This window comes from Lipophrys pholis, assembly GCF_963383615.2.
Source record: "Lipophrys pholis genome assembly, chromosome: 8".
NCBI lineage: Eukaryota > Metazoa > Chordata > Actinopteri > Blenniiformes > Blenniidae > Lipophrys > Lipophrys pholis.
In genome coordinates, this window is record NC_137630.1 from 12552252 (window position 1) to 12603327 (window position 51076).

The following is a 51076-nucleotide window of genomic DNA, read 5'->3' on the forward strand; positions in this document are numbered from 1 at the left end:
AGTCGTAGCTACCGCGAGTGAAATCCTGAAATCCTTTCCCCGCAATACAAGTCCAACATTACAAAACTGTCTTTGAGTTGAAATCAGGGCTGTCTGCTGTTTTTTTTTCTTCTTCTATTACATCACTCTTAAATACACATGTGAGAACGTCAGCTTAAAACATTGAAACGTTGGAAAAACGGTTGAATAAATAGTGTGTACTGTAGGAGTATCTTCTCACGTCCGTTCCAGTTTCTTCGTTGTGTGGAGTGAATCCCAGCAGTGAGCCTAGTGAAGCAGGTCTGCAGCTGGCGCTTTAGGATTAATAATATTACGGAGCCCAGCTGAACGTACAAGTCCTTGAAGCAATCGAACAGAACTTTAAAACACATTTTACGCCAACATGACCCACTGCAAACACTAAATTTGGGAAGCTGAGCGACGCTTACGTACACGATGAGGCGGGATCTTTTCTTTACGCGCTAACAAAACCACAAACGGCTCCGATTTCAGGGGAACTGCAAAGCAGCAATAGTTTGGCGAAGCCACAAGAGGGAGCGATGAGTCAAGGTCCCGATACCGCCAGATAGTGCCGAATGAACACGGCTGTGACTCGCTACTGCCTCACTCAATTCCACATATTGTACCAAGAAGTATATTATTATTATTTTCATTTGTCCAAACTTGAAATCAGGACTTAATTTGAACTGTGATGAGATTCATCAAACTGGAGGAAAAAAACCCCCAAAAAAACGACTAGTTGAGAGCAGAGAACTCGTGTGGGTGATTCGTATCCTCTATCAGCCACTTTCACAACAGAAGAAACTCCACAGACTGGATGGAGGGGTTTCAAAGTCGGCATGCCTACGGTACATAAACAGGATAGTTGTGTTGCGGCAGGAGAAGATCTAGAGATAAATGGAGTGTGTTGCCAGCCAGCGATCCAGCCGAGCCTGGAAGGGGTTTGGCGACGCACTGAGTGAGATGGCTCCATCGCTCATTACCCTCTCCCGCATCCTCAGATTCGTCTCCACAGGAAAAAAAAACTGCGATTATTCAGGCAGGCAGCTTTCTCTCTCTTTAAAAGACGTTTACAGGGAGAGCAAACCGGAATCCAGAGGAGGAAAAGAAAAAAAAAAAAAAAAAAAAACATCACAATGTGAAGGAAGTCTGGCTCAAACTCAAACCCTCAGACTACCAACATCCAGATTCCTTCTCACCGATAAAGTTACACGACTTCGCACTTTGCGAATGTTCACGGTGATCTGCAGGCGCTCGGATGTTGCTGATTTTTCACTCTGCAGTGGGAGCGGAGTGAAGCCGGCGTGACAGAGAAGGTCTCAACATGACATAAACTTCTATCTCTGAGAGCAGGTTGAGATTTTTCGACATCCCCGCTTTAGATTCAGGACTGAAACACTAACATTGAGTAAAGGAGCGGCCCGACCATGAAACCTGTGGCTAAGACGAGAGCACAATGAAGTCACCAGGAGGACAAACAAGACGGAACACGCAGCTTCTAATATGGCTTATCATTTCCCCTTCAAACACCATTCCTCACGAAAAACAAAACAAACAAACAAAACAAAACCGTTCTGCTGAATCATGGAGAGACACGTTTACAGACTTTCTTAAGTTTTCACAAATGATTTCTACCATTTGTTTAAAAGCGGAGAGTCCGGTCCTGCAACGCTACACGCCAACACAACATCAACTATGTGAGAACACGTATCAGGAATCTGTCCCAGGTCAGATTTGCAACAAATTAAAAGGTGCCGAGTTTGTATCAAACATCAAAGGTGGATTCCACATGTCGGGGCGTTTGTTATGGAGTTCTCTGTAGAGTTCTATAATACATGCAACGAGCTTGTATCATTAGACAAAGTATCTGAATGTGAATGAGGTTTCTGTGTTTGATAGAGGTTTTGTGTAGTTTGCCACCTACGAAACCTCGGTGTGAGATTTTATTTAACCTCCAGGGCTTACTTTGAGAAAAGGAAATGAATAAATCAAGACAAATCTCCAGGTTTAGTTGATCCATGTGGTGGGTCGTTCCGGACCAGGAAGGATTATCGTTTGGATTGAAACAAGAATTGATAAAAAAAAAAAAAAAAGACTCGTCTGTAAACCTGACGTGTACTTTAAGTTGCTGCGGTGGTCAACTCGGGTTCCGGCGGCAACTTTGTGTCCATTCAGCACCGTTGATCACTCAAAATCTTATTATACCTGAAAATGGTAAAAATGACTACATTTGACACCATTTCTGTCCACGTTTACAATTCAACTAAAGTCACACCTGTCAAACAGAGCGGGAACGACTTGCACATTTCATTCCGTTTCACCACAAACCGAAACAAGGAAATATGCTTTCTTAACTCGTTGAAGAATCTGTGACTTCGTGCTTACACGTTTGGCAATCTGGTTTCAACTTATCGTCACTGTAATTGTGTCGTCTGAACTCATTTATTGTCGGTCTATAATTGTAATTAATAGAGACAGTTAAGTGAAATTGGGAAGTCGTTGATTTGCCAGTTACCATAACAGAATGCGACATTTACACGGCGGGAGGTCGGCGGACAAAATGAAGAGAGCTTCAGATTTGTGGGAAGTTCGCGGTCATCTCCGTGGAACAACGAGGCTGCCCATCAGCCTCTTGGTCAAATTCATTCTCCCCTTCCTGGAGTCTGAGTGCGAGGAAGGTGAGGAGGGGAGCGAGTGCCGGGTTTGACTACTGATCAGTGCGGGGATCGTCGGTCCTCGTGGGGTCGGGGCCGACGGAGCACAGAAACACACACTGACCACTAATGAACCAGCGTGAAGACAAACTGTAGAAAACCATCAGTCCAGAATGTAGATCTCTATCCTGCACTTGGTGACTACATCAAATGCATCCAGATCACTATTGCTTGAATAATTCTCACATCATTTCAGATCCCAAAATGTGGATGATCAGAATTTAACTGTAAAAAAAAAAAAAAAAAGAAGAGAAAAAACAGCAGCAAAAAAATCCCAGACTCAGTCAAATTTTAACTCGTAAACCAAGATCAGCATCAGCGGGTGTGTCTGAGCGTCACGCCGTCAACACGTTAGTCAGCAGAAATGAAGCATTTGCCTTATTTGCATGGAGACAGGAAAATAAAATTAAAAAAAACAACATGTGGCAAAGTGGGGCATTAGAAAATAGAATAAAAATAAAAGCATGAGGATCAAAAAGAGAACCCAGGCTGAGACTGAACCTGGTCTGGAAAACTCTTTCCACCTGGCACTTCTTTGCACCTTGTCGTTTGGTATGGGAGTTCATCAGCAGGATTGACCTGCAGCAGCTTCTTTCTGGTCCAGCACCGCCCGCTGAGTCCACAGGTCTCGTGTCCCACTCCTGCTACTCGGTGGAACAAAAGCTAAGACATCCTCTGCGGCGTCACATCCGGCGTGAGTCTCTGTGGCTTCTTCATGACAGGCCATCCAGGAACAAACACGGCTGCTCCCAAGAAGACTTACAAAAAGAATCTCGCACACCCATTCTGTTATTTATTTTGAAAGCAGGAGGAAGAGACACATGAAGCAGTGAACAGCGACTCTGCAGGTTGGGGATCGAATCCGGACAAGACGGGATCTTCTGACTTTCAGAAGGAAGAATAGAAGTGAAGTGTTCAGTTCGCCCTGTCAGAATTCACAACCACAAAGTCTGATCGGTACGGTCTTCTGGGCTTCACGATGTTGACGGAGGAGTTTGCGTGCACACGGCGGTGTGTGCGGATTGGCCCAAGATCTTGAGCGCGATACTGAGTGTATGTCTAATCACTGCCACTGAATACACCTGCATACTAGTCAGGGAGGCTGAACACACTAGTATACTTGCCAGTGACATCGAAATGAGCGTGCATTACTGTACACGTGTGTCCTCGCTGCTACGACCTGGAGGGGGCGTCCTCGAAGCTGATGATGCTGGACTCCGGGTGCTGCACCCCGCTCGAGGAAGGCGCCCCGCCGCTCTGCGACATGGAGGATGAGGAGGTGGAGGAGAGGGACATGCCGGCGGCGCCCCCGGCTGTTCTCGGTGCGGAGGAGGAGAGGTCGCGTCCACCTGGGAGCAGCGGCTGCGTGTCGGTTCTCACTTCGTCCTCGTCCTCGTCTTCCTCGTCGTCCATGCTGGGCCACGCCGACTGGTCCTCCACGCGCTTTAGGCGCTCGTTCAGAGCTTTTAGGGCCAGTTGTCTGGGGGGGGGGAATCAAAACAGCCATGTTCTTTAATGACAGCAGGAAGAAGTACAGCTGTAACATGCGTGCAACCCGGCAGGGCGTCAAACACATTTTAGTTCAGGAGCCACATGCGGTGCAATTTCATCTCGAGTGATTCGGACCAGTGAAATAGTGCCTCAATAACTTTTCTTTGTCGTGGTGCAGAGTATAACTGATGAAAATGTCGATAGTTTCACAAAATCAAAACAGTTACTCCCCAAAATGCCGGAAATCTCAACATGAAGCCAATTTTTATGATACTTTCTGGTACAAAATACTGAAAAATACAGCACAAAAAACTTATCCTGTAGCTGTTTGGACCCACGGGCCTTATGTTTGACACCCCTGATTTATAGTCGTTTCAACACTGTGGGAGAACTGGTGGTGCAGATTTTGTCGAATTCTCACTGAAATAAATGAAACCTCATGTACAAGTTGGGGAAAGAAACTTCATGAATGGCTCCCTGAGCAAAAAGCCAAGGCGGACACGTGGCGTCAAACCTGAGCCAAATTAAACCTGCGGATCACATGACCTGCTGAGGCGTGCGTCCCTGGAGGAGAAGAGTCAAAACCATGATCCCGCTATGTACTGCGTAAAATTCTCCCGGAGCGAAGACCACCTCGCTCACAGCTGCATTTCTCCAGATCATCAATTTTCAATTTGGACTGTGTATAAAAAGCTTTTCTGATGTTATTTACTTTTGACAAACATCATTTGCATTCCATTTTAATTCCTTACATTACTTGCGCTCTCATGTTTGTCTCTATTAGCTGCTTTCAAACAGGTTCAGCTTGAGGAGCTGACTTTGTCTAAACACGTGAGGATTCACTCCTTAAAAAGAAAAAGTGTAGTTAAGTGAGCGTGGACTCAACAATGACCAATGATCATAAATAATATGTGTGACTGTGATCATTAAGTCAATTCAGCCAAGAAGACACACCCTCGACGTACCACAAACCCATTAGAACATGTGTAGATTGTTTTTAACGGGAGTGGAAAAAACCAAAAGCTTTTGAGACGTTCTGTAAATGTTGTGATCGGGGATGGGAAACACACCCTGAAGATACAAGTGAGAGTTCTCACTGCCGAGACGCATAACAAAAGTCTTTATGCGGTGAACAGAGGACACATTGTCAGCAGGGGTTGTCATCGAGCAGTTATTTTCTTTTCGGTTGCTAAATGCAAGATAAAAATAGCTTTCAGACTCAGGAGGACAAATGTTGATATTGTTTCTCTGTATTGCGATTGAATTACACTGACTTCAGCTATGAACTTACATTAGTTCGGATTACTGCTCCAATATGAAGGGTACCACTCGACTGGATTTATCCCAACATTTCTGCTGATTTGATTTTTCCAAACATATTTATTAAGTGATGGACAATTTAATCCTGGACAACAACTAGTTGCTTATCACATGGTCCATTCAGTTGGAGTCCGGCCTCTGAATCACCAGATAATCAAGGTTAAATATTGACAAAAGATTAGAGTTTCACGTTTATCGCTGCTGCATGTGTGTCATATTGGAAGAAAGGAATCAACCAGCTGGAATACAGGCGAACAAATACTGCAGTTCAGTTAGGAGGAAAAAAAGAAACCAGACAAGTATGAGTATTATATGAAGATATTTCATTTCAGGCCGTGTCATAAGTGTGAACAATGATGACAATCTGTATGAGAGTGAGAAAGAGTGTGTGTGTGTGTGTGTGTGTGTGTGTGTGTGTGTGTGTGTGTGTGTGTGTGTGTGTGTGTGTGTGTGTGTGTGTGTGTGTGTGTGAGTGCGTGCGTGTGTGAGTGCGTGCGTGTGTGGAGCAGTGAAACGTGAAGAGAAATGATTTCTGACAGCTTTAAGGTGTGAAGCTCATTTAAAGTCCACAAACTGAAGTTACAGCTCAGCCAAGTTGGGCCACTTCTGGTTGACGTCACAGACGATCATCATGATCAAGATAGCCAGTCAGTAATCATGTCTCCACATCGGCCCCAAAACAATCCGCCAGTTGTCACCATATATATCTTGCTTGAGCTGCTGTTGATCTTTTTACATGCTGCTGAAATCCTGGGCCGGGATTTTGTGTTAAACTCAAACTTTTCCAGTCCGACTGCTCTGTATCACATTCAGGAGGACTTTGACATTCAGTGGCAGCATCTGAGTTTTAGTTTAGCTCTGAGAACTTAGATTTTAGTTGACTTGTTTAAAAGTTCACTTTTATTCCGACTAACATCATGACTTCTTTAGGTGTCACGTAAACGGACTGAAAAAAAGATCCCAGAGGCTCAGCAGACTCTGCTGCTGTAAATACCAAAGAGAACAATTATTTTAATAGACCAGTGTGCTGAGAAAATTAAATGGGTGTGTGTACTTGCATTAGGTGAAGTGATGCGAGTTATGAGCGAGTTGCAGAACAGCTAACAGACGATATCTGGCTCACATTGTTCACATCATATGAACGATACAGGTTTTTTTTTTTGTGTGACTCTCTTATTCTGACTGCGACTCACCTCCTTCTTTCTGCATCCTGCGGGTCCGTTCCTGGGAGGCTGATGGTGATGGAGGAGGGCGCGCCCACATCGTATCTCTTCACCATCTTCCTGCACACCTTTATCTTGACCAGGGCGGCGTGGACCAGGCCCGCCAACAGTCCCACGGCTGGCTGCAGCGCCTCAGGGAAAAAACTTGCGAAGGCAAAGTGGTCGGACATGTCCCCGCGGCCCCGGCTGTGCCTCTGGTAGAAGCGGAGGTAGACCCAGCCAGACAGGGCGCCGAAGCTGTACGAAGCCAGGGGAGCGGAGCTGTCGAGCAGCCCGGACAGACGCAGTAAGGCCAGGAGCAGCAGGACCAGAGCAGGAGCTGCTTTGAGTCTCACCTATGAAGAAAAGAGAAAGGAGCCATGAGCGCGGCCATCCTCGTGCCCACAGACGGCCTCAGCTGGCAGTTCCCACTTTTCACTCAACCAGCAGGACTGAGGAATGGGAACACCAAACAATAGCTGGTTACATGCCAGGTAACGGCCGGCAGTCCTGCTGAAGCGGCCTGACATTTTTGCTGGTGTTTGTTTCCTATCCTGCTAAAATAACTCAAAAAAATGAAAATGAAGTGACCGAGTTGCAGAGACAAAGATTCACGGCACATGTGGGCAGCTAACGGAGTTTCAGGGTTATATTAGAAATGTGAAACTAACAGGTAAACACCGGCAGTGTGATGATGCTATATCCTAATGCATGTATTATCAGACCACACGGATGCTTCACAGAACAATCAACAGCTGAACCACCAACCAGGATGTCTTTATCAGTACCAGTTAATTAAACTGCTCGGTATCCTCATAAGAGAGTTAATATTGATTATCACAAAGAGACACGGCAACAAAAAAAATAAATGGAGGAGTTGCTGCCATAAAATACTAAATAAACATCTCAACCGTCAGAACAATGTGAAACTCTTTTTCCACTGTTCACAGATGAGCTGCCACTTTCATTTGCATATAAATCATTTGGGGGATCACTGCACGACAAAGTGATCTCTTACTTCAATACAACAGCCCCAAAAAGTCCCTCCTTGTGTTTCATACTGTTGTTGTTTATGCAACTGTGAGATGTATTGGATTATATTGTCAATAGTTAGTCGTATGTCCTGTTTCAAGTCTGTTGGCACACGTAATGCATACAAAGAATTGAAGAATTTCCCTTTGGGATTAATGAAGTATTTCTATTCTATACCAAATATTTTACTGGATCAAACCAGAAAGTTCTGTACACAAACACCGTAACATTTTCTTGCTGGTCCAATTCATAGTACCATACAGTGAGACTTCCATTGTCTTATGACTATTTTTATATTTATCCTGTGAGCAGCAGTGTCACAATACAATTATTGTTGTTTTTTTTTTTTTACCAGGGTTGTCAAATTCATTTAGGCTGAACATTTAATCCCAATTGAGCCAGAGACCAGTACAACAACAGCATATTGACCTAAACTTTCCATATTACGGAGTATGATTTTGCACTTTTTTAAAAAACCCATAAAGAACAACATGAAACTCTGCTTCACATAAATAGGAGCCTGAAATCATCTTTGCCACGTTTTTGTCAATTCACTTCACAGTATGGATTTAATGCTGATGTAACTTAAACAAAAAATAAGAGGCTGCTTAGTTGAAGATCTTAGTGTTGTGTTATGGCTGCTTATCATTAAATGTTTTAAATCGGCGTATCATCCAGCACGTTCCTCTCTAAAGCCTCACCTGTGGCACTCGAAGGACTGTTGTATCCCCCATGGTCTGCTTCAGGGCCACCAGGACACCTCCCAGGAACCCGGCTGCCCCGTTGACTCGCACATCAAACAGGTAGTCCAGGTCAAAGGTGGCCACGTAGGTGAGGAGGTAGGAGAGGCCAGCCAGGAGGCCTGCAGACACATTAACCACTGCAAAGAAGATCAGGAGCTCCAGGGCACCCCACAAAGGCTCCAGCAGGCGCCCGCAGGCCATGACTGTCCCCACGTTGGCTGCCACACCCCAGATGTGCTGCTCCACCACCCCATGGGTCACCAGTGTCCACACCCAGAAGTTGGGAGGAAAAAGGTAGCCTGGGGTCACCCCCAGGGCGTATGGTGTGTCGACGGCCCATGACAGCAGGTAGAGCAGGACCACCACAGCACTGATCGTCTTCACCACCACACTGGTGCTGGCGAGGGCTGCCAGGAAGTGTTGTCGGGCCACAGGCAGGTACCGATTCATCGTGATCTGTCTTGAAGGGTCTTCTTTTGAACAAATACACCCAAGGGAGTGAAAAAGACAGTCAGTTGCTTGTGTTACGGCAGTGGCAGGATGCTAATGTGAGATTGTTAATGCCAGGTAAGACAGCATCAAAAACCCCCAGCCAGCGAGAGTCTTCATCCGGGACACTACCTGAACCTGTAGTTTTGGTAATCAGTCTTCCTTGTGTTGATCTTTGTTGTGAAATTCAATGAGAGACTTCACCTTTACAACATGTTCCTGTTACAACCAGATAGTAAAATACTGAGGAAAACAAGCAGCCGGGCAGATTCTTCCAGCTCAAACTTTGGGTTGCAGTAGATAAGCCTTCAGGTGTGATAACCTCAGCAAAAGGACCTTTACTTAACCAACCTGACGACCTTCAGGAGGCGTAAACTAAAGCAGAACAAGCTTCCTCACCAGCTATCAGAGAGGTGGAAGGAGCCCAGTCTGCTGATCCTGACGTACACAAACCACAGACTGCCAAGTTGTTCACATCCTGGCTGACTTAGCCTGCTACGGTTAGCGTCCTTTAACAACCAGCTCCAATGCGGAAGAGCGGAGAAGCAACGTCTTCAGGTGGAGACAGAGTCGATGGGGTCAGTAAAAACCTGGTGGGTGACAGCAGCAGCAGACAGGATCCGGTCCCTCTCCCTCCCTCTCGGCCCGGCGACTCGGGGGCTGAAGCCGAGGATTTCCCGGAGCTAGCAACAGGCCCGCAAAACAATGTGAGAGACGCCCCCGAACCTGCGCCACTTCCCGGGAACTCCTCCGTCTTTATCGCACCGCCTCAGCTTCATTCGTTTATTTATTTTTTGTCCCTCTGTCTTCTGAGAGTTGGCTGCCGGAGAAAATGATAAATAAATTGTCTGGGCAGGCACTTCTCCTCCCAGTCCGTCCACTCAGCTAAGTGACCTGCGCCGTCTGCCACCGTCATCAGCTAAAACGTCAAGTCACGTAACGTATCAGCGCGCAAAGCACTCTGGGAAACTGAGTTCTCACAAATAGATCGCTAGATAGATAGATAGATAGATAGATAGATAGATAGATAGATAGATAGATAGATAGATAGATAGATAGATAGATAGATAGATAGATATCCCCTTTATTGTCCCACAATGGGAACATTTAGACTGTTACTGCATCCTGTAAAATATATATAATTAATATGAACAATAAATAAGCATATAAAATCAGAAATTGGGCAGGTTACTGGAAGCCATGCTGGTTTGATCCTTTTAATCACCACATTATTTTGGCCACTGATTCTAATCTAATATCTGAATTAAACTTAATATGTCACTGCATTGCATAGGCTATCATTCATTTTGTGGTTGTAGTTCCAAAACACATCAACTCTATACATCCAGAAGACGTCCTCAGAGGATCCAGAATTATAATTTTTTATACATAGCTTGGACATTGTATTTACATCTTGTCTGGACGTCATTAATACTTTTAAAGCAATCATCAGTCTATCACAGGACACACATAGGGGCAATTTAGCATTGCCAATTACAATCACGTGCATGTTTTTGGAATGTGGGAGGAAACCAGAGAACGCAGAGGAAACCCATGGACACACAAGCACCTCCAGGTGAATTTGAACCCTCAACCTTCTCTCTGTGAGGCAAAAGCACTAACCACTGCGCCCAATGAGACAATTGACAATGATCCTCGACAGTGCTGATAAAACATTTACTCATGGACACAGTTGAATTCACAAGATGAAAGTTAAAGTTGCAAGTTTCTCAGTGTAGCTTAAAAAGTTCTGTGCCTTGCGACCAAAACAATAAATGGTCATAATTTAGATATTGTGCATTAAACTTCACATACTGTCCCTTCTTGCCTTTCATGATCTACTTCCCTCATTATTTTAATGACAAATCAATAAATATACAGGCAGTTGGACTTAACAGCTTGTGACCTGTCTCTTTCAACTGATTCTGAGTTTCTTAGATGTCCGTCATTTTTATGTGTCATTTGTCAACGAGTTCTGGCTGTCAAATAGACGTCCAGATTACGGCCTTGACGGATGGACATGAATTCAATGTCTGTAGACGTTGCTTCCTCAGTGGGTGAGTATTCATATTTTATCATTATATTATTAATGAGCGCAAATCTACTATGTTTGTTTCCTTGAATCACACTTTAATTCATATACATATACAAAACATAAAACTAAAACACATACAGATGCATTCAGTTTATTCTGAACCACCTGAACTCACATCACATTTTTCAGTGTAGACAAATCACATACAAATAGGTTGCCACAGGAAAACAGAGAACCGGGACACAGAGTGAACAGCACCCTTCACCCAAAGCTATCAGAAACAAAGATTTAGGACTCATGCATTTCTGAATATGGAATAAAAACATGTGCTACGACACACATGCTTGACTCATGAAGCAGAAACATATTTAGTGATTCAGTCTCCAGCAGCCACATTCTGATTGGATTGCTGCAATCGCCCATTCTTCAGTTTAGGAATAAACTTTCTTCATTGTCTTTCGATAACAGAGGTGGTGGTGATTTGTGCATTTTGCAGTCAGCTGCAGTGATCCAAAGCTGCGCCTCCAATTAACTCAGATGGGGTCCGTTAACTTAACAGAAGCTGCCAAAGCCATGACATGATCAGCTGGGCTTTCCCCACATTGTTTAAAGACTTAGTAATCTTAGTATATGTGAACTTTTGAATCCAAAGAAGAAATTCTCTGTCATTATTGTGGCATTTAGCGAATAGGAATCATTTTGGGAATCCAAACTGACCTACAACAGGAGTTCAATCTGATTTACCTTCAGAAAGAAAGAAAAAAAAAAGGTTTGTGTCTTTTTTATAGTGTATGTAAACTTCTAGTTTCAACTGTACGTTGTATCAAAGCAATGATGCAGATATTAAATCTATCTTTAACAGGCATTGCCTGTTTCATTTTTATGTTTTGTTAGGGGACACATGCTTTGTCATAGCAATTACAGATTTTGGATTGTATTAATAGTAACATCAGACTTTTCTGGATAAGTTTCTAATGAGGACAGAAAAAAGAAATTGCACTCAAATAGCCAAACTCAAATGTAAACCAGATGAAAGAGGAAAGTGTTTTAGGGCATTTTGGTTTTTAAAATGTTAAAATGCTTCTACCAATGATGACTGACAACATGTATGCAAGTTTCATTCTCTCCCAGACTAATATGATATATGATTGGATCACCGTGTTGAAATACATTATAAGCTTCTGGTTGAAGGCATTCTAAAACTGTACATCTGTAAAATATCAACATTTACGAGAAAAAGTTGTATTATTGTCAACATGTCCTTTTTTTAACGAGAGAGAGAGAGAGAGAGAGAGAGAGAGAGAGAGAGAGAGAGATGGTGAAGTTAGGAGGGAACTACATGTAACTACCGATACAGTAAAAGAAAAAAGGGAAAGTACAATTTACGTCATGTTTCTCTTTATTTACAAACTTCAAAAAAACAAACAACAACAAAAGAAGAAGGATCTGAACGTAATCCAGGGTCATACACATCACCCATCAGTAATCTACACAACAGGCTTCGACTGGAGCCAAACCTCACAGACAGCAGATCTCTTTTAATCTTCTCCTCGGCAAAAAATGGAATTCAGACAGTCGTCTCGGCCGGTCCGACCACTTCGATTTGTATAAATAAATATGTAAATTCAAGTAGAGAGCCGTGGAACTACAGAGCGGTCGGTTGGCTCGGCAAAAACACCGAGCTGACGTACCGGACAGTTCCAACGTGGAGGAAACTCGCTCGATGGTGGACAATTCAGAAGAAATGGTACTGAACCATTAAAACAAGCACGAAAGAAGCAAAAGAAAAGCACTTGATATCATCATCCTCTTTTCAGCTGATGAGCAGCTGGACTTGCCTCGGTTTCCGACCCACTACTTGTGACTGAGCGTACACGCACACTTAACGGCTCACATTAAGTCGATGAGACGTTCCTTTCCAAATCATCTGCGCCCGTGTAAATAAGCACTTGGCTCTGGATTTAGCCGATTGTCAAGTAATCGCTCGGTGTTGGACTTTCCATTTTTCCCCCCCCCCGTTAGGAAGAGCTGATCAGATATCGGATCCTCGTTTAAAAGTTGGATCCTGGATATTTATCGCGCTCAGCGACGGAGTAGTCGCTTGGTCCACATGCAAGTTCTGCACCTGTTCACATGTGATGGGTCAGACTGGCTGATCGTCAGTTTTTAAGAAAACAAAAAGAAAAAAAACTAAACATCCAACAGAGCAAGAAAAAAAAAAATAAAAAAAAAAACATCTGTAGTAACAACAATACTAATATGACCATACAAATCTTACAAACAAGATAATGAAGAAACAAATGGAAAACCAAAAAAAAACCAAAAAAAAAAAACCCGATGTTGTACAAAAATAAAAATGAATAAATATGCACCATCATAAATAAATTAATTTGGTAATTTAAACATTGTAAAAAGAGGAGAGCAAAAAAAAAAAAAAAAAGAAGAAAGAAACATGAGCAAAATAACAGTTTCAGTATGGAGAGTGAAGGGTGGGAAAACGCCGGGAGAGCTGGTGGGTTTTCTTCTTTTTAAAGCTCTGGCTGCAGCCACGTTGGAGGAGAGGGGCTGACTGAGGTGAACCTCACTGTGTGCTCAGACAGGAGCGAAGTGGTGCTTTATGGGTAGTCTAAAGGGCGTCTTGGTCACACGGTGGAGCTTTTTCAGCTTTTACCCAGACGTCGCGTACAGACGTATACAGATTTGTGTCTTTTTTTCAAAAAATTTTTTACAGTGCAGCACAGCGCAGAGCTGGATATGTACGTCTCAACCGTTGCTGTGAAAATGACACACAAAGTAAGAGAGGGAGCATGTGTGTGTATGTGTGTGTGTGTGTGTGTTGCCGTGGTGGATATTCATTCGGTTCTACATTGTTGACAACATTATTTGGTCTCTTAAGACACGATCCTCTTTAATGGAGCTTCTCTGATGTGCTTTTCTTGGTTGTTTTTTTTGGCAAAGCCACATCACCTCTCCACAAGAAAATAGAAACAAAAGAAAAAAAAAAAAGTTTGGTTTCACGTCGAGCTCTGTTCACAAAATAATGAGACGACACAGAGAAAAGTAAAAAGCAGAGCAGAGGTGAAATCTGTGTCTGGATAAGTTTACCAAACCATGTAACACAAGTTCCGACTCTTCTTCTTTTTTTTTTTTTTTCCTTCCTTCTATTCCTTTTGTAACCCCTTAAAGAAAAACACAGCACGCACAAACGGGATCGGTAACGACTACGAGCGCAACCAAAACTCAGGCGCTGGCGAGCTCAGTTCCCTCTGGGCTTGTACACATACATATATAGGCTTGAGTGTTTTGCATGGTTTTTGTCTAGGCTACAGTAAGACTGCGGGTGAGATCCAGAGAGCGTCTGTCTCTCCTTACCTCTCCTCTCTCTCTCACAGTTAAACATTCAGAAAGATGGGAGGCAAAAAAGGCATTTTCTGTTGGTTGTTTCTCCGCTACGAGGACAACACCTCACTAGGACACAGTTTGTTTGTTTGCTTTTTTTTTTTCTCGTTTTCACCTGGCTGTTTTTAGGCAATCTTTAGAAAGTAGATTACATAAATATAAAATACGCACACCAAAAAAAAGAAAAAAAAAAAGAGAGGAAAAATCAGATCTTCCCGTGTCTGATGCCGTTTAAACAGGAGTCTTTTCCAAAAAGGCCTGGTAGAAAGGCATTTGATTAAGCATACATTCTTTCAATAGTTTCGGTAAATGTCTTTGCCATTGTCCTCGACAAGCCACCACTGTTTCTTTATCATTCAAGATGATCCATTTCTTCTTTTTCTCCTCATGAGACAAAAAGGTACAATACCCCTGGGCCTGGCAGTGAATTTCTAAGTTCAATCAAAATGCTTTCTAAAGTTCGGTTTGCTCTTCTCATCTCTTTTTTTTTTATTTCCCCCCACAAATATTCAGTAGCAATATTCAACAAGTGACAAACAATACCATTTCAATTATTTGACGAATTAAACTACCAGCTAACGCTATGTCAAACTTTTTTTTTTTTCAATAAGCATCTCCATCATACTGTCATCTTTTTTTTGTTGTTTTGTTTTGTTTAAATGAAGCTGAAAAGCGAGCGTTTCAACATTTAGCAAAGCTGCAGAACTAGAATCTCTAAAGTCAACAGTACAACTACTAGTGGCCGTCTGTGGTCACTGCAGGCCCACACTCTGCAGTGCGTGGTCCAGTGATTAGCATTTTCATGGCCATACAGGACGAAAACAAACAAACTTGGAAGCCCAATATCCTCTGATTTCCACCGTTGAGTCCACTTCCAGGCTTTTTAACCCTTCTTCTGGTTTCATCTTTGAATATTCAGCGTCAGAATTCACCACTCTGTGTTCAGTCCCCACTCAAAGTGTTTCTTCAAGGCAGAAGGGATGACCAGAGGAAAATGTTCTGCTGGGGCTCGGCTCTCCTCAACATTTCTGTCCGTTTTCCCCAAAGATATTAATGGACTTTTCAACCCAGCAAATAAGACGCCTTCCCATTTAAATGATTAGAAACGCAGCAATTTTTTTTTCTGTCACTGTCCCCTCACCTCAATCACATCATCATCATCATCATCATTAACCTCATCGCCGTCATCATCCGAGCTGCTGACGCTGCTGATGTCCCCGCCGTTCACCAGGACAGGACCCCGGTGGCCCTCGGAGCGTGCTGAGGGCGAGAAGGAGGAAGGCGAGGAGGAGGAGGAGCTGGATGCAGCAGTGGTGGGGTACTGCGATAAGAAACTGGCTCCAGCGGGACCGGGGGTGGCGGCGGGGCCCGGCAGCCCACCTGGCAGCATGGAGCCTGTGTAGAGGCTCGCCAGAGACTGACTGTAGGAGAGTGGGAAACCTTGAGGCAGCATCCCGGCCATGCCTGCCATGCTGGGGCTCAGCATGAACGGCGGCAGCGCAGCTGGAAGTGAACTGGCAGCTTTGGCTGATGCAGAAGACGACGAAGAAGCGGACACGGCTGAGGCGGTGGTTGTCGTCGATGAAGACAGGGAGGAGGAAGTGGGGACGGCGCTGCCACCGCCCAGGCCGAAGAGATCCGGGTACATGTAACTGGCATCACCCAGCTGAGCTTGTGGCGGCTGGAAGTAGCGCGAGCCCCCACCCATGAAGAGCGGATGCCTCAGGGAACCACCCAACATGGCAGAGTTGAGGCCCAAGGGCGGGAGGCCGTAGCCCCCAGTGAAGGAGAAGCCCTGCGGGGCCAGAGAGGCCGAGGAGTGTTTGCTGGCAGACAGCTGCTTACTGGGCCGCTCCTCATGGGACGGTCTGGAGGCTTTGCGTTTGTTTCCTGTTCTCAGGTCTTGGGCAGCGTCCGTGTCGATCTGGATCACATCTGCCATTGAGGCCTCGTGGTGGCTCACATTTCCACTTTCAAAGTTGCCCTTGCTGCTGCCGTTGGCGTGGACCAGTTTGGTGGCAGGGGGCTTGTTTGTGGTGCTCTCTGCTGCCCCTTCTGGCTGAGCACCAAAAGCAGCAGAGGCTGCAGACCCTGCGCTGCCAGCGTAGTGCTGCAGCTCATTGAGGATCCCGGGGCTGTCGGGCGACACCGGGCGGGGCAGCGTCTTGGAGGCTGTGAGCTGCTCTCTTTCGGGGGACAGGCAGCCATTGCTACCATTGGTGGAACCCTCCTGAGATGGAGCTGGTGAGTCTGAGGGGAAATAAAGGATTTAGAAACATTATTTACAAAGGCGACCTTGCTCAGTGGTTATGTCAGAGCCAGAGCTGTTTGAGTGGTACACAGTACATAGTTCAGGTAAATGAATAATCCTACCTTTAGGTGGCGTTGTTGCGCTCTCCTCCGCGGTCTTTGCCTTGTTAGCTGCTCTGATGGCAAAGATGCGGCCGTCAGTTGTCCTGATATAGGTCCCTGAAGCAGACAGCAGAGAATAGTAATTAGTAATATTCATAAAGTTCAGTCAAGTGATGAGTCACAGTTTTTCATGGGTGGCAAATACAGAATCGTGACTGCATTTGTTTTATCATCATTAAGAATTACAGGTGTACTGTAGCAGTAAAACCCACTTGTACACCTGTATGGACAGTTGTTTATGTATAATCATATCTTTGACGAGTAATCTCACTTTTGTCTGTCTGTGTCCTATCGCATTTCTGCACCGTTATGTTTGTATTCACTGAGCTTTCTGCCATTCGCATGAGCAAAGAGCAAGTGGCCTGATCCCATGTAATGGCTTGTTCATAGGAGTCAATGTATTAATATTTATTGGCTCATAGAGAAGCAACTAGATCTCACATTTGACAAGATGGTACAAGCAAATGTTTAAGCAATTTCTTGTTAGTATTTTTTTTACCTTTTGTGCCCCTGATAACATGGATACTCTCGCCAGCAGTGATCCGAGCCTGCACATCCATCGAGCTGTTTGTGCCTGGAATCACAATGTCTAGAAAAGACCAAGAGAGGAACATTAGGTCATTTAGAAATTCTTTTTTTTAATCAATAAGAAAAGACATGATGATACATAGGAGTAAGAAGGGAAAAAAATGAAGGCGATTTGTAATTTGCTTACCAGTAGTTGTGACTATTTTCTGCACAAATACCCCGGCCTTCTGCAGGCAGTTGACAGGGAAGCCTCCCATACTGGATCTCGAGGAATCGCTGCCTTTGGTAGAACCTGCTGATGCCTGGCGGGGCATCATGGGAACTGGAGTTGACTGGACTGGCCGAACATTGGCCACTGGCTTCTCCTCAGTATGAGTGGGAGGACGCCTGGAAGGAGGTTTATTTACCGTCTTATTACGAGTTGAAACACTTTCAATCACTACCCAACGTTCTACTTAGATGTGATTATAAAACAGTATGAATAACAATGAAATGAGCCAGAAGTAGGGAGAATGTTTAAAAAGCTGTGAATGACTGACCAGTTCCTCTGACTGAAGGCAGGGATGTTAGTGAGGCTCTGGTCACTGGCGGGGTAGTAGTGAGCGTAGGAAGGGCGGGTGTATGGAACCGAGGCCCTCTTCTCGTCTTCGTAGCCCTTCTTGGCCTCTTTTTTCTCAGCTGTGCTCAACCTCATCTCTCTGCGGTCCATCAGGAGGGATTCATGGGGGAATGGTTGCTGCGAGAAGGAATGCGGATGAGTGATCAATGTTTGCTTAACAATGTTTAATAACTGTACTTTGATAGTTTACAGTTTTAAGATAAATATAACTGCAAATAACAGCAAGAGTCCTTTCAAAACGGATGTATTTCTAGTATATTTTTAATATAAAACAGGAGAGGTATCAGTCTTTATTGAGGGCTTCTTTAGTATTTTCATTGTGTAATTGTAGCAGTCATGGCTCCCACCCGAAATGTAACCCCAAAATGGATTTTTCACAAATGGAAGAGGCATGAAGAAGACATGTTATGATTTCTAGTCACCACTAGAGGGCGTCTAAGGATAATGACTGTCCTTTATTTATCTACCTTTGTAATGAGATGAGAATAGCGGTGCAGTGCCTTCCTGAGGACGCCCTCCATGTTGTCCTGGGGTTTGAGCTGGACATGCGAGGGGTCCGGCTCCTCCTCCACAAAGTGAAGAAGAGACTCAACTTCCCTCCTGGTGAAGGTCAGCACTGGATTCAGGTCATCCACCACACGATCTGATGGAAAAAGAGACGAGAGGAAATATTCACTGTAAGTTACTGTAAATTTTACTGATCAAAAACGGTTTTCATGAAGAAGGTTCCTTCTTGCTGATGTGGTTGAAAGCAGCAGTGGCCTGAATGTGTCGATCTCAGCAGAAAGTGACAACAAACACTTGGGACCATTCACCCCATCAGACAGGAGCTTCTTGACAGGAGATCTCTGCTTTCAGCCTAAAGCCAGTTATTTAGTTGCGAGGGGTCTGTTCATACAGACTGAGCTTTTTCAGTCACTTTTGTTAAGTCTGATTACAGACAGACGTTTGGAAGAGTTGTCATGTGAAGAAGGTTAGACGCATGCACAGTGTGATGGGTCAGAGTCCATTTTTCACTTCCCATGACTTTTCAGTGCATATTAATGTGAATTAAACAACAATCAAACATTTGAAGGACATACTTCAAACATTGTATGTGAAATCTGTGACAGCATTTATTATGATTATTAGTTATTTGAGAAATAGTCTTGATTGAAACATGGCAGAAATGAAGCTCTGCTGACAAACAAGCTTTCGTTCCAGTTTTGTTTTTGGTATTCTTGACATCCAACCACTCACCAGACATGCCCTGTTTGGAGATCTGTCGGTCATAGATCTTCTTCTCCAGAGTGAAGTCGCACACCAGTCGGTAGATGTGGCATGGCTTCCTCTGCCCATAGCGGTAAACACGACATACGGCCTGGGCATCATGGCAAGGGTTCCAGGAGGCGTCGAACACCACCACGCGGTTCGCGCCGATCAGGTTCACACCTAAACATCCAGCCCTGAGACCCAGAGAGATCCACGGCAAGGTTATGTGCACTGTTTTTCATGTTTGGTTCAAGACATCTGTGTTGTTACTATTGTGGATGACTGTTACCTGGTAGACAGGAGAAAGACCAACGCTGAGGTGTTGGATGGATCATTGAACTGGTTTATGAGTCTCTCTCTTTCTGATGCCGTTGTGCTTCCATCCAGTCCTTTAAAATATAGCACAAACAAAAATGGATCAAACAACTCAAATTGTGTATGATGTAGGCACTCACTTGTTAATATTGACAGAGACAGTGTATTCCTAAAGAGTTGAGAACTTAGTTTCAGCTAATGTATTTGTCCAACAAATATGAAAATGACCAGTAGGTGGCAGCATTCAGTCAATGCGAAAGCTCTTTTCCAACCACATCACTGTATTCATGTCACTTCCAGAGTTCAAGATGGTACAGGATCATCCAATTTACGAGTATTTAGAGCAGAACGTTACATGGGCTTCTGGCAACATGTGGCCCTTTATTGGTTCCTGACTGGCACACATGGAGTCAATGACAAATTATGTCTTAAATGAAAGTGGGTGCATTTTGTGCAGACAATGCAACTAGTTGAAGGCCTAAGCTTTACAGAATTATAGTGTTTTCATGTTGCGCAATAACTATAATTCAAGCCTTGGCCCCGCACATGACTTTTCATTAGCCCCCCTTAAAATAAATATTTACCCACCCCTGATTTAGAGGATGTTGCTGTCCTCCAGTGAGCACCAATCTGTTTTAACACTATTGTGTCGTCTGTCTACTTGCAGGAACCTTTCAGCAGCACACTTTATCCCCTTCTCAGCGGGATTGATTTAATAGGTGGTTGTAAATGTCTCCAACTGTAAATGTCTAATAATTAAATGACTCAACAATGACAAAATAACACACTCATTTAAATTACAAGCAGTGATCACTTACTGTAGTAGTTGAGATTGCGGACCCAGTTGTGGTTCATTCTGTCCTTGCTGGGTGCGTTGGGTGACGGTGGAACTGGTCTCTTTGCCAAGAAATCCTCGATGACCGTCAGCGTGGATAAACTCTGACTGCAGGAGGGAGACGGGAGAAGATGAAGAGATTAAACCCCCAACAATGTAAACCTGAACTAGTATTCAACCAATTCAGAATGAATGTGAAGACAGAAAAAAATATACTCTATTACAATTTACTTTTACAAACATTTTTCCTTTCATAAAATTATGAAGGAATATAACATGAGCGGATTTTTTTTTACCTGAAAACCAGGATTTTGTCTCCCTTCCGGACACTCTCCTCTATCAGGTGGAACAGCAGCACCATCTTTGCCGAGTTCTCCAGAAGGCCGGGCTTGTAGTCACACATGATCTCTTTTGCCTGGAGAGAGAACGGAGTCTGGTTACGCTGGCTCCAGATCAGCTCAACAGGCGGATTTCAAAGTGAGGTTACACAGAAGTAGCTTCAAGTCCACAAACGTACCCATTCATAGGTGATGACCTGGTTGGCTTTCTCCTGCAGCTGGTTCAGACTCAGGCCACCAATGGGGATTGGATTGTCCAGGTTCTTAGACTTCTGATTTGGTGCGGTCGGGCATCGGGCTTGCGCCGTGGAGGTGATGTCATCAAGGTCTAAGTCCTGCTCACTTGCCAGGTTTTGCTTTTGCAAGGCCTCAAACAGCACATCTGGATGGTTCCAAATCTAAAAAAACCCCAAAACAACCCACAATAATCTTTCAGTAATTGTAGCAGAACTTCAGTTCGTGATGTTGATATTAAAGCTCATGTGATGGTTTTACAAAACGTTAAAGAGAGTCCATACCTTACAACAGACACAAAAAGCCTTCAGCGGGTTGAGGCTGAGCCACCCTGTGTTTCCAGCCTCTCTGAAGCGATTCATAAACTCGGTGTAGAGCGCCCTCTGCAGGGGGGACAGGCGGACTAAGATCACATGCTCCTCCTTGGAGGGCAGCTGGTCCCTCAGGACATCATGACCACGCCTGCAAAGAGGACAAGCAGAAGTCAGAATTCGCAAATTCAACAGATGTTTAGTCCAAATCCTGTCTTGAATTCTGGACACTCACCTCTGTACAAAGCCTTCCAGCAGGCTGTGCAGGACGTGACTCCTGTACCTCATTAGCTGGACGTCCTGAGGCGTGCTGTCCACACACTGCCCGTTCAGAATGGGACGTTCAAACATGTTACTGAACTCCTGACGAGTACCTGTAAAAACACCATGAGTGACACCATGTACCAGGAAGCTGTAAATAAAATCATACTCTAATCTCCTCGTGTACCGCTGGGTCAACTATAAAATCCTGTTCCGTACCGAGGAAGTCTGGTCGGACAAAGTCCACCATGCACCAGTACTCGATGAGGTTGTTCTGGAGAGGGTAGCCGGTGAGAACCACGCGGCGTCGGGTGCAGATGTTCTTCAGAGCCTGGGACGTGCTGGCGTGGCAGTTCTTGATGCGATGTCCCTCGTCACAGATGACCACGTCTGGACCGGGCCTGGCCAAGGCTTTCTCAATACCTGGAAGAATTTATTGGGTTAGAATTTTATTACTTAGTGTTTTTATTTACCATCTATCTCAAATTTACTTCCTCTGCTATGTCCTCCTCCTCGCAGTGTGACCAACCTTTCAGTAGCTCCTGCTGTCTGTCCTCCTCATCGAGGTCGATGACGACGGGTCCTGCTGTTTTCTTGCTCTTCTTCTTCCTTCCGGACACAAAGCTCTTCTTCAGAGACAGAAGGCGGTACATCTCGTAGCCCATGAGCAGCACCCCGCCGTCCCGAGCCCAGTCCTCCACCACCTTGGCCCTGGTTGCAGTGTTCCTGGGTTTCAGACGAACAAATGGCATTAGCCTGTTTCTACCTTCAAGTGAAACTGGCTGGATAAAGACGTATATCAGTATAAGAAAAGAAAATTAGATGCAAACTAGAGCAGATGATCTTTTATTAGAATGCTACAGCTAATTCAACCAGCTTGGGATATTTTGACAATTAACTACAAAATGATGAATTACGTCATCGTGCTTAACAGTGGAAGCAAAATGCTTACTGCTGTTCTTTCTTGAGTATATGAGGTCACGCGAGCTTGACGTGTTTGAGCTAAACAGACTCTGCGTCACTTTCTGTATCATGCTGCTGCATGCTCATATCGCAGCATTCCTTACACACACACACACACACCAGCATGGGAAAACTTTCCGGCTGAAGCAGCTGATTTGGAAAAGAGCACCAGAGAGTAGTAACGAAAGCTGAGACAGACGGGGATTAAGCACAGAGATGGGCCACGAGGTCAGCATAGTCTTTTTTTTTTTTTTTTCTTTTCCAAAAGACAGAAGGAACATTTCCTCTCTGGTCCTGAGCTGTGAGTGTGTGTGAGAGGATGAAAGAACCTGCATGATTTTATTCTCCCTGAATCCATTCAAAAAACAGAAAAGCTACGACCTAAAAGAAAGCAGGTGGCTGCATGGACGGGATTAAAATACTCACTTGTGTTCGTCGTTGAGGATGTGCACGTTAAATGCGCGTGGCGTCACCAGTGCGGGATCGGTATCCGGGGGTAACGCCTCCGGGGGCGGGACCCACATGTTGAACTCTGACAACCAGTTCTGCAACGTGTTCACCTGGGATGAAAGATGGAGACCAATAACTGAAGTTAATCCAAATCTCCAAATACTTGATCAAAAGACTGGGATAATATGATTTAGTTACAGTTTAGTTATAGTTATAGTTCAGATTTTCATAAAATGTCTCTGGTTAAAGAACAAACTGATAGGCTCGTATTTATAGGGGTGATTGATTAATTGCAGAAAAACTCTTTGTGTATTCATCCCTAGCTTCAGGCAGCTCAGTGTATAATGACTGGGTGCTTACGGGTACAATGGCGAGCACGGTGTGAGCCCGGGTGTGTCGGAACAGGACGTCGATGAAGGAGATGACCTGAAGCGTTTTACCCAGGCCCATGCTGTGAGCGAGGATGCAGCCAAAGCCGCTGCTGCTGCTGAACCTCTCCACTGACTCCACCAGGTTGTCGTACAGAAAGCGGATTCCACCAATCTGAGGATGGAAAGGGGGCGGAGCATGAAGAGACACGACCAGGAGCAAAGAAGTGGAGTCGGTGGATAAATGCTGATCAGATTTGGTACCTGGTGGGGTTTGACTGCTCGTGCCAGCTGAGGCGACAGATAAATGTCCTCGTCCTCCTCCTCGGCTGGACGGTTCAGGTTGACCAGCACCCGGCCCTGTGCGTCCGGCTGGTTGAGGGCGTCGTTGGCGTGAGCGTCGCTGGGCTCGGCCTCCTCGTCTTCGTTGGTGGACTCACTGATGACGTGAACGATGGTGTCATCTTCGCCGGAGCTCAGATCTATGATGTCTGGGCAGAGTGAGGGGAGCGTCAGATGGTCACAAGTGGTTGAAACATGGGACGTGATTAAAAATGTATCCTACATGTTATCTTTGTCTTGGGATATTTTAACCCCCAAAACACTGGATGTATTATGGAAATATATAAAATAATGAGAGCAAGCAAAAAACCCCGAAGACAAACGACCATAAATGCTTTCTTAACTTCCTGTCGTGTTTGAAAAGTAAGATAGCAGTTTTTATATAAGAGTGAATCGTTATAATTGAATGTAATTAAATTGTTTAGGGAGTTATTTCTACCCCGTGAACACAAGTTTTCAATAACTTTTACATTGTATTGTATTGCATACATTATATTGTTATAATTATGGCTTTTGAATGTAGTTTCATGAACTATTTTGATATCTTGGCATTTTTTTTATTTTCATTGCATATAAGCTACAATCACATAACAAAAAGGCCCTAAATATTTAAATTCATGTTTAGTAAAAATAATGGAGGAACCTTGACTTTGATTTATGGTAATTTACAGGAAAAACATTTTCTACGATGAAGTTCGTCATACATTTATTAAAAGAAGTGTTTATATTGCAAGCTCTTTATGTTACACAAGGAAAGGGACGTTTAAATCTGAGATTGACAACACGATTACTATTAATGTATGAGTGAGTCGAGAATGAAGAAATGTAATTGGATTAAAACGGTATGAAAGATGGGTGGATGGAAAATGGAGCTGCTAATAAGTGATGAAATGTCTAGTCTGCTTCGTGAGCCTCAAAATGTTTACAATTCAACGCTTGCTTTCCAAATAGTTGATTTATCAAGATATCATAAAAGATTTCAATCAAATTAAAATCTTTGAAGATTAGCAGTGGCGGAGTTGATTACATGAACTTTTAAGTGTGGCTGACAGCATTTAGTTTAAGTTTCAAAAAAGTTACCTCGTCCAAATACACACTTTTTCTGCAAAGAGTAGAAAAATAATATTAGCTTCTGCCACTGCTATCTTAATGTTGATGAAAAATTGGACTTCCATTATATCCATTTATTTGGGTTGATATATTTAAAGATATAAATCAAAATCAAAGAAAGTTTTTTGCTCATGAGAAACAAGGAAAACAAATTGCACCCACTTCATATTAAATAAATGTGGAAATGGTCACTACTTGCATGACTTGAAAAGATGAACGTGTGTGTGTGTGTGTGTGTGTGTGTGTGTGTGTGTGTGTGTGTGTGTGTGTGTGTGTGTGGGTGTGGTGTGTGTAACGGAAGAGACCGAAATCCATATCTGATTAAAAAAAGGACTTCAACGTCAAGGGTATCAAGTGGTGAAAGTTACACAAGCTGGCAGTCTGTGAGAGCATGATGGAAAGAGGTGTGTGTGTGTGTGTGTGTGTGTGTGTGTGTGTGTGTGTGTGTGTGTGTGTGTGTGTGTGTGTGTGTAAAAGATAGAGCGAGCGCTTATATAACCACAGTGAATGGCTGGTTATACAAGTAGGATTAGAGTGGAGGGGGAGACTGGTTATGCAACCCCAACCAGAAATGTCACTGTGCCACTGTGGTGCGAGCGTATGTGTGTGTTCGTTATGTGTGTGCGTATACGTGTGTGTTCTGGCTCATAACCAGGATTAGCCAGCTTTATTGCTCCACAAACCCACTCTGATCTGCTCCACAGACACACTCTCTTCAGCTCTCCACTATTCATTTCTTTTTTTTCTTTTCGTTCTTCGCTTTTGCCTCAAACAGCTTTTAATTCAACAGTTCATCTGTCTTTGTTCAGCCTATGTAACCTTCTCCCCAGCTCACTCCAAGTGTGTGTGTGTTCGGGCAATAAGGGAACGGTACATGATGTACCCTGTGAAGGTTTTAAATATTCTGATGCACATGGCAGCTAATCTACAAAAAACTCCCTCCCCACACACACACACACACACACACACACACACACACACACACACACACACACACACACACACACACACACACACACACACACACACACACACACACACACACACACACACACACACACACACACACACACACACACACACACACACACACACACACACACACACACACACACACACACACACACACACACACACACACGACAGGGAGTGAGGGGATTTCTAATGTCTGTTGCTTAAACTTGTTCAAAGATCTTCTGTAACTATGTTTCGGAAACTCATTTTGCGTTAGTCAGATATATCTGTGATTGACTTTAATGTTACATTCTACCAGAAATACTTAATTTCAGGGAAATAATTATCTGAACCTCAGGAATGCCAATGCAGCAGCTGATCAACAGGTCCCATGTTGAAGATGTTGTTTTTGTTTTTACCTTGTCACTTTGTTTCTGAGTTCAAGATTCAGAAAGTCTCAAAGTAAAATCCCTCTGTTTCATACACGATTCAGCGACGCAATCTGTTCTTGCAGATGTTTGTTCAACATTAAACTGTGTTCATTAAAGCGATTTCAAATTTATTCATTGACATTGTGTCAACTTTCCCCAGAAGATCAATGTGAACACACGTCTCTGCTGCGAGTGAAACTATCAATTAGATATTGAGACGTTCTTAATTTCTTGTATTTGTTTATTTTCCCTTGGAAATCCAAACTGATGAGTTTTTAATGCCTCGACGATGAATGTGTGTTATCAATTAAATGCGCAGCTGTCATGAAGCTGCTTTGGTTGACTTTCATGACATGAATGCTTTAGTGGTGTGAGGTTTTCCTCAAGATAATTCGATGTGGTAAATCACTGCCTCAGTGATTAATGAAGGTTTTGTACTTCTTTCCTGTGGTTAAATATATTTTCAAGGTATCTGTGCTTTGCTTGAGTAGTTCTATTGACATTTTCTGATGACTTTTTACATTTCATTCCTTATATTTGAACACAAATATCAGTATTTTCTCCTCATCATATCTTTCAAGACTGGCTTGTTCCATCTCTATGAGGACAATTCAGAGGATCCAAGTATTTTGTGTTTTATATGAAGTGCAACTAGGTGAGTGTCTGTTTATTTTACTTAGAAAATAAGATTGTAGTACAAGATTAACCAACTGTATCATTGTTCATGATTAAGTGGTGTAGTGGCAGTAATAGTAATAGAAACCGAATGTGATAACAATAGTTATAGTGTGCATATGATCCTCCCCGCCAACACCAAACAAGGTTTTGTGCATCAATAAAGCTAAATCATAATTTTCGCTTTTTCTTCTTGTGTGGTTAAGTGTGATATTGAGTGTGTGAAACTCCCATTTTGGGCAAGAAGGGCATCAAGTGTAAAAACTAGCCCAGTACACGATGCAGTAACTTAATGAGGAGACCCCCATAGAAAGGAAACAACAGATAGCACAATTTACATTTCAGTTGCACCTTTTTACCATTGATCAAATAAGGAAGTTGATTCAGTACTCCTAATGCCACCAGTCTTTTCTTCTGAAATATGAGTTCTTCCACTTCAATAGTAAAAATACTGCAGTAAAAGAATTCATTATATGATCAATAGCCCCATTGATTGAACCAAAACTGTCCAACAGGACAGTCACTGACACCTTGAATAAGCCTTTTCACACGACCGTGTGACTCCATTAACATGCAGGTCTTTTTTCTTTTTTTTCTTTTTAAAGAAAGTTGTCCTCATGAATCATTCTCACACTACACTCATGCCAGAAATCGCATTAGGTCTGTTACTTAAATGCACCAGCAATGGAAGAAATTGATTTAATCATAACTTATGATGCACAAAGAAAATTAGTCAATTTGATGATGTGGAAAATAAAGCAAAAACGTTCAATTATAAGATGATTTATACACAATTATACAATATTGTGCAGTTGGTGCAGGAGAGAAGAAGAAACCTCTCAAAACAGCACGTACTGTTTTATTACCAGGCAGATCTTGGTGCCTTCACGTTCATTCATGCCGTCTACAGCTCAAATGTCCATTAAAACTGCTCACATGCAGCATGTGGTAGCACCTCTTCAAGAACAGATGCTGAATATCTCACTTTATCGTTGCAGCTCCACTCATATCACTTCTTGAACTGAAAGCGGCACTTGAAAAGTGAAAACGGGAGTCATAATATCAGATTTAGTCATCGGTATTAAAGATTGCACGTCTGAAATCGGACTTAAATGTGTTACCACTAAGGATGCAACGCTCCATTTTCTCCCTTTTTATTTTTTAATTCCACGGCTTTCTGCCTGAGGTGTGGTCAGACATCAATCAAACCCGATGAGCCGACTTGTGTTTCTTTAAGCATTAGACTGAAATGTATGACTGGGGCAACTTCAGCTTCTCTCATTTCTTCAAACCAGGGGCGATAAAGAGCATAGAATATGTGTCAATGTCCATAATAAACATGATAAGCTCTGCCTCCCTCACCACCTGTTGCAGGTCATTCCAGGTGAGGAGGCTCTCCGTGGTTGACCAATAGAAATGATTGAGGGACGGTTCACATCTGTAACAAGACTCCTCACACGGGGTATCAAAACTTCCACTTTGGCTGTTTAAGCATCTTGAGAATGAACATCTGATTTATTTAAGGGCCTTGTTTGCTCTGTGGACGGCTCAGAATACACAGCTGGACGATACCTGATAATAAACAAGCTCCCTCACTCAGTTCTCACAGTCCTCTGGTCGTCATGACCTACTGGCCTACTTCTACCGTCACAGGTCAAACCTGAGCGATTGAGAGCCGGGACGAGCGAGGCTGCTCTGTCAGTATTCAACTCTATACATGAATTGAGAGTGGTTGACATAAAAAGAAAAATGTGTTGTTTGTTCACCAACTTCTATTTTAATGAATTTCTTTGGTCTTTTTCCATTTTCCTTCTTTTCTTTTCCTCGTGTCTGTTTTAGTCAGTTTATACAAAGACACTAAACCTCATTTAGTGGTTTCATCAATCTGAAAAACATCTTATTTTTAAAGATGATGACTCGAGTCTTAAGTACAGAAGAAATTATTCAGATCTGCGTTGTTTCAGTTGCTATTCATTGATTTTATAGACTTTTTCTAATTTAAAAAGTATATTTTTTTGAATAGTGTAATAGTGTAAATATGATGTGTGTGTGTGTGTGTGTGTGTGTGTGTGTGTGTGTGTGTGTGTGTGTGTGTGTGTGTGTGTGTGTGTGTGTGTGTGTGTGTGCGTGCATGCGTGTGTGTGTGTGTGTGTTCTCCTGACCTCTTTTGTGCGTGCTCTCTGAGGTGGTGGAGGTGGGGACTTTCGCCTTGCTGTCGTCCTCGCTGGCGGTGCTGGAGTCCAGACAGATCACCTCCTGCCGGCTCGACTTCACGTCCGGCTGCGACGCCGCTGATACCGATGACGACGATACGCGTTTTATCACATCGCCTGGGAAGAGGACAAGACACCAAGGAAATGAGGGATATTGAGGAGGAAAAAACACCTGTGATTGGGAGATGTTGAAGATAAAGACAAATGAAAATAGTTTCTGTTGACGTCGTAGAGTGTGAATACAGTATTTGAAGGAGAGACAAGTGCTTTCTGCGTGTTCAGGCTCTCACCACTGGTGTACTCAGGCAGCAGTGGTACAGGGAAGTCCTGTTTTCTTGGCTGCTCCAGACGTCGCCTTCTTTCCAGCTCCTCCTGCTGGGCCGCTTTGGTCACTGCCTCCAACTGATGCTCCCTCAGTAACTTCCTGTACAGAAACAAAGAAAAACACTTCTTTATTTTAAACACTATCACATCGAACAAGGGGAACGCACTGATCCGCTCATCCAAGAAAAGTTTTGACTATTTTGTCAGTTAAACCTAAAATGTACTCATATGATGGAACGAAGTGAGCTTGCGAAGCTTGAGTCTCAGCTATAAATACATACTTTTTTTTTCAGAATCTTTAGGCTAATTTGGGGTTTAAGTGGAAATTTATTGAGCTCATTTGTAGTGTTTCAAAGTAGCAGTGATCTTGTTTCACCAAAAAGCTTTCATAAATACACCTAACAGCAATACAGGCTGATACGGTTTGCCACAATTAGCAGCAAACATAAACTAAAGCTTTAAAGATGCTTTAAAAAAAAAAAAAAAGCCAGAGTTTTGCTCATCAGAGGCAACAACCTGCGAACAGACTTGTTCTGTCTCCAATAAGTCACAATTTACACTCATGAAAAAGGTCACTGAATGAACATATTTAGTATGTACATGATGATTTTTAAAAATCACTTGAGCCTTCCAATAATAAGTTACTTTACGACTCTGACTGTTTTTGTTCTTTAAACTGCACTTGTTTTTCTTAAAAAGGACAGACTCTTTCTACTGGATTCTCCAAGTAATTGGCACCAAAATAGCAAAACATTAAAGGCTTAATAAATAAATACGATGACAAAAACTCACTGATCTGTGCTGACAAATACAGAAAATAACTCACACCAAATATCTTTCCACACACACTTACGGAGCTTATCAATGAGGCAGAGGATTCAAGGCATCATTTTGTACAGATCTTGTTTTGTAAAAGCAATTGCATATTTGAGGGTAAGTGATATTGTGTTTATTGGCAGCCTGCAGGAATGAAACTGCAGACTGAGCATATGTACAATCAGTGACAGATTTCAGCGGTAATTGGCCCGCGACGCGGTTCCACGAAATGAGCGTGAAATCTGAGGATGAGTCAAGAGAAGAAGAAGAAAAAAATATATATATATACAGTAGAAATGTGAAGAATCCCATTACCCGGCCAACAATGGTTGTTTGAAACACAGTAAGTGTCAGCACCAACGTGGGGATTGTGCCGTAATCCCTTTTATCTCACGGTTGACTGGCTTCTGCTTGACATGCAATGAGTCAGACTCTTTTAATATGTGGCTTACAGTCCTGCAGCAAAGATAAACGTAACGTAAGCAACAAAATTCATTATGTGATTGCTCGATATGTGTATTTATTAGTTTTCAGATGGAGTATTAAATACATAGAGGGTTGATGGAGGAATGTGGGTGGTCATAGCGTGATGAATCATCATGAAACTTTATAGTAGTGGTTTTTGTGTGTCAGTTTTAAGAGTTTGGATTTTACAGCCACTGGTGTCCAAGGACAATTATATCTGCACTTCATGGAAACGAGATCCTAATTCTGTGTGGGAGCTTGAACTCTTGTGGGGTCAGAAGGTCACTTCTGAGTCTGACGAGTCGCTACCTGATGTTGCGTCTCATGTGTGAGGGTTTGGAGCTCCTCTTCTTTGTTCCCGTCAGGGTGGACGGTGGGGAGGGGCTTTGGCTCGCCGGCCTGGAGTGGGGTCTGGACACGGGCTGGGACGAGGAAGGGTGGGCCGGCGTCTCCGCCGATGGTGAGGTAGATGGCGGAGGCGTGCACTGCCATGCTGCTGGGTTGCCGCCCTGAGCCTCATTCTCGGAGCTGAAGGGGGCGCTGTGGGGCTGGTCTGTGAGAGGAAAGAGGGAGAGCGAGAGAGAGCGGTGAGTGATCAATAGCCGGAAGAAAATGGTAAAAAATTGAAGAGCATTGTCAGAGCTAAACGCAGCAGACAATGTGCGAGTTAAACTCTTTTGGCAACCGATCCTAAACCAAATCGATAGTAGTGTAGTGTGATAAACTATCAAATGTCCCATCTGCCAAACACAGCAAGAAAAGTCCGAGGTTATGTGAATGTGTTCCTCATCACAGAAGAAAACACTTGAAACACAAACAAAACTCCTCAACAAAAGCTGCTTATTTCCTGAACCACCAACTTCTCCACTCTGCTAACAAGCTTATAGCAATGACAGTGATCGGAATGGGTGATGGCAAAGTGATGCATCAATCATTCGTAGAGTTGAACCCAATATTAAAGCACATCTTTTTGATGCTCAAGCTTCAGTCTCTGGAGGTTGAGATCATTTAAGAAAAAATGTAGTACCTACAAAGTCGCAACAGGTTCATAATGCTCATGTCACTGAGGCTTGATAGGTCAAAAAAAACACACACGGGTGAAAAACTCCTTAAAGCCCAGAGGATGAAAATGACCTCTGACCTCTACGTGTCACCTCCATGTGCTCCTGAGAATCATCACTTATCACTGCACACCTATCAATTACTGCCAGTGAACAATCAAATTAACTGGCAAATACTCACAGACAGTTTGAAATACTCAGCAGCGTTTTTCATGCAGCTTCATTCCTTCTTTGGTTTTGTTCAGGCTCAAGACGGGCCTGCCTGAAGTTTGGGTCTAACACTTTTATTTTCCCTCAAAACTGAAAGATACCGGGCAAAAGATACCTCTCACACTTTCACTGTGTACAAACTAATATTTAACTTGAAGGTGTTTTACTTAAAGTACGCTCAGCTTCAACGATCAGTACATTTTTCGCGTATTTTGTACTTTTTGATGACTATTCATACAGTGCGTGTACCAGGTCATGTAAATTCATTCATGCGATCAATAGTTGAGTCATTATGACTATTTACTTTTGTAATTCAGTACATTTCAGAACCTGTACTTTACTTTCGCTAATGTAAAAAAAGTTGAATCAGCAGTTGTTTATTTAAAGATATGTATCTATACTTCTAGATAATTCAAGGCCTGGAGTACTTTTGTAGAACTACAACGTCAAATGTGTCCTAGATATCTATAACCTCCTATGACTGTTGTATATTCAGGCCATTTCAGAGCTTGAACTTTTAATATCTGCCAGTTCCTTAATATTACTGTATTTTCGATGGTACTGAGGAGCTGAGTAGCATCTTACAGATGTGAGATATGTTTGCTTCTGGGATTGATAGAAGTGCTAGGAGCCACTGTAATGAACTGTGTAATGGTACAAGGTCCTGTTCTGGTAGTTTTTGACTATTTTCATAAACAGCGTCGAATTTATCTTTATGAGAAACAAACATGTCAAATAGTGTCAGCAGTGATAGGACAGAAAGACAAGAGTTATTGAAAAGTGTAGTCAACATTTAATTGCAATTTATTTACTTTCAAATAGTTAACTGTACCTTTATTTTGAGCTCCTAACAATGCAGTAATCCAGTTGTCAGGAGAAAGTTTTCTAATCTATTCATATTACAAATTAACGACACTGCATTTTCCAAACAGAATGAAGAAATGTCTGAACTGAAGCACATCTCATTGCAACATGTTAAAAACTACATCATGATACATCTGGTTTAATTTCCACGTGAATCCTTTTTTTTTTTTTTTTTTTGGCATTTGGTTCTTGCACCGTTTCATTTACCCTCAATCTGTCTGTATTTCACCTCTCTTCATCGTCTTCTCCTCCTTCTCTTCCTGTCTCTCTTTCTTAGTTGTTCTGCCAGAAACACACTGAACCAGATCCTGAGGCTTATGTAAGAGCTGGATCATAAATATGGACGGCTTATGAAACACAAGACAGAACGAACGAACACACACACACACACACACACACACACACACACACACACACACACACACACACACACACACACACACACACACACACACACACACACACACACACACACACACACACACACACACACACACACACACACACACACACACACACACACACACACACACACACACACACACACACACACACACACACACACACACACACACACACACACACACACACACACACACACACACAAGAATACAAATCAATTCCTAAATATCCAAAACAAACACGCACACACCCATCAGCCAGTCTGGCCAACCGCCTGCCTGAGACAACTGAACAAATGAGAACATGCTGCCAACACACACACACACGATTTTTTTTTTGTTTCGACATGAAAAGAAATGCAGGCAAGACACGGTCACCGCATGACACCTGGCAAATCTGTGTGTGTGCGTGCGTTTGTGTGTGTGTTCACTATGAGAAAGTGGGAACACAAACACACACACCCTTGATATATAATGGAGCTTGGAGGCTGGTGATGAGCTCACTGTGAATTCAAAAACAACTTACATAAAACGCCTCTTCAGTCCATCTATGTGATGACAAACTTCTTGATCCGCCTGCTAATGACACCGGCTCGGCTCGGTTTTCAAAAACCGAGGCGGACATTCGCGCTCTTTCATCCAGCTCCTCCTGCTGATGTCCAGATGGGTTCATCTGGACATCTGAATATACCAGATTACCAGCGTGGAGTTTGAGTGCCTCCGTAGAACATTTAAAAGTTGTTTATTTGCAAGAGTTGAGATTATCAAATTGGTGAGAGGAGTAGAGTGCAGAATAGCGAAGTTTTCTTTTCTTTTTTTGTGGCACAGAGTATACCTGATGAAAATGTCTATATATTTTCACAGAGTCGAACAATTACTACGGAAAATCTCAATCTCAACATGAAGCCCATTTTAATGAAACCTTCTGGTGCAGAAAATACTGTGAAATGTTTCAAAAACGTCTCCTATAGCTGTTGCATTATGTTGACTCTCAGTGTTGTATTGGGTTCGCACCTCCTAAGACATTTGTTAAAAAAACAAAAAATAAATGTTTTCTTTGACATTTTTACAATTTGCTTGGTGGTGTTGCACTGGAATCTCTTGCAGGCCGGTTTAGGCCCACATGCCTCGTGTTCGACAGCCCTGCTTTAAAGTGCGTCTCAAAAGCTTTGTGTGACAGCAAGGATGACGAGCTTTGGAAGGAACAGGTGAAACCGGAGCATGAAAGCCAACTTCAGGGAAGTTTATTGACGTTGCTAAACACATGCAAGCTTATGTGACGGTTTGTCCATGGACTGCTATCAGCACTAAAAAATGCAATGATCATTATTTAGATTTAGACTGCTAAACATTTTCTTTGCCCAATCCTGAGCCTAAGGATCATTATATAATCATGATTGTGTTACATTCAAACCAATACAGAATGTGCGCTCCCCGGTATTTGCAGTAGTTTTATCTTTTTTGGGCGAGTGGCTGCTTGACAGCACTGATTGGTGGGATCCCAAAAAAATATTGATGGATTGCCAGAACTCTTTTCTGAGACAGTCGTGACGCCTTATGACTCCATTATAAAACCACCCTTTTTTTATCAGAGAAATCTTCCCACAACTAATGGATGTAAATGTGAAGCAAACATTCATTTGTTTTCCCCCTCAGGATGAATGCTAAAAAGAGGAGGTCAAAGCTCACTTCTATTCAGTGAATTATCTTAAAATCCACTCAGTAGAATAGAAAGTTTCAGTACCCCTTTGTGACTGTGGCTAAAAAAACAGTGTTACACAACCTCTAGTATGCATGCGGACTGTAGATAATACAAACTGCATTCAACATGCTTCAAGAAAGAAAATCATTAAGTGAACATTAGTGCAATCCCCTTTTGAAATCATCTAAAACAGCAGCAGTTTAATGTGTTTATTTTATGACAATTTCTTAGTCTTTAGGGTTGTAAGGGTTTGGAGAAACCAATCTGTTTGTATCATAAGTTAGAGTTGATTGCTGAAAACCTGTCTTGTTTTCTTAACGGAACTATTGATCCCTAATTCTAAACACATACATGCTGCAACAACCATAATGGTCTAGAATCACATCTCTTCCAATTTGAGTTATTCAGAGGGATGAAACTGTGAATCCAACTCTGTTTTTTGAACCTCCAGTCACGAGACACGCTTTGTTTTTCTATGTAAATTTGATGTTGCCAAATGAAAACATGATAAGTGATAAAAAATGTGAAGCCCACTGGGAGTTCAGAGTGGGCTGTGGCGTCTGTCCTCCGGCTTTCACCGGCATCATGACTACCATCAAGGACTGTGTTTCTAAAATAGTAAAGAGATCCTTTTATTTCAGTGGACACAAGTTCACAGACTTACACAATCAAGCCACGACTCCATCAAGCTCATCTTTCCAACACCACCTTACAGAACAGTTACATAACAGTTCCTGAAGTGCAGAGAGAAAGAGAGAGGGGGAGAGAGAGAGAGAGAGAGAGAGAGAGAGAGAGAGAGAGAGAGAGAGAGAGAGAGAGACAGAGAGAGAGAGAGAGAGAGAGAGAGAGACACACCACCTGTCTCGACCTGCTGTTCCCGTAACACCTGCTTTTGAGATGTTTGTGTGTATTTGAGATGCTGATGTCGCAGTATTTTCCAGTGTGATGTTTTCAGCGAGAAAGTACTTGAGTCACATCGTGACCTGATCCATCGTGTTGTTTTCATTAAAGACTGGTGGGCCAATGTGTCTGCTGCTGGTTTCAGTTTAACACGAAGTCTTGGTCCGAACACGAGAAAAAGCTTAAAAGCCCTCTCGAAGACAACAGTGACAATAACAAGGTGCAGCGGCACACCTGTTTCCTCTTATGGAATAATATTTCTGCTTCAAGGAACACGAGAATGAGAGCAGGATGCAGCAGAAGAGGCCATTAGCAGATTGGCTGAAGCTACCTAAAGAGCATAAACATTTAACAACCAACCGACAAAGAAATGTGTCAGGACGAGGACATCCGGCTAAAAGCAATTTCAAGTCACTTTGCCCTTTACAAACTGGATCATGCATTCATATAATTAGTGCTCGAATTATGAGCTGAGTAACTGACATTAGTGACAATTAGCTTTTTTCCTCGAGCCAGTTGTCGTGAAAAACTGTTTTAATCAATTGGAATAATACTGCAGAGATGATCGAGGTGCAGCGAATTCCTTTAAATAAAAAAGATCATCGCAAAGGCAACACTCTGAAGTGATGTGAGGGACTTGAGCACGATTATTAAATAGTGAAAATACAAGTTGGCTTCGAGGAAAACCAGTTGATTCCGTTTCATTCCAGATTGAATATCTTTTGAGCAAGTGCATTTAAGGTGAACATGCACAAAACAGGTTTCAGAACCTGCATCACACATATCTATTGTCCATCTATTAATACTCCCTGATCGCGTCCCTGTTATGTAATTGTCACCTTATTTTTTCGGGTGCCGAGTTTAGTTTAGGAACATGTGGGGCGAGTCAAGTTGAACGAGAAGCTGGGATTCGAGCTAAACAAATGACAACATCATGTCTGAGCACCTTTTGTTTCATACGTCGGTATGAAAGGTTTTAGGGTCACAGCGCACGAATACAGACTGAAATACAGACTTCGAAGCGCACACCTTGAGGAGAATCTCACCGCTTCATGACCTGAGCAGTTATACAACGCACTTGAGCAAATGCACAAAATAAGTTGCATAACCGAGGAATTGTTCAATACTTTTCACCGAGGAGCCAAGATGCTGAAAGCTTCTCTTAAATCTCACAAAGCAAATAGACACTGGCATGTCTTTGGGTGCTGTGCAAACAATGGGGGTGACACAAGGCTGGCCTTGCTCCAATCAAAATAGTCCGTCAGAAATATGCCATTGGTTAATTGCAACGCAGACACATTATATAATGCTACAAAGATCGCAACTCTATCCAATACACAGTTTATTCACTCATCACCTCGATCCCAGCAGGCAATAAACAGCTCCTGTGTAACAACTCCTGTTGGTTTCTGATGCCAGTTTGTTCCATCTTTTTACCCCCAACAACGTCACCTTTCCAGGAACCTTTTAAAGAAATGCTTTAAAATTTACAAGTGTGTGGGTTTTAGCAAGAACTTTTTGGTTGGAAAAGATCAACATTAGAGGAAATGTGAAGGTAGACTAAAACAAACAGAATACTATGGAGAAAGACGTCAAATGAAAACTACTTGTAGCATTCCAGGTGCCATCTGAACTTGGAATTCCAAGATGTTTATAGAGATGTAAAGAGAACTTGTTTGAGACCTGAATCCCTGTTGTTGGGATTTCCTGTTACTCGAGAACTGAGGGGAGTTGATATTTAAATATGGATGCTTGGAGTTAAATCACAGTTGAATGTTTGAACACTTTAATTACTCAGACATACAGCTCTGGCTGTGAAGTTTCATTCTAGTAAATCTAATGCTTCCTAATAATTTTTCATTTTAGAAAAAAACAAACAAAAAAACCCAAAAAACAATCGCCACTTAACTGCAAAAATCTGCATTGCTTCTCTCACTTGCAAAGTTGTCCAAAACTATAATTCCAAGTCCCCAGAATGGAGGCTTAACGTCAGCCTCACACACAGTAATTACATGTTACAAGTTTAAATTCAGCTCCTGAAACCTGGACACCTAATCTAAAATTGACACTTACAGTATGTACGATGCTCTCTGAGGTGTTATCATGAGGTGAATACGAGAGGTGGTGAGCAGACGGTCGCTAGGTGACTGACTCAAACGTTCCACTGGGAGCGATGAGGAGAAAATCAAAAACAACCAAGTGTGAAAGGCAGGGGAGAGCTCGACCCCGGTCATGGCAGATACAAGCAGAGTGGAGGGAGAAAGTAATGAAGTGTCTCCACGAATCGCTGAATCATCAGGAGTCAGTAAGTGTCGCGGAGTAAACCTGCACCGCACCCGCGGCGTATTTTCTAAGCCATTAATTTGTTTGGTGGGACGCTCCCTTTGGGTTAAGAGTTCTCGACAAAAACAAGACAACATGTACTTGGGAGATATGTGACTCAAAAAAAATGTGAAGCCCCTGGCAACAGACTCACGGCTGGAGACTGTGTGTGTCTCCACAGTGGGGATCCAGAGGGAAAACGTCTTCGGCAGGGTTGCATAACCGCATCTACGTATATGTTAAGTGTTTACATAACTTTTTCAAACTGCGCTGACGAACATAACACCGCAACCGTGCGGGGGCTCTCCGTGTGTCCGTGCGTGTGTCAAGTAAGTGCCGATCCCTCGAGTGTGTCCGTGTCATGAAGACGGGGGAGATAAAGGGGACAAACAGGAAAGATTCAAATGCAGAGTGAGAAGGATGAATATGAAAGCCAAAATATTTCAACCTCCTTTAAAGAGGAAAAAAAACCACCAGATGAAAATCCCCATGTGTTTTTATCCTCAGTGGGCAGACAAGCCCCAACTGTAGAGATCGCAGTCTGTAAAATCCACCAATCACTTATTCTTTCTGAGCAATTCTGCTCAAAATGACTACAAACAGTGCTGACACAGACCTCCGACCTGTATTCCATAGAATTTTCTTTAATTGAGCTGCTAAAATAAATGTAATACTAAAATAATGATCACTTCCATGCATGACAGTGGTTTGCATCTAGAAATGAGGGGTTCAGACAGTTGATGCAAGCTGAGGCATACACATGTGCAGACGAGCCAGGAGTGTGCTACACGACATTGCGCCCCATAAAAAAAAAACATGCTCTGCGTCACCGCCACGTAGCATGAATGGCTGTTTGGATCAACAGGTAATAGAAGCCTTTTGCACTAGTTTTTAGTTTGGTCTTTATATATAATGTGTCACAACTGTTACCCTTTATTATAGTTACAATCAAATCAGTTTTTAGCTTGAGCAGGCACTTGGTAGAGTGCATACCCTCGCCAACGCCACCTTGTATGTTAAGGTTAAAATACGTTCTGTTGGTTCCCATTCTTTTGTTACTTAACACTGGCATGTGATTGGCTGAGAGTGGAGAAGGGGTGTGTGGAGCAGAGTTACCAGTGTGCTTGCAGACAGATAATGGCAACTTCAGCCCTGATGGATGGCTCACAGCGGAGCTCCAGTGTGTCTACAATGGATTACTTATCTTACCTCCCTATGATCTGTTCGCTCGCCAGATCGAATGGATTGTCCATTGGATGATGACAAATCATCCCTGAATCGTTCATGCAATTCGGATTAATAGTTTTTGCTAAAAGTTGGTAAAGTACCCTATACAGACAGACAGACAGACCAATAAATAAATAAATAAATACATGTGGATAAAAACAGAATCTTTGTCCTAACTTTCATTGGCGAAGGTAATAATATATTCAATAGTTTTACCACCCAGTTATCCCATCTCAAATGTTTAAAAAGGATATAACAGCTGGGAAAAGGCTGCCCCCTGACCCCCCTCTGAAGTTCTCTGGTGCCCCTCCAGGGGAGCTCCGCCCACACTAAGAACACCAATGATCGAAACTCAGCCTTCGCTACTGTCACTGTCCAACATTCCAGCAAATTTTCACCTAAAATGGTCTTTTCCTCTCATTTATCGGACCTCAATGTTTGTCTGCACACTGGTAACAGAAGGTCGATATGCAACTTAATCGGGATGATGGCCTCACCAACATCACACACACACACACACACACACACACACACACACACACACACACACACACACACACACACACACACACACACACACACACACACACACACACACACACACACACACACACACACACACACACACACACACACACACACACACACACACACACACACACACACAGGAAATATGAAGTCCAGCCTGAGTATTTGCCCTAAATACCAGGCTGCTTTTGGTCACCAGACCACAGTGTATAACATTTGCACACAAGTGATGAGACGCCCCGAATTAGTGAACGAGCGACTCCATTGTTTTCACTATTTTTGTGTATTTTCACATCTGGATCTTTTCACAAAAATATCTCACAAAGTCTGCGGTTCATTTTTTTTTTCGGTCACTGACCGAGATGTGAGGGGATAAATAAAGCGAGTGAAGTGGACAGTCGGTCCGTGTCGTGCCCCGTCTTCCTCCCGCTTTTCTATGTAAGCAGATTACGGATGACGGCTGACATTTTACTACTACACAGCTGGAGAATCCTCCACGTCACAAACACACACGTAACAGAGGACGCACTGTTGGGTTATTCAACACACACGCGCGTGGGGGGGATTCCAGGAAGTAAACCAGAAGGAAAATGATACAGAATTGATCGTAAACGAGAATTAAAACTGTTCATTTAATCACATTGGGCAAGAACAAAGTTCCAGAAGGTCTCAGCTGGATGATTCAACATTAATCAATTTTGTGTCCCTCTTTTCCAGGAATCATAAATGTAGCTATTCATTTTTGGTTATCCAACATGTTTTGGAAAATGTGAATGGGAATTGTGTAATGCTTGACTTTTGTAACGGCACCGAGAGGTCAGTTTGTGGGAGTCTCGATGCAAAAATAAAATCCCCAAGTTATTCTAAGCAAAACCCAAGGCACGTGCGTTCTCAGCAGGATATACATTATCTCCTCATCTTAATAATTTGTGTTAAAGAGTCATTCAGTTTTATAGTTGCTTTTTGCGGTAACTCACCACTTTCTTTCGGCAGAAGATTCTTGAGCGTTTCTCCCCATTTGACTAAATTCCTGTGGTCACACTCGGGTCTTTGACGAATCCAAAACATTTTGTTGAAAGTTAGTTTTAGCCGATTTGACTCGGGGTATATTTCTGTGAAAACTGAAAACGCTTGCTTTGTCACGTTCAGCGCTGTGTGAGAGTTACTCATCAGCTGTTAGTCAGTTAAAAACGTAACTTAAGTTTGAATCAGAGGCTGTAGTGTAGATGCAGATGATTAGTGGTTCAAGAGAGACAGATGACACCGGTCTTATTTAACCCCCTGCTGTTCTTGTTATGCACAGTAAATGTGTGGTGTCATCATATGATAGTGAGAGATCTCACAGCTAGCAGCAGAGAGACTGCTGATGTTTCTTAAGTTACCTTCGGGGAAAAAGTCATTGCGACTTGCGTCATAGGCGGCACTACAATGACTCAACACTGCCACCTTTTACATATAGATAAAATTGTGAATGCAGCCCCTTTAAGGCCAACAACTTTTAAAGATCAAAATTGGTGCACACAACATCTAACAACACTTTCCTGACAAGGTCTGGAGGGCTTTTGAGTACTTTGACCATGATGAGTGCACCAGTTCACAATCAGGAACATTTTGCACTAATTAGACTTCCATGAGAGCAGAGACAGGAAGAGGTGGTTCCAAGAAGTAAAACAAAATAGGTCGCTTGTCCTCAATGTACATGACTGACAGACGTACATAAGCTCCTTGTTCTACACAAAGGCGTTTGATCACATTTCTGACATGCATGAAATAACAGGGTGACACTGTCTCCATCTGCTTCTCATGTTCTCACCTTTCCACCCTGCCCCTTCCTCGTCTCTCGTTCTCTTCCACCTCTTCATTGGCTTTTGGCTCTACCTGCCAACACCTTCTCTTCATCCTCCCCCTGATCAATTACCCGTCTGAACCTTTCAGTCTGATCTTGGACTTTCTCAAACTTCTTTCCTCCTCCACACTTCTGCTCTTTTCACATGCCACTTCTTCTTCTCCTCTGCCCTTCGCTTTCTCTTTCATTTTCACCTTGTTACCCACATCCGTGTGCAAGTCCAAGCATGCTCAGAGTTGATCACTGATCCTCCCTGTTACACAATTACCTCCAAATGACATTCATTTAGGATACAGTATCATTCAGCATGCTGCAGTCTTTCACAGGTATAATTAGTCTGACCGTGTGCTCCTTCACGGGCAGACTGCACATCGCAATGTACACTCTGTTCTTTGCTCATGACTTGAGGACGCTCTGTGACTTGACTGAAAGAGAAGTTGTGACCGAGCAACCGAGGAAATGCAATAACGGGCAGTCAACGGTCTGTATTTAAATGTTAAATGTTAAACCAAAGTAAACACAATGACAGACTTAGTAAAGTAGGTACACGATCTTTTCAATTACGTCCACATCAAAAACGATCCTACTAATTCATTCAAGTTTCCCATGATCAATTCATGTCATCATACTGGGTTAAAGCTCGAGGTAGTGCATCGTACCGAGACGCTTAAGCACAACTCAATTTAACAACACATATAACTACAATGGTAAAAACTTGACTGTTTCAACTTTAAAGGCCAGACTGCTTAGAACAACATGGAAAAATACATTTGCAAAGACAGCGTTAAACATTTATTGTGGTCATAACTTAGCAGAATGAGGGCTACAAAGAAGGGTCAGAAATTTGAAGACTTCTATGTCACTGAAGGATTCACTTTGATGCTTCTGAGTATCGAACATGCCTCATGAAATCGCCAACCTGTAACCGAGATCCATCTCGAAATCTGTTCAAAAACTGCTCAGCAGATTGAAGCCAAAGAAGTTTTAAGTCATTAAGGAAGCCAGCAAACCTCAGAAGGCAAAGCTGCTGATTTTATCTGAGCGACAGCTTCCAGCCCAACAAAGTGCTTGTGAGAAAAAGTAAAAGTGTGGTGGTGGAAGGTAGAAAAAAAAAAAAAAAAGCGATGGTTCAAGGGTGAATGTATTAACGGGGTCAGTGGGCTGCTTTAAGAATGGAAACATGCAACACCCAAAACTTCTCATTTGTTTGGCTTGAGAGGACGCCTCAGGAGGCTGTGGCTAACAATGAGACAACCTCCTTTTTTTTTTTAAGTGTCCTATTAGCTTTTCCACTGACTAAACACACACACACACACACACACACACACACACACACACACACACACACACACACACACACACACACACACACACACACACACACACACACACACACACACACACACACACACACACACACACACACACACACACACACACACACACACACACACACACACACACACACACACACACACACACACACACACACACACACACACACAGAGAGACAGGGATTGAAAGTTGCTCCCTAACAGACAGACAGGCTATGGTCGTGTCGGATGAGGAGGGACGCTTATGTAACTGCTGCCGCTGGCTGTTACACAACCAGCATGTTCCCAAGAACCTCACGTCCTGTTCGTGGACACACAAAGATGCACCGCGTCACTCACACCCGGCACACACACTCTTAAGAGCAGCGAACAAAGTGACAATTAAAGTACATCAAGGGTCTGACACACACACACACACACACACACACACACACACACACACACACACACACACACACACACACACACACACACACACACACACACACACACACACACACACACACACACACACACACACACACACACACACACACACACACACACACACACACACGCGCACACACACACACACACACACACACACTCTTTTGGTGAAACATGATTCTGCACTGAAACACTTGAAAGTTCTGTCAGCGGATGGATTTTGTGCCTCGCTCCATCTGATTCACGTTGTTCTCCTACTTTTACAACTGCAATAATGGTCATAAACACAAGGTGCCGGGAATGATTTAATGACAGACAGCACCATTATATCATCTCTGGGGATGGAGCACCGACACAACCAGGAGTTTTAATTGTGATAGAAAACTTCAAACAGTTGATTTACCCACTTTCTGTTTAACTTGTTTAAAATTTAACTATAAAATCCGCCACACGTTTCTGATTAAGAAGATTAAAACATGTAGATGCTTCAATAATGTTTTTAAAAAATTTTTTTATCGCAGATGTACAAGCAGGGCGACATAATGTATCATTACTTTAACTGTCAGCTGGTCAGGGTGAAAGACAGAGGACAGAGAAACACACCCATTAACAACTGCAGGAGACAAGAACCTTCGAATTAACCCAACAAGCATTTTTCTTGTATTGTTGGAGGAAATCTGAGTACCTGAAGGACCTCACACAGCACACAGTAAAGCCCCAAGCCCAGGCTCAAACCAGGGATATTCTTAACGTGAGGCGAGACCAATGACCACAAAACCACCAAAAATATTAAGAAGTGTCTTCTTGATTGAGTTTTTTCCCCCCACTTCATTAAAATCAAAATAAAATTGCTTGAGACCTGAGCACTTCTTTTAAAATTGAGTGGTATACATTTGACATTCTGTTAAAAACAGGAAGGAAAAGGTGGGTTTTTTCTGTAGCTCTTGATGTAAAAACTCTTCCCCTGAAAGATTTCAACTTAAAAAAAATAAATAAAAAAAGCATTACACCAATTGGTTACATAACTTGTCTTAACTGAGATAAAAATAAACTATAATTATAATAAAAGTAAATCATCTCCCAATATGAACGAACACACACACACACACACACACACACACACACACACACACACACACACACACACACACACACACACACACACACACACACACACACACACACACACACACACACACACACACACACACACACACACACACACACCTCCCTTATATAACCAGCCGCCCTGAATGAGTTATTAAGGCTGCGTTATTAGAGTGAGGCAGGTGAGTTATGAAACCCTCCTGCTGGCAGTGTGTGTGTGTTTGTGTGACACAAAAATGGTGAAGCGGCCAGAGACGAGCACGACAAGGAGTGGCGGCGGTAGAGAGACAATGGTGGAGCAACAGTGAGGCAGAGAGAGAGAGAGAGCTAGAGAGAGAAAGAGCACAGCAGAGGGGTGAGGTGAGGTAGAACAGGCTGTTTGTAGGCCAGTGTGTCACTGCTGCTGAGGAGGAGGAGGAGGAGGAGGAGGAAGAGGAAAGAGAAAGGAGGAGGAGCAAACGAGGCGGAGAGAACACACACACATGCACACACACGCAAAGTCTGGTAGCCGCTACCCATTATCAACATGTACCGGTCACATTATCGTCTGTTACGTAAGCCCTTCCTGGCAGCATTTAGGACACAAGGTGTACTTACATTCTCTGAACCGCCTCAGAAAAGCCCCACCTACTCAAAACCTTGCTGCCTAAACCTTCAAAGAAATGCATATTGTAAAACATCAGATTAAATAAAGAAAAGTTGAATGTGCCTCTAGGTCTGCTGATGCCTCATCAGTTCAGTTTTCTCACCTCTAAAGGGAGGTACTGTAGACCTGAACTACACAGTATCGAATATTTTCAGGCAAAATTTTGCAAAACTTAATGAAATCCACAAGCAGTCTTGTAATGCCACATTGTACCACTAGATGGTGAAGTGAGACTTCCTCTGAACAGATCAGAAGAATCAGTAGCAGCCGTTTTGAGCAAGAGTTACAAATAGAAGTTCAATAAACATAAATAACAACTACAAACTCACTACTGGCGCTCACTGGACAACAGTGACATCACTTAAAGACCTCACTTTTTACTACTCATTATGGTCCACTGTTGTTAGATTATTTGGGATAACTGCATGCAAATTTGAAAAGATACAAGTTCATGGAATCATTGTTGCTGACTGACTCATTTGAGCTCGTAAGAGTTTGCTCTTTTTTTGAGGAGTAGTGATCGCGGTGAAAATGTACCTTGTGTCTAAAAGCCTGAACTGTGCCAATACTCGGCCGGCTATCAATACACTTACAATAATGTTTCATGTTTCACAGACACAAGCAGCACTCCAGGACAACAGGAAGCAGGAATACTCGATTTCTTCACCACAAGCATTAATATTCATGTTGTACTGCTTTTGTTGGACATTTCAGCAAACGAGAAAATCTAATTCCATCTGTTCAGATTCAAACCTTTGTCTTGGAAATCAGCTTAAAATTGCTTGTGTGCATTTGAGAACTGTTTGTTTAAAGTCTTACCACAAGCAACCTTGCCTGGAGGCTGGATTGTATGTAAACTTTTATTCCATGAAGGTTTTGGATTTGAACACCTCGTCTGATGGCCAATCAGGTCACTTGTAGCCCAGGTCTCCACAATGAATCGATGCACCATACCAATGCTAGTAACAACCTTCTGCATTGGCTTGCCCGTCAGTGGTTGATCATTTACATTACTCAGCGAGGAGCAGTATCAAGAAGCATTTAAAGTAAACTCTTCAAAATCTTATAGTTGATATAAAGAGTTGTGGTAAAATGAGGTTTTATCCAACTAATCGCAGAGGAATCTTCAAATAAATATGTCTAGAAGTTCTGTAATGGTTGTTTGGGCTGCGTACACGCCCTGTCCCCAGGATGTTCACCATCTGATCACCAGTCTGCTGTAATGTAACATTATACAGCACTGCAGCTATTTAATGAGAAGCAGAGACGGGGCGAAGACAGTGCAAGAGGGTGGAGGTTGAATAAGGTGAAATGCAGACAAGAGGACTTCATTAGGGAGCGCAGTGTAACGGAGGCACACACACAAAAAAAGAAAAGCAAAGGTAAGGATGAAAGCTGTAATCGGAGAGAGAGAATGGAAAGAGGGGAAAAAAAAGAGCCAGACAGAGAGGAGGGGGGAACAAAGTAACTGGCGGTGTGCAGTGATGAGATGAGGGAATAAAACTTGAAAAGGAGAACATTTACACTAAAAGAGAACAAAGGAAGCCGCTCTGTGATCTGACAGGAGGAAACAGAGGGATCAAAAACACTGAGGTTCAACAAAGAGAACATTAGGGAAGCGGGAATGAGAGGGAATGAGAGCCATGTGGCCAGCCCGGCGAAGCCTACATCCTCCTCACTGTGGCGTTACGAAAGCAGCCAGACTGCACGTGCTCGTGGTGTTTGGCCCGGTAACCCTGTGCTCGCCGGGACAGGACAGGTTGTCCTCGCCTGGCGTGCCCCGGCCAATTACAACTGTACAGAGTGTGCCGCTCAGCACGTCAACTCAAAAGTGGAAAAAGAAAAGTGGGGGAAGAAAAGAGAAATAGAATGAGCCGGGACAAGCTCCTTCCTGTTTGACTGTACCACAGAGGTTTTTCTGCTGTGAAACGCTGTAATTTCCTCTAACAGTAAGTAGTTCATCACCGGTGGACAGACTGTACTCACAGGAAGGTGTATGCGCACACACACACACACACACACACACACACACACACACACACACACACACACACACACACACACACACACACACACACACACACACACACACACACACACACACACACACACACACACACACACACACACACACACACACACACACACACACACACACACACACACACACACACACACACACAAGAATTGAGGGAGAACAGTGTGTTCTTTTAGCCTCTATCACTACTCCACATACCTCGTTCGCAGTGATGACAAGGCATCTACTGTCTCCTTTCCTCATGCAGCCAAGCACTCGGAACAATCCCAAGAATTACGAGCGTGCACGCGTTGCTAATTTTTCCATGAAGAATCTGTGTCAGTGCTGTTCTGATTGAGCAGAAAAACCCAGTGAGCGGCTAACGGCAGAGCGACGGTGCAGCCCGAGCCAGAACAAGACTAACAATGAGGGGTTTTCAAAAGTGGAAATCCCTGACTGATCAGGCAGCTCCCGAATAATGATCCGATGACCTTTTCAGCCACTTCAAAGCAACTGTTTGCACAGGGCAAACTAACAGCTTTTGTAACACTCTGCAAGGAAAACGCTCGCGCTGAAGGAGTGTTTCCTTCTCCGATGAGGACACCGCAGAGGGTGAAACTGTCAGAACAGTGCCGCATGTTTTATTGATTTTTCTGGAATCAATAAAAGTGGATGATCGTTTATATAACGTGGACTACGTCGGAGTTACAGAACAGTGCACCAGGACAGCATTACAAAACACATTAATGAGGCACAGAAGGAGCTTTAGGGATAAACCACAGTCCACTGGAACATTTTGTTTCAACCACCTCAAGTTTCTGTGAAGTTCGTCACTCAAGACCTCAAATGGCTTTAAATTACCGTCTGGTTCATGTGCAGACACAACACAAAGACACTGTTTTCTAGGAAGAACAGACTGTTCTTTAACAAGAAATCCCATAACAATGAAGTTTTTAAGTGCTTATCAACTGATATTCGAGGTAACTGGAAGATGATTATTGCTTTCAGCGGCTCCCTTCCAGGTTCAACACCGTGGATAGTGATCTGCGTGTCTGACTTTGCTCCAGACGCCCTCCCTGACTTAACTCGCAGTGGGATTTAGAGGCAGTGGGATTTGAACTATCACTTTCCAGCCAGTTTACCGTTTTCAACTCAGGCACCATTTTAGTAAATGACACATTCGCCCATGTAATTGCATTCTCTTAAATGCTATTTAGATGAATACTTGAATGGAGGATTACATGTACTAACCTATAATAGGAGCTTATTTTACATGTCACTCAACAGCACAATGATAACCCGTTTTTCTCTTTGCTCGTTCAAAGACAAAGATAAATCAACCACTTTATGCAGTCACAACAACTGCCAAGCAACAGGTTTCTTTTTCATTCACCCACACATGGTACCGGCCGCTGTGGCGCGCTCTCCTCGCCTGCCGCCTCACGCGTTTATCCCCCTAACCCACTGGTCTGTTGAACCATATGTTTTCCAGCCTCCACATGCTCACACTTCAAGCATGGCTCAGTCCTATCCCGCTCCACCAATCACGCACCAGCATTGGTTTAGGTAACCCTAGAAACAGCCAATGGGGGGGCGGGCCTATGATGACAACACGGGAGAGAGGCAGCAGGCACGCGCTGGAGAGACCGGCTGAATGATGGAACGAGGGACAGAAAAATGGGACTGATCGGACTGAGGAAATGGCAGAAACGAGAGAAATGTAGCTTAAAAGCAGAGAGGATGTCAGAGAGAGATAAGGAAAATACAAAAGCTAATAAGTTGTGTGTTTTTTAAAAAACGTGTGGATTCACTGTTACACAACAACGTTAAGTAACTTCACAAGTGCCAATTAACTCTTGCCGCAACATTTGGACACTTTACAGATGGACTCACATGTCAAACCCCTCTTTCTTTCTAGTCATTTTGTTTGTTTGAACCCTTTCTTTTCTATCTGTCCATTTCCTCCTCAGCATTCATGATGCTTTTCCCTGAAGCAGGCTGCAGCAATTCTGCGGCTGGAGATGACCGGCTTTTATCATCTCATCAGATCAACCACTAAGAATCTGTGAAACTTTCTTTCTCTCCTACAGTAAAACACCTAACATTTATCCCAGTAAACTTTCTCCACATTTTCCTCCAGGTCACAAAATTCAGCCAAAAGTCAAAGAGGTGATGTCACTTACCTCCGAATGACTCGGATTCGTCCAGGAGCAGCATGACTATCGTGTAAAGAGAAGAGCTGTTCTCCTCTGCCTCACACTTTCAAGAATTGCCTCTTCTTCCAGAGAAAGCTCAAACTATTTAAAGAATATGAGGAGGTGTAATTTCTCCTCCTCTCAGTCTTGTTTTACACTCGGCTGCTCCTTAATCGACTGACTCACTGACTGCTGGCCGACTCCGTGTGCTCCTCTCCAGTCAATAACAATGTGAATGTGAGGCTGAGGCAGGCAGCAGGGCAGGCAGCTGAAAACTTACATAACCCTTCACGCTGGAGCCGGGGCCCTGCTGAGGGGGGACTCGTACTGGCCGATCAGCCTTCCAGCCCTCCGCCCCTTCTCTTCTACAAAGAAAAACCACTCCCCCAACACTCAGAGGAATACAGAGCATGTACGGAAGCAGGCGTCTGTGTGTTTGTCGACCTCCTCAAAACACCTCAACACAACACTGACTGCTCCAAAGACGGGATGACACAGATATGAAGGATACGTTCAAGAGCACACGGCGAAATGTTGAAGCAATAACACGGGAGAGAGTACAACCAGGTTTGCCACACGCAGTGGTTGTGTGGTCAAACAGCAGGCCACACAGGAAAACATGCAATTCTATTGACATACCCACTCAGTTTGAGATTATTGGACACGTTGGACACAAGTAAACTACAAAACAAAACACCTGTTGACCCTGTAGTGTGTTGCAGTAAGGGGACCACAGAGGAGGAATGTGGCCACAGAAAACCGTGCCGAAGGTCTGTGGAGGCGACACATTTACCTCAAAAGTGGTCACATGATTCACAACACACACAAACACACGCATACCTTTATATATGGAGGACTGTGAGGAGTACAAGATGAATGCAGGAGAAAAAAAATTGTACTTTAAACTGTCACTTCAAAGTGAAAAAGCTGCTATTAAAATGCATCAGACTTCACAAAAGGATGTCTCTACACTTTTACACTGGAAGTCAAACAGAAAACTCAACAAAAGTTCCTTTAGTCAAAAAACGTGCAAATACACTAGAGCCTGTTTCACAAATAAGAATAACATGTCTTGCTGTATTTGTGTTTTGTAACATAAAGACAAGAGCTGGACCAAAGTTTCTTTTTGAGAGAGAAAATGTGTGACTTTTGATGTTTTTAACCACAGTTGTAAAGGTCTTTCCCTGATCTTTGATAACTAACAAAAACATACAAGGGGCACTTCAACATGGATTAAACGCTTGTTACTCTGGGATTGGAAAGTACATTTAGTACGATACAGAAATCATCCGAATACTGGTCTTTAGACACATTTCTGTGTGAAAACAGAAAATTTTGTGATTCAAAGAAACTGACAAAACCCCCTTGTAAACAAGAGAAGGACTCTTAGTGTATTGGGTTGTTTTTTTTGGGGGGGTGGGGGGAACAAGATCAACTCCTATGACTATTTCATAACATACCTTATGAAACCTCTGAGCTGTGCTCTGCCTGAATGGTCCCGCTAAAGACTTGGCACAGTACCACATATAGGTCAGTGTGATAGAAACCTATCCTGGGCTCTGCACACATTCATGATGAAAAAGACAATGCAGCAGTAGTAGCACCAAACACTAAAAGAAACTTCTGTGAGGAAAAATGACAAGCTGCCAT

The 51076-nt window shown here is 43.1% G+C and overlaps 2 protein-coding genes across 4 annotated transcripts; both read right to left on the minus strand.

Moving 5' to 3' along the window:
- Positions 1 to 2244: 2244 nt before the first annotated feature.
- tmem115 (transmembrane protein 115) lies at positions 2245 to 9917 on the minus strand. 3 transcript variants are annotated; one of them, XM_080470367.1, is made up of 4 exons: positions 9391 to 9896; positions 8461 to 8975; positions 6719 to 7083; positions 2988 to 4194 (listed from the first exon to the last, which is right to left on the minus strand). In XM_080470367.1, the coding sequence occupies exons 2-4, from the start codon at positions 8950 to 8952 to the stop codon at positions 3888 to 3890; spliced, it is 1164 nt and encodes a 387-aa protein (XP_080326493.1). In that variant the 5' UTR covers positions 8953 to 8975; positions 9391 to 9896; the 3' UTR covers positions 2988 to 3887. The 3 variants fall into 3 exon arrangements, with proteins under 3 accessions (XP_080326492.1, XP_080326493.1, XP_080326494.1); XM_080470368.1 differs by having other exon boundaries at positions 9582 to 9883; XM_080470366.1 differs by having other exon boundaries at positions 2245 to 4194; positions 8461 to 9917.
- Positions 9918 to 13746: 3829 nt separating this feature from the next.
- On the minus strand, positions 13747 to 49665 carry LOC308113115 (helicase ARIP4-like). Its single transcript, XM_080469096.1, has 22 exons — positions 49415 to 49665; positions 30950 to 31193; positions 29326 to 29459; positions 28985 to 29152; positions 23575 to 23801; positions 23303 to 23485; positions 22919 to 23052; positions 22059 to 22255; positions 21749 to 21952; positions 21504 to 21642; positions 21242 to 21419; positions 20903 to 21121; positions 20682 to 20800; positions 20369 to 20493; positions 19525 to 19624; positions 19224 to 19429; positions 18452 to 18627; positions 17905 to 18101; positions 17553 to 17752; positions 17337 to 17426; positions 16799 to 16894; positions 13747 to 16675 (listed from the first exon to the last, which is right to left on the minus strand). Exons 1-22 carry the CDS (start codon positions 49446 to 49448, stop codon positions 15552 to 15554), a joined length of 4494 nt encoding a protein of 1497 aa, XP_080325222.1. The 5' UTR covers positions 49449 to 49665; the 3' UTR covers positions 13747 to 15551.
- Between the last annotated feature and the right edge of the window lie 1411 nt (positions 49666 to 51076).

Bases quoted from the DNA above. Each gene is read 5' to 3' on its own strand.
- LOC308113115 (XM_080469096.1), bottom strand. From the start codon at position 49,448: ATGCTGCTCCTGGACGAATCCGAGTCATTCGGAG. The intron at 21,643-21,748 runs GTACGGAACAGG...GTGTTTTTACAG, and splicing joins TGTCCGACCAGACTTCCTCG to GTACTCGTCAGGAGTTCAGT. The intron at 17,753-17,904 runs GTCAGTCATTCA...ACCTCCTTCCAG, and splicing joins GCCTTCAGTCAGAGGAACTG to GCGTCCTCCCACTCATACTG.
- tmem115 (XM_080470366.1), bottom strand. From the start codon at position 8,952: ATGAATCGGTACCTGCCTGTGGCCCGACAACACTTCCTGGCAGCCCTC. The intron at 7,084-8,460 runs GTGAGGCTTTAG...TTTTCTTCATAG, and splicing joins CAGTCCTTCGAGTGCCACAG to GTGAGACTCAAAGCAGCTCC. The intron at 4,195-6,718 runs GTGAGTCGCAGT...CCCCCCCCCCAG, and splicing joins CAGGATGCAGAAAGAAGGAG to ACAACTGGCCCTAAAAGCTC.